The sequence below is a fragment of the Lycium ferocissimum genome, chromosome 11 (genome assembly GCF_029784015.1).
Source record: "Lycium ferocissimum isolate CSIRO_LF1 chromosome 11, AGI_CSIRO_Lferr_CH_V1, whole genome shotgun sequence".
NCBI lineage: Eukaryota > Viridiplantae > Streptophyta > Magnoliopsida > Solanales > Solanaceae > Lycium > Lycium ferocissimum.
Genome location: NC_081352.1, coordinates 30624481 through 30696569, shown reverse-complemented (window position 1 = coordinate 30696569; position 72089 = coordinate 30624481). Strand labels below are relative to the sequence as shown.

Here is a 72089-nt window from a genome sequence, read left to right as displayed (position 1 = left end):
GTACCTCGAAGAAGCACTGGTTAAATTTGAATGTAAGTATGTCGAGCTATGGCTAGGTAAAACAACTTTGGAGTGTGAGGAACGAAGCATTATTAAGTATATTATTTAAGTAAAGGATGAATTATGATCTTATAAGTCGTAACCGGAAAGGATAACCTTGAAACCAAAGGACATGACCATTATCAAGTATGATCAGTGATAAATATCATGTATGGAGAGTTTCGGAAGATTTCGGGATCAAGCAAATCGAAGAAAATAAGTTTGACGAAAATTTGGAAAAAAAAGTTGGCGAGGATTTTGCGCATTTTTAGTCAATTTTGGAGGGTATATCTCTCTAATATATTGGGAGTTTTTAGGTGTTCCAAAAGCCTAAAATGAAGTTAGTCGAGTCTAGTTTTCCAACGCAATAAAGCCGCTCGTCGATAGGACATCGGCGATAGAGAATTATGGGCGCTACAAGTTCAGGGCTGACGGACAGAGCGAGAAACGCATGCTACGATGGCACAAGCTGCGATGGACAAGCTTGCTACGGTACTACTGCGGGGTGCTACGGTATTCGACCCGGCTTTTCCACCTATAAAAGGGTCAAAACCCTTTTTTTTTCATCAAAAATCGGATGAAAAATCTCAGCAAACATATAGGGGTATTTATGTCATAAAGGTACGAGAGAATTGAGTGATTTTAGCTAATCGAGGCTCGGGTAGCGCATAATCGCGATTATAGTATCGTTTGGCGGTGGATCTTGACGTGGATTCAAGTGGCTATTGAAGATATTGCTCTTTTAACAAGAATAAGGTATGAATCTTTTATCATTGATATTAATTTCAGTTTATTTACGGAGATAAAGTCAATAAATAATCGTATAACAAGTTGGTTAGTTGAGAAATCTAGAAAACATCGTGTGGGATGTTTTAGGAAATATACTGGTATGGATAATGGTGTTGATGATTTTGGTATTGTTGTTATTGATTGGTTGTTGCTATTATGATATCGGGCTAGGCATATAAACAGGGGAGATGTTGCCCGAATTTCGACAGAATCTAAAAGGATTTTAATTAAAGGTTTGAGACAAGTGCATGATGACGAGCCTAACAATAGTATGAATGATTTTATATGTAGATTGCTAGTCGAGAGTAAGTTGGAAGTCGGGAAATTATCTTGGGAGGTATGTTAAGGCTAGTCCCTTTTCTTCTAAAGGCATGATTCCTTCTTATGAATCCAATAGGTGTTTTCCAAATGTCCCATGATCCCTCATGTGAATCCATAAATGGTTTCCAAGAATATTCTTATTCTCAAAAGCTAGAGATTCATGATTCATGGAGTTCTTATGATGCTAAAGATAAACGTGTTTTGTGATGACGATGATCCTATTTCTAGAAACTCCTATGTCTAGAAACTCCTATGTTATAATTCCTTACATATGTTTCATAAACTCCTTACTTCCAAAAGTTAGAGTTCACGCATTCAAAGGCATGACTTTTTTATGATAATCCATAAATGTTTTCCAAAATGTCCCTATTTTCCGAGTCAAAAAATTATGATTCTATAAGCTTTTATGACAACAACAACGGACATATTTTTACAATGTTAATGACGATGCTAAAGATGAGAATGTTTCTATGATGGTTACGACGATGATGATGATTTCATGTTTAAAAGTCCCAAACTTATGATTTCAATGTGAATATGAGAATGTTGAGTTATTTTCGTGATTTTCTTGATTTTTATTCATTGTTGTTGATCTCGCTTTATAATAATAGTTCCTTCAAGGTGAGATATAGCGATGATGATTGCTCCACAACATAAATCGGAGGTTACCGACCTTATGTCACTCCGATAGAGTCGTAGCTTTTATTGGGCTCTCATGCATGCTTTATATATATGTATGTATTTTCTCACACCGCGCCGCGCTATAGTCGGCCAGGCATGGCACGTAGATGTGCACACCACTGCAGTGGGCATGATGATGATATTGCCTAGGACGCGGGAGGCCCGGATGCGGGCTAATGATGATAACACCGAGCCTCAATGGCCGGGCATGATACTATATATATGACACCGAGCCTTAATGTCCGGGCATGATACTATATATATGACACCGAGCCTTAATGGCCGGGCATGATACTATATATATGACACCGAGCCTTAATGGCCGGGCATGGTACTATGTTTATGTATAAAATGTTTTTTTTAAAGATGTACGGTACATTCGTTTCAGGTGCATCCGGATGTACAAAGTTAGCATCCGGATGTACGTGTTATCTCTCATATTTCATGTTACCTTTCATAGCTATATTATGTTGTTATTCATGCCTTACATACCTCGACATTATTCGTATCGACGTCCCTTCTTGTGGACGCCGCGCTCATGTAAAGTAGGGGGAGACGGATGGACCCGCAGGTCTTCTATCGTGATTCTGGAGCACTCCACTTTTCTTCGAAGCCGCAGTCTATTTGGTATTGTCCTTATGATCATTTGTATTCTATGTAGAGGCTCGTAGACGCGTGTGTACGGTTAGGATGTTTTGTAGCTCCACGGTTCATATTATGGTATAATATATTGGTGGCCTTGTACTTTATTTTCGAGCTCTTGATACTTTATTGTTAGCCTTGCCGCTTTATGATATACTTTCGTGTTGTGGCAACCTTGTCGGTCCGCATATGTACATATGTCCGAATGATCGGATATTCCTATGTTGGGCCTTTTCTCGCGTGCGTTGTGTGTTCTTTGAGTTATGGTTTGTAATGTTCAAAGTAGCAGATAAGTCAGGTGGTTCCCGGCCTACGGGTCGGAGCCCGTCATACTCCTGGTAGGGGTGTGACACTCCAGGGATCAGCTCTTAGCCCATTTTTAGTGACACTCCAGGGATCAGCTCTTAGCCCATTTTTATTTTCCTTGGTGTTGGATGGTTTGACGCGGCAAATTCAAGGTGAGGTGCCATGGTGTATGTTATTCGCGGATGACATAGTCCTGATTGACGAGACTCGCAGCAGAGTTAACGCTAAGCTGGAAGTTTGGAGACAAACCCTAGAGTCTAAAGGGTTCAGGTTGAGTAGGACCAAGACAGAGTACTTGGAGTGCAAGTTCAGTGATGTAGTGCATAAGGCTGACATGGAAGTGAAGCTTGGCACCCAGGTCATATAGAAGATAGATAGTTTCAAATATCTTTGGTCTATTATACAAGGAAATGGGGAGATTGATGATGACGTCACACATCATATTGGTGCAGGGTTGATGAAATGGAGGCTTGCCTCCGGAATGTTGTGCGACAAGAAGGTGCCACCAAAACTTAAAGGCAAGTTCTACAAATTGGTGGTTAGACCGACTATGTTGTATGGGGTGGAGTGTTGGCCAGTCAAGAAGTCTCACGTTCAGAAGATGAAAGTGGCGGAAATGAGAATGCTGCGATGGATGTGTGGGAATACTAAGAGCGATAGGATTAGGAATGAAGTTATCCGAGACAAAGTAGGAATAGCCTCGATAGATGACAAGATGCAGGAAGCGAGGCTGAGATGGTTTGGGCATGTGATGCGAAGAGACGCAAATGTCCCAGTGCGAGAGGCTGGCTATAGACGGTTTCAGAAGAGGTAGAGGTAGGCCAAAGAAGTATTGGGGAGAGGTGACTAGACAGGACATGACGCATCTCCAGCTTACCGAGGACATGACGCGTCTCCGCCTACCGAGGACATGACCTCCAGATGGGTATGGAGGACTCGCATCGGGTAGAAGGCTAGTAGGTAGTCGCATTTATCCATTCTTGCAAGTAGCTGCATTGATCTTTAGTTTCTTGTCCCTTGATTTCTGCGAGTATCTGTTTGCACAAAATGGTTTATCATGGCTTATTCACTTTCGTTGTTTTCATTTTCATAATTGTTTTGAATTGTTTACCCATATCTAACCTTTCCTATGCCTTTTCTTGAGCCGAGGGTCTTGAAATGCCTCCTCCTACCAAGGTAGGGGTAAGGCTCGCGTACACACTTTACTCTCCCTCCCGAACCCCACATTGTGGGATTCATTGGGTATGTTGTTGTTGTTGTTGTCGTCGTCGTCATCGCCCTTTTTTTTTTTTTTTCTCTAATCTCCTCTATCTTCCTTTTAAAATATATTTAGAAATATTCTACTATAATTATTTTCTTCTATTTTAGGATCTATATTAATCATAAAATACTTTGTTTTTTCCTTTAGAAATATTTTATAACTAGCGTACATGCCCGCGTTAAAAAAAAAAAAATCAAAATATGACAATATGAAGACTGTAAGGATGCTTTTAACTCCATTAATATGGAACTTGAAAATTGCAATGGTCCACAAATAATGGAATATGAAAGGTTTTAAGATAACCACCATCCTTGGACTGCTCCTTTTATTAAAGTGAATATTATATTAATTTTGTTGTTGTTGGTAATTAAACAATTTTATGACAAAGTGTCAAAATTTACAGCTCAAAAGAAAGAATTAAACCGTCAAAACCTTTTGGCCAACATGGCCCTAACTACTATATTACTCAAGGTAGAAGCTCATATTTTGTATGTCTTTGAACTTTTTCTTCAAATTTGCTCTGCATATTATCTCCTGTATTATCAACCTTGTGATCATCGTTGACGTGCTCTGCTTGTCTTGAAAGATTCAATAATTCCTTTCTTGTTCTATGTTCTAAACAGCCCATGCAGTGACATCCTGTTGATTTCAGCATTTGCAGACTTCCCATTGCAATTAGCCACAGCCCCATACCAGTTCTAAGGAAAGTTCGGGAAATTTTTTCCGAAAATATAAACAATATAGAAGAGGAAAAAAACAGTGAGAGGCCTCGCTGATTTTCACAACGTACAAGCAAATATAAATCATCAATAGAAGGTCTAAAAATATCAGCTCAATTCAAACACAAAATGAAAAAGTGAAAGGAGGAACAAGAAGGCATTCATTTGTTGTTGAACAACACCGATTAGGAGTTTGGATAAAAGTTTTAGTAACTTCTAATTAAAGCAGATTCAATCCCAGTAAAATATGGCTCTTTCCTTGCCAAAAACATGATGCAGCCTCAATTAAGGTAAAGATAGAACTTGCAATTGGTGATATCGGGTAGACTTTGCAAGTAGGCGAAACCACCATCAATGAAAAAGAAGCATAATGACCAAGTACCAACTACTGAAATCAAAACTATTTTTATATTAATAGGAACTTTAGTTTTTCATGTATTAAAGGCCTCCTTCATATTCATTTTCAAAAGATTTTCACAATGGCAGAATGCATACTGATACTACTACTTAAAGGAAAATTATGAAACTTTCCCACAGTAAAATTCATAGTGCATCCTATAACGCAGCAATAGAAGCAGTGTCAAGAAAATACCGGCAGATTCAAAAAGATGTGATCTGAAGAGAGAAGGAAAGCAGCAAGGTGCATCACTGGTTATATTTCCTCAAGGAATGCAGAAAATACAAAAAAAAAAGTATCGTGAGGCAGAATGCTTAAGCACCCATGGACCTAGAGAGTGCAAGAAATCCATAGGCCTCACCTTTTAGCATGATGCGGGACTGTTAATAGAGACGTACTCAAAAATATCCTAATCATGAAGAATACAACGGCAACAAACTTAAATTAGAAGGCGAGGAAGCATTTTATCACATAAAATAGTAGTTCAATATCTTATAAGGAAATAAAGAATCATGAACAACGAAAAATAGTGTTGTTTTAGAAGAAATGTCTCGAAAGAAGGAAGTAATGAGCTCTCACAGAAGCATGCAACTATGCAAGTATTCCAGATCGTTGGGACTTTGCCCAAGGCAAAATCAGGACTACTTGGGAGGTCATGAAAGTGGATATTGGCTATATATGTCCGAAGGCGTTAGCGCAAACCCTGGCCTGATGGTTGTAGTTGGATAAGCCGACATAGTAAATAGAGAGACCAGAAGAGGAAATTAGATAGACAAATTGGAGAAGCTGACTGAGATGGCCTTGAGCTTGAAGTGGGACAATCATTATAACTATTTCTTGATCGTGTTTTAAACTTCTACAGATTAGTCCATTGTTTGCAAGATTTTCACTGTTAATATCCATTGACCAAAAGGGGTTTAATTTGTTTTTTTAAGGTAATGAAGTGAAGTCTATGAGATTTGATGAACCAAAGTATACAGACGATTTAGGGGGGAAAAGAGAGCTCATAAAACATAAGCATATGCTCACATGATCCAAGTCTAATATAGTATTTTTATCATATTAATGGAATTTAACATGTTTGATAAAATCAATCACTAAAACAATTTAAGATGCCTGGAGACAAAACGAAAATGGTAACTTATTGACTTGTATTAAAAAAAAAAAAAATCAGAGAAAATGAGAAATTCAGTCCTAATAGTTATAAATTTTACCTAAAGTTCACTACTTGTATATATTTGAATCATTGATGTAGTTGCAAAAGAGTAAAACAAATATTAAGAGGGAAAAAATGAGAAATTCAGTCCTAACAAAACAGAAGGAGCATCCCAACAAATAGGATTTCACCAAAAACTGTTTGAAGGAGAGCATGGTTCAACATCTCCTATTAATGGTTGATGAAAACAGGTGCGACAATAAATGTAGATGTGAAGTTGGTAAATGATTTTTCACCTTGCAAGACAAAAACTTTAATTAGAAGCCGTAGTCGTAATATACTCTAAAGTCTAAACGTATCAGTGGAGATTACGAATATGAATATAGTCTCAGTTTTATAGCGACCAGAAACGGAACCTCTTTCCTACACTCACTCCTAAAAGCTTTAGATCAGTAATTTTTTTAGAAGTTGAGAGCTAATAGAAATATAGTTAAATAGTTGAGAACACAATCAATTGTCATGTACTATTTGAAGTCCAAATCAAAAACATTAAAATACTATACCAGGAACTCTAGACCCTCCAAGTAAGGGGCCTATGCATAGCAGAAATTACTCTGAAAATATCTTAAAGGGATCAAGGGTACTAGAAGGTTAGAAATAGATTTAACTCATTAAAAGAGATGTGATGATGGGTTATGGACATCAGAAGACACGATTCTTAGGCTGCATAAAATAAAATAAATATATAAAGGGGAAAATATGACAGAGGAAACAATAAAGGAAATGGCGAATATTCAGAAGAAGAAATGAGAAATTCAGTCCTCACAAATCAGACGGAGCCTAACAAATAGGATTTTGTCCAATAACTATTTGATGGAGAGCATGGCTCAACATCTGCAATTATTGGTCAGGAAAAGAACATGACACAACATGTGTAATATTAGTAATCACACCTTAAGAGAGGATAAGTATTCTGCATAAGTGGATATAAAACAAAAAGGCAGATTTCAAAATCGATAACCTTGAAAAGCCAAAAGGATGCATTTTTCCTTAACAATTTGCACAATTATCCACAACACATGAAAATTCTTGAAGTTCTTGTGAGTTTAACCTTTTTTCTATTCAAAACATATGGGAGTCAAACTATAAGTAAACAAAAGAAGTCGTAGGAAATCTACATGGAAATAATTGATGCGGTAGTAAAATAAAGTGGTTGAGAATGGAAAAATAGCATATCTGGGTGAAGAAGAATTAAAATTGCCGTGAAGAAGAATTTCAAAGGGAGGAGGAATTTTAAGCGCCGTGAAGAAGAATTAAAATTGCTCTGCAGAATTTAATATAAAGTGATAAAACAGATTTCAAAACCGATTACCCTAAAAATCCAAAAGACGCATTTTTACTTACCAATTTAGCCATCACTGAAAATTATTATGAAAATCTTAAAGTGCTTTTGAGATCTATTTAAAAAAAAACATATGGGAGTCTAATTGTAACTAAACGAAAGGAGTCGTAGGAAATCTACGTGGAAATATGTACATAAAAGTGTAACGACCCGTTTGGTCGTTATAGTTCTTTCGGCGTTTTCGCCCGATCCCGAGCATTGATTAGCTCGCTTTTGACCCGAGGAGACCGCTGATATGCTTCCCGGGGTGCCTAGACCAAATTCGGGCAACTTTGGTGAAAATGTAGGCTAAAAGTAAAAAATGGTTGACCCAAAGTTGACTTTTGGGCAAACGGATCTTTTCTGGAATTCCAATGATTCTGAGAGTTCCGGATGGTTGTTTAGAACCTGTATGGATATTTGGTTTTGTTCCCAATGCTTTCGGATGCATTTCGGGACTTACGATGGGAAATTGGGATTAAGGGATCAGGGGTTGACTCGGTCAACGAGGCCTCCGTTGGAAATTTTGAGACCACGAACGCGTTCGCAGCGTAGTGTTTGGTTTGTGAGCAGATGGCCTCAGGAATAACTCGGGATTTCGATTAAAGACTTAGAAAATTCGGGGATTTCTGGTGTCTCGTGCCCGCAAAGGTGGAGAAACTCATTATTTCTAGACCCTCATTATTTCTCATCTCGATATTTGAGCTTGGAAAAACTGTTCTTGGAGATAATTTGAAGAAATTCTTGGAGGTAAAACTTTCCTAATCCTTTACCCTTCCTTAATCACAATCATCTTAGATTTCCCCCTTCCCTTTAACAATCTCTTAGGTATGGAATTTGAGAGAGGATTTTTTAAAGAACATTTTCCTAGATTATTAATGATAAATTGATGATGGTTATGCTAAAACTTGAAGAATCTAAGCTTATTAATCACGTATCTTCCACTTTTAACGTTGAATTTAGGATTTGGAGACTTAGGGTTTACACCCAATTAGGGGTTTTTTACTTGAATTCAGATTTAGGTCAATTCTTGAGTTAAATCAATAATTATGGGTTATGATCACCTTGTACTAAATTTGGTATTTTGCCCACGAATTTCCCGTTTTGCCCTTGTGGGCCCGTTTCTCCAATTTCTGGGGTTAGAATTGACCTAATTGAAATAGTAGCAATATGGGTATCATTCTTCATGATTTCTAACATAGAATTCGATTATGCTTAGACTACTTTGGTTCTGAGCTTCAGAGGAAGGTCAAGGCAAAAGAGTGACTTGTTGATGTTGCGGTTCGGCAGTCCAGGTAGGTTATGGCTTACCTTTAGTGAGACTTCATATGGTGAATCACATATTTAGATTATAATGTCGGAGACAGCATGTGAACCTTCAGGTATGAAGTTGGGATGGATATTGCCTTAGGTTGGGCCCTGATGTGTGTTGGGACTAGCCACCCCGTTATGTGTGCTTGATTGTTCCATTTTGATGTTTGATGTTTGATGCCACGTGTAGTTGGTAGATATCGAGTTTTGTCTTGTCATCTTGATTTGGATAGAATTGACATACCCGTGGTTGGTATTTGTACTTGGATATATTATTGGCGTATCCACTGTTGGTACTTGATTTATTGATATATGTTGGCACTCTCACTGTTGGTATTGTGATGTGATACTTGTTGATGTACCCAGTTGTGGTACTTGTGATATTGAACTTGATCGATTTACACATGCATTGCACGCATTCTCTCATATTCATGTATGCCCGATACCCGGTGATGATCCGATATCATTGATTGAGCGAAACTGATATTTGATAAACCCTTTTACCTGAGTGATTGTAAAAAAGCCGATGTCCGAAGATCCATTCCGGAATCATTGATTATATGAAACTAATATTTTGATGAACTCTTTTACTTGAGTGATTGTAAGAAGGCCGATGTCCGAGGATCAATTCTAGAATCGTTGATTGTGTGAAACTGATATTTGACAGACTCTTTTACTTGAGTGACTGTGAGATGGCCGATGTCGATGAGCTATTTCGGCATCGTTGTTGCATGGATTTCGATGTTATTCCGGAATCGTTTTTAGTGCATGGACTCCGCAGATCCCCCAGCATGGTGCCGGTGAGACTCCCCCTGTGAGCAATTAGCCAGAGTCCCATTACGCACGTTGGGCAAAGATCCGGGAAGGGTGGCACTTAAACTTCGCGAGTCACGCTGGGTTGTGCTACCGAGACATCGATATTTTCGTCCGGAGTACATGTGTGCACCTTATTTGCATGGCATGGCATCGCATTCATACCATTATTGCACTGCATTGCATTATTACTTGATTGAGATGTTGTGATGACTCTGTTATGATGATGGATCGTGATGATTCTATTGTGATGATTGGATTGGATCGGATACATTCGGACTTGACATATTTGGGTCAGATGCTTACGTAGGCAATGATGGATATCTAGTTGTAATTATAGTGTCTTATACTTGCTAGATTCCTTGTTTATCTGCTTTATCTTCTGAATTGTGTTAACTATACTTAGTCGACCGATGATGCCTACCAGTACTGTTGTTTGTACTGACTGCATTTGCTGCATTCTTTTATGAATGCAGAGTACTAGGTCGGATCTACCTCTCTGACCCGTGGCTGAGCGACTCTTCAGCTTCCACTCGAGTTTCCAGGGTGAGCATGACATTCGCTGACCTTGAAGACTTTCTCATTATATGTCTTACTTTTATTCTAGAGACATATATGTTTTGTATTAGTACTTCCAGATTGTATTATTCTCCCTAGATGCTCTTGTATTATTTAGACTAGACCCTGGGGTATTTACTGTTTTCCGCACTTTTTACTACTATCTACCTATATATATAGTGAGACTTACATATTTATTGATTTCCACTACTTAACTTTCTTCAATTTATGTATTGGTTCATTGTTGGGATGAGGGTTCGCTTACTAAGGTGGCAAGGTAAGTGCCCGCGCGGCCTAAGCAAAATGGATTGTGACAAAAAGAAAGAAGTGGAAATTTACATGGAAATTTTTGGTGTGGTAAAATCGTAGAAGTAGAACAAATTGCTTGAGAATGGAAAAGCACCATACCTTGCGACCTGGAGGGATTTGGTGTGCCGAGAAGAAGAATTTCAAAGTCGAGGGATTTTGAACGCGAGGAAGAAGAGTTTTAAATTTCTCCGCAGAATGATGTTGGGAACAACAGGGAGAATAGGAAGAGATAATGGGGAGATGATAATGAAATAAGGCAGATTTGGTAAACTGATATTTTCAATAGTCGCAGCCTTGCGAAATGGTGAAGAGGCGTTTTAGTTTCGCTGGCCTAATTGTTTACGCATGGAAAATGGAATTAATTGTAAAAAAAAAAAAAAAAAAAAACTGTAAAAATAGATAAATACGGTTCCTGAGTTTTAGTTGTGCCACGTCACCGAGCTGATGTCCTGCTTTTATATAGATATATAGATAGATAATTATTTTTCTTCTATTTTAGGATCTATGTTAATCATAAAATATGTATCTCTTTTCATTTGGAAATGTAACAATTATAAAATATTTACTTTCCTTTTAATTTAGGATCTATTAGGCAAATAACATAGTTTCCTTATTTTATTCTCTTCAAACACCTATAAATAGTGATGTTTTCTTCCATCTTGGATCAATATAATGAGTTATCATTCATGGGATCGGCTCTACTCTAGTGATTTTCTTCAATAACTATTAATAGTAGCTTAGATTATTAACATAGTCTACATTAGTATTAACAATTATAGAAGAAACAATCATTCTGCTCCAATCATTTATTCTCTCTTTGGTTTTCTAGTTTATCTGATTCTTCTTTAACATTTTCTTGGAAAATCCTGTGTTTATAAGGGCATTCAATCATGTACACATAAGAAATGAGATTCACCATTTTGTTCAACCATGGATGTGATTATAAGCATCCAACTTCAAACCATCTTTTTTCAGTGCATTTATCTCTATAAGAAGGGTACATTTTGAGGTCTAAAGTGAGAGAGAAGGGATTTCACAATTGGAATTTTGAATAAAATGTCCTTTTATTTTTATTTTTTATTTTCATATAGAAAAACTAATGAGAACGAGAGGTGTGAAGCTTTTTATCATTTAGGCATCGAGTTAATTCCGCGGGACCTCCCGTACAGTATCATAAGCGCAATAGAGTTAAACCATCAAATTTAGAATGGATGGTGTGGTTCCTGTACGCTTAGGACAATATAATTTTCAATAGGGAAGCTTCCATGGTCTTTGAAAATCACCTTCATTCAAATGTCAGCTATTGTGGCAAGTTCGGTATTTTTCTAAATTAATACTAATAGAATTAGACAATTGCTTCAAAATGCAATCAAGTCCAATTAATGCTTAAGCTGTGACCCTACAACAAGGCATCATAATTGAGAAAGCAAAAGTAGGTCCTACAAGAAAGCAGATTGGGCCACTAGTACCACACTTCTTTTGCCATATGAAGATTGATATCCTCAATTTTATTGATTGGATAAATTTATAGATCAATATTATTGCATTCATTATTTTCCTTTTATGCACTAATATTGACATAAATTGACCTAAAGTAATCTTTAACCTTCTTTATTGCTATATTAGAACCTTCTCTTCTGTTTAGGGGATTCAAATATACACAAAAAATATATTAATCCTATTCAGCATCATAAAAATTTTCAACGAAAGGAATGCAATTTGACCCTTTCTAAATAGGTATCTCGTCCTAGTTGTAGCATATAACTTTCTTAGAAGTGGATCTAGAGTAGAACATATGGGTTCACGGGAATCTAGTAAACTTTGCCTAGATCCTGTATATATATATTACTAATAAATTCACTTAATATTGATAAATATTTGATTGCAAACTCAGTTATTATTGTATAGTACTTGAGATCACTCTAGTAACCCATAAACTTCAAATTTTGAATCCGCTTCTGAATACTTATCTTATTTTTCAAGTTACTAATTTCATATTTATAAATAGTTAACCTATAGTTGTCATTCAGGTGACCTGATAATATAAATTTTCACTAACAAAATATGTTAGTGAAAATATGTTACACTAAAATATGTTACACTAACAAAGGGAAAACATAACTAACTATTTTGACACTGGCCATCAACACCCGAAGACAGAAGAGCACTGGTTCATTCTTGTTTTCTCTACGAGCAATTTCAAACATAGGCTTCAGACTCTTTTTATTTAAATGCAACAAGCTTAAAAAAAAAAAAAATTGTCCAGGATTAATCTTTATTGAAAAAAGCAATTATAGTACCAATAGTGTCTAGAAATCATGGTTTTCAACAGGATTTTTATTTTATGGAATACTTAAATACTTGTCCTTTTTTTTTTTATTTCCTTCCTTACTAGCAGTCATATTTCTCATGTAGTTCCTTATCATTTGATCTCTTACTATTTACTATCTTTTGTTATTTGCGTAGCGTACTGTTTTGCTGTAGTTATTGTTCCTTTTTGACCTACTTTGTTTTGCTTTATCCTGAGCCGATGGTCTATCGGAAACAATCTCTCTACCTCCCAAGATAGGGATAAGGTCTGCGTATACTAAAGCCTCCCCAGACCCCATTTTTGGAATTATCTTTTGGGTATGTAGTTGTTGTCGTTATCGTCCTGTTTTTTTTTTTTTCTTTAATCTCCTCTATCTTCCTCTTAAAATATATTTAGAAATATTCTACTATAATTATTTTTCTTTTATTTTAGGATCTATATTAATCGTAAAATACTTATTTTTCTTTTCATTTAGAAATATTTTATAATAATTATTTTTTTCTATTTTAGGATCTATTTTAATCATCAACTATGTATTTCTATTTTCATTTGGAAATGTAACAATTATAGAATATTTATTTTCCTTTTAATTTAGGATTCTATTAGGAAAACAACATAGTTTCCTTATTTTATTCTCTTCAAACACCTATAAATGGTGATGTTTTCTTCCATCTTGAATTAATATAATGAGTTATCATTCATGAGATCGGCTCTACTCCAGTGAATTTTCTTCAATAACTATTAATAGTAGCTTAGATTATTAACATAGTCTACATTAGTATTTACATTTATTGAAGAAATAATCACTGGAGCCTGCTCCCATCATTTATTCTCTCTTTGGTTTTCTAGTTTATCTGATTCTTCTTTGACACTTTCTTGGAAAATCCTGTGTTCATAAGGGCATTCAATCATGTACATATAAGAAATGAGATTCACCCTTTTGTTCAACCATGGATGTGATCATAAGCAGCCAACTTCAAACCATCTTTTTTCAGTGCATTTATCTCTATAAGAAGGATACATTTTGAGGTCTAAAGTGGGAGAGAAGGGATTTCACAATTGGAATTTTGAATAAAATATTTTATTTTTATTTTTTGTTTTCATATAGAAAAATTAATAAGAACGAGAGGTGTGAAGCTTTTTATCATTTAGGCGTCGAGTTAATCCCGCAGGACCTCCCGTACAGTATCATAAGCACAGTAGAGTTAATCCATCAAATTTAGAATGGATGGTGTGGTTCCTCTGTGAGTAGGACAATATATTTTTCAATGGGGAAGCTTTCATGGTCTTTGAAAACCACCCTCATTCAAATGTCAGCTATTGTGGCAAGTTTGGTACTTTTCTAAATTAATACTAATAGAATTGGACAATTGCTTCAAAACGCAATCAAGTCCAATTAATGCAAAAATTGTGACCCTACAACAAGTCATCATAATCGAGACAGCAGAAGTAGGTCCTATAAGAAAGCAGATTAGACCTAGTACCAAACTTCGTTTGCCATATAAAGATTGATATCCTCAATTTTATTGATTGGATAAATTTATACTCTCGCCTTTCACTTTTATTTGTCCAGTTTTAACTTTTTACACTATTTAAAAAATAATAAAAAAGATATGTATTTTACCATGATGCCCATATTAATTGGTATATAATGGTATTGGTTTTGGAAAATGATTTGGAATGGGTAATTAATGTTAAGGGTAAAACAGAAATTTTTTTTCTTATCTTGATATGTGAAAAATGACAAGTAAAAATGAAAATTTATTTTAGAAATAGTGAACAAGTAAAAGTGAACGCAGGGAGTAGATCAATATTATTGCATTCATTATTTTTCCTTTTATGCACTGATATTGATATAAATTGACCTGAAGTAATCTTTAACCTTCTTTATTGCTGCATTAGAACCTTCTCTTTTGTTTAGGAGATTCAAATATACACAAAAAAACATTAATTTATCCTATTCAACACCATATAATTTTTCAACAAAGGGGATGCAATTTGACTCTTTCTAAATAGGTATCTCGTCGTAGGTAGCATATAACTTTCTTAGAAGTGGATCTAGAGTAGAACAATGTGGGTTCACGGGAATGTAGTAACTTTTGCCTAGATCCTGTAGATATATTAATAATAAATTCACTTAATATTGATAAATATTTGATTGCAAACTCAGTGATTATTGCATAGTACTTGAGATCACTCTACTAACCCAAAAACTTCAAATTTTGGATCCGCCTCTTAATACTTGCCACTAATTTCACCTTTATAAACAATTAACCTATAGTTGTCATTCAGGTGACCTGATAATATAAATTTTCTTTTACACCATCATGTATAGTTAAATTGTTGTATCGGTTTGAGGCTAATCAGATTATCTAGGACATTACTGCTACTATTAGCATGGCATTAGAAACATATATACCATCTACCTTTCTAGCAAACTTTATTTACTTTCTAGGCATTTATTTTGTAACTTCAAGCTTATAAGTATCTTACAATCACATATTATTGTGACAGGATGGAGCCATGAGCATGGAAAGCTACTGCTTGTTTATGAGTACATGCCAAATGGTTGCCTAGACAAACATCTCTTTGCAGGGCCAGAAAAAGCCACTCATCTGGAAAGCTCAGTGCAAGATTGTATCAGTCGTCGCTTCGGCCCTGCATTATTTACACGAGTACGAGCATAAGGTGGTGGTCCATCGCGATCTCAAGGCGAATAACATGATGCTCGACTCAAACTTCAATGCACGCCTCGGGGATTTTGGACTGGCACGAGCAATTGACAATGAGAAGACCTCATATGCTGATGAGGCTGAGGGCGTTCTTGGCACAATAGGGTAAGTGCCTACTGTTGGTTTTTAAAAAGAGGGTGGAGCAGCAAAAAGATTAAAAATGATTGAAATTGTCTCTAAATTTTTATTAAGCAATGAGAGCTTTAAGTGGCCAACTTAAAAACAGAAACTCTGCAGAATAATTTTAAAAATCTAGAATTACTGCACTAAACTTATCTAACTAAATTTAAACGAAGACCCCTACAACTAAACTACTTATTATTTTAGTAAATCAACAGTAACTGAAGCAATTTTTAACAGGTACATTGCACCAGAGTGCTTCCACACCGGAAAAGCCACTCAGCATTCTGATGTCTACGCGTTCAGGGTAGTTTTATTGGAAATAGTATATGGCCAGAGGCCTGGAACCAAAGTAAACGGCTTTCAACTCTTTATTGATTGGGTTTGGTACTTGCATCGCGATGGAAGAATCCTCGAATCTGTTGACCGGAGGCTCGGGGATGATTATAACGTTGAAGAAGCAAAGAGATTGTTGCTACTGGCTCTGGCTTGTTTCCATCTGATTGCTAGTGAACAGCCTAAAACACAAACTATAATTCAAATTATATCAAGGTCAGTGCCAGCATCAAATGTTCCACCGTTTCAAGCCAGCATTTGTGTGGCCTTCTATGGTGCCAATTGATATAGACTCGACTATTGTCGATACGATATCCATCACAACTCCTCAGTTCAGTTCAGGGGACAACGGTGTTGAGTATCAACGCAAGTAGGTTTAGTAGCAGCGTATATATAGGCCACTTTTATGGTGTAGTTAGTTTAGGTTTATAAAACAACCATTACCAAAAGGAAAAAAGTTGATTTTGCTTCCCCTTTTAATGTTTTATTTCTTGTAATTATGTTTTCTGGTGAGGATGTCAAATGATTTCTTCTGTTTTTCCTTCTTGTTTTGATATTTTTTGCTTCAAATTTGTTATTATGCAATAACAAGAACAGAAGCTACCATGTATACTATAAATCCATGTATTACTTATTCATGTATAACTTGTCTTCAAACCAAACGATCCCTTATAGTTGAAGAAGTTAGTCACATCAGCTAATTTTTCCTGTTAGGTATTTTTTGCTTCAAGTTTGTTATCATGCGGTAACAAGAACAAAAGCTACCATGTATACTACTAATCTGTATATTACTTATCCATGTATAACTGATCTTCGAACCAAGTGACCCCTTATAGTGTCACGACCCAACTCGTGTGTGGAGCGGGCACCCACGCTAACCCCCTAGTGGGCGAATACTTTCCTTAATTTACCAATTTTAGAATTAACATGCGGAAGATTAACTCATACAGGCAGTCTAAATATCATAGATAAATGACTAAGTGCGGAAATACAATATAACCCCAAAATCTGGTCAAGTCATAGTACAAGGGCCACTACATAACACATAAGTCTGAATGAAAAACATAAAAGTCTGAATATTGTCTCGAGATAGTAGGGACAGATATAAATAGAAGAGTTTTTGGGGTTGCGGGCTGGAACAATGCTCACCCTGCAAACTCAAATAAGAAGCCTCGGGAATTACTCGTGAGGGCCCAACGTGGATCCTGTAGCGAACTCTGCACTCAAAAAAGAGTACAGCAAGGTAGTATCAGTACAAACACTATGTACAGGTAGGTATCATAGGTCGACAACAATTAGTTCACATATATGAAGAAAGAAATCAACAAGTAGACTTGTAAGCAATCAAGCACACTCACGAACCAATTCTACATAAGATCAATCCAAATATCAAGTGCCATGTACAAAATCAAGCAACGAAGAATGGATGTAAGTATGAATGCATATGTGATGCAATGCAATGCACTGGCCAACTATCTCACTACTAAAAAACTGTCAAATACCGACGGACCGCGTCGGTTTTTTTCAATGAAACGGACGGGTAACCGACCCTTTACGGTCCGTTAGTTTACATAGCATCGCTTTTTGAAAACCGACGGACCACATCGGTTTATATCCAATATTTAAGAAAATTAAAAAAAAAACCGACGCTTCTATTTTTTTTATCTTAAATAAAAAGAATATAAATTCTATGAAGTGCGTCGGTTTTTTATTTATTTTTTTAATTTAAATAAAAAAACCGACACAGTGCGTTGGTTTTCTTGAAAATTTTAAGAATTAATTTTCAGAAAATTGATGGACTGAGTCGGTTTTCGGGAAAATTTCTAGAATTAATTTCCAGAAAACCGACGGACTGTGTCGGTTTTCTGGAAAATTTCTTGCATGCAATTCTTTGCATTTTCTGCAGCCACAACCGTACAAAAATCAGTACCAAAAGCTGCTCAAAACTAGCATTAAAATACTTCAAATCAATTCTAAAAGAGCTACAACACATAAAATCACCCTAAGAAATAATAAAACACATCAAACACTATCTAAACACATCAAATACTATCTAAATAGACCTTCAAAGTTCAAAAATATTTAAATGTCTAACCAAAAGTACCATTAACTAGTTTTAACATAAGTCTATTATTAAATCCAAACTACTACGACTGATCATCCGGTGTCCGGGCTACGTAATCACCATCATCATCATCATCTTCTGGGTCGGCTAATTTCCTATTAAGTTCAGCAATTTGTTGCGCCATAGCTGCGACCTAAACACCATCAACTCCCTCGGCTTGTCGAGAAGACCCTTCACCTTGCAATCCTGACCGAAGGCGACTTAAGTTGTTCCTTGGGCTTAGACCATACGCTCTACGCTTTTGTACTCCCCCAACTGCTCCACACCAAAATCTATCTCTAATACGGGTGGAGGACGGCTCGGGTGGTCAGGCTGAGTTTTGTTGTGCTGGTCCACATTTTGCATAAATTGCGTCTGTATATTAAAAAATGAAACTTAGTATATAACGAATATATCATAATTAAACTTATATATAATTACTTAAATAATAAAATTATCACTTACATAGGAATCACGAGCCCTGTCCTCAACCCATACGATCGGATCCGACTCCTGCTTCTTCTTTTTTGTGTGGGTCTTTAGGAATAGCTGATCCTGAGTCGGCATCTGTCCCGTAGACTTTTTTTTGCAAAAAAAAAAAAAAAATTAAAGATAAAATTAATAACTCAATAATGATATATTAATCGTAGGTAACTTTAAAAGTATAAAACTACTTACCATTGTCCTAGTCACATGCCCCTGACTTCTTGCACCAGCAGTGTGCAAATAGCCACCTTTCTGGGACGCACGGGCAGCCTTTGCCTGCTCAGACTTGGCGATAAACTCAGGAGTTCGCCAATATGCCTTAAGTTTCCCCCACTATTCGCCGTTTAGCCATTGGGGCTTCCTCATATACTTTCTAGCAACATCAATAATATTACAAACAATGATAACTAAGCTAACACAAATACATTGACAATGAACATAAAATATAGCACAAAAAAAAAATGAAAAGTAAACTAGTCAAATAAAGTTTACATTTTTTCACAAATTCAACATTAATAACATTGCAAATAATGTTTAACAAAGCTAAATAGACTAACTTTAGGCCTAAAATATACAAATAAAACTAAAATTGAAAGAATTTTAAAAGCCCTAATTTAAAAGAAACCAACCTCAATTTATTAAGTTAAAAACGGGTCTAGGGTAGGTGGGGGTGGGCTGCGCAGGCGGCGGGGCTGGGCGGCTCGAAAATTAGCAGCGGGGCTAGGCGAAGGTGGGGGGCGGGTAGGGTTTTAGGGTAATGGGGAGTTTTGTTTGGGAAGAGGAGGAGAAATGAGAAAAGAACCCGTCTGGCCATTTTGTTAAAGATAACCGACGAACAAAACCGACCCTGTCCGTGGGTTTTTTTAAAATGTTGACCAATATTTGACCAAAAAAATAAAAAACCGACCCTGTCCGTCAGTTTCTTAAAAGAAATGTTTATTAATTTTTTAAAAAATAAAATGAATTGCAAATTATTTAAAATATTTTTAAAAATAAAACCGACGTTGTCCATCGGTTTTATATTAATTATTAATTTTTTTAATTAGAAAACCGACGTGGGACGTCGGTATTTTTTGGCGGAAATATATTTTCAAAATTCTGCCAAAAAAACCAACGTCGTCCGTCGGTTTTCTAATTAAAAAAATTAGAAATGCAACAAACCGACGCAGTGAGTCGTTTTTTTGTCCGTCGATTTTTGGCAGTTTTTTAGTAGTGTCCATACCGTACAAACATGCTAAGGACGAAAACCTCAACGTCTCAATAGTATTGACCCATGGGGGACCTGCGAAGTCAATGTACACCCTCGTCCCGGCAAGGAACCTCGGGCGCGAGTACGATGCATTCCGCTTCTGGTAACAAACTCGGATCAGGATTCTCATCTCTCTTTTACACGATCTGGCAAAGACCTCAGATGTTCCACTTTCTCAATTATCATCATCAGTACCAAGTCATAGTTCATATTAATACATCATATGGAATGAGAATGTATGTCATGCATGATATTTTAATCAACCGTAAATCATAATCAAGATCTCATCGTGTCTTATCATAAGTACACAGCACGATTCAAGCCTAATCTCATTATCCTTCCTTTTTCCCGATGATAAGTGACATAACAATAGAGATGAATGCATACACAAGTAACAACATAGCAAATAAGGCAACAATCCCAATCATAACAACAACAGAACCAACCTAATTGGATTTCACCTCCACACTATACCTGAAGGCCTAACATGCTTTCTCCGTCAATATCTAACTCCTACATATGCTTCACTAATTGGAGTCTAACAAAAAAGATAAACCGTAACCTACCTCAATGCCGAGCGGGTTCTACGAACTATTCAACACGAGCCTTGCCCTTTCGAAGATCTTCCAAACCATCAAAGTTTAATCAACAAGCTAATCTACATTAGAAACGAATTCTAACAATACCCATATTGTTACAGTACGATTCGAATAAAAAAATGACCTTTAAAAGAGATCCCGGGCCCACAAGGGAAAAATAGGAATTTCAAGTAAAAATCGGCTACCCAACACTTAAGGAGTCCAAAACCATCACCCAACCACTAATTCGAACACAATTTATCATCAATTCCCTCATTTAGTCGAAATCCCCAATTTAAAGAAAAACCCCAATTTCCATGACTTAGATTCTTGAAGAAAAAGGAAGATTCAAGCCTATGGACTAGTTACACATTGGTTAGCAGTTAGAAATCAGTAAACTTACCCATGAAACCCAAATTAGATAGCACAAGATGCATCAATCCAAAACTAGGGTTTATAACCCTTCTTCCCTAACTAACCCTTTTTATTTCCACCATAGAACCCAACTTAGACAACACAAATTAAAGTGAAGTAGACTTACCTAATGAATATTCAAGCCAAGAACTCTTCAAATCGCCCAATTATTGCTCTAGGTTTTCAATTTGGTGTATGAAAGAAAAGGGGTTCGGAATAATGAATTTAAAGGTTTTCTGATTCAGCGATTTTTGCTTATGCGGAGCATTGTCCGCCTACGCGGCTCTGCCCCAGCTGATACTCGTCCGCTAAGGCAGATTTTTCATTAATGATTCAGCATCTCCGCCGATGCAGAGGATGCACACAAGCGCGATACCGCGCCTATGGGAATGACTTCGGAGGTGCGGAATAAGCCAACTCAACAAGGACTCGCATCTGTGGATCAGGCTTAGCTTGAGGAGGCTTCAGACGCGGCCAAACAGTCGCAGATCGACACATCAGAAAACCAGATTTTTCTGGTTTTCACCAAGTTTACTCAAAATCCCGACATCCATTCGAGACCTCCTAGATACAAACTGATTATGCAGACACATGTAAAAATGCGATACGAACTCACCCGTGGCCTCGAAAATCCCAACGGAGGTAACCTTGACCCGATCAACCCCCAAACAGCCAAAATTAAGTTTCCAACCAAAGGTACAAAACGCGCTCTCGAATGCCTCAGGAACCGAATCAATCATCCCACGAAGTCATAATCGACCCTCTAGACTTCATGGAATCAACGAAATTCCGAAAAAAGTTCGTTCACCTAAAAGTCAATTATTGGTCAATAATTTTTCACCTTAAGGTTCTAATTTCCTCAAATCCTACCAAAACTAGCCCGATGATCTCGAGAATAGTGTCGCCCATCCCCGCGGGTCAAAAGCGCACTAACAGGGCTAGGGGAAGGCTTAACGGGGGTAAAATGGTCAAAATGCATATAACGACCAAACGGGTCGTTACATCAAATACTAATTAAATAATTGTTCGTCCTCGAACAGAGAAGAAGTGTAGCAAAGTAAAGGTACCTAAATAGGTCAAAAGCTGGGAATATCTCTCACGCATATCTGTCTCAATCTCCTAAATAGCCTCCTCAACTGGACGGTGCTTCTATTGTACCTTAACTGAAGTTATCTCCTTTGAGCTCAACTCCCTCACCTGCCTATCCAAGATCGCTATCGGCTCTTCCTCAAAGGACAGATTCTGATTGAAAAGTACTAAGTCCCACTGAATGATATAAGAGTCGTCTGAATGGCACTTCTTCAACATGGAAACATGAAATATCGGATGAACACCTGACAAACCTGTTACTAAAGCTAACTCATAAGCCACCTCACCAACACGGCGGAGAATCTCGAAAGGACCAATGAACCTAGGGCTCAACTTGCCATTCTTCCCAAATCGCTTCACACCCTTCATGGGTGAAACCTTCAACAGAACCTGCTCGCCAACCATAAAATCTAAATCACGAACCTTCCGATCCACATACTTCTTTTGCCTACTTTGAGCTGCCAGAAGCTTTTCCTGAATCAACTTCACTTTGTCCATGGACTCTCTCAACAAATCTGTACCCCAAGGTCTCACCTTAAAAGCATTGAACCACCCAATTAGACAACGACATCTCCTACCATACAAAGCCTCGAACGGTGCCATTTCAATACCTGAGTGATAACTGTTGTTGTACACAAACTCTGCCAATGGTAAGAACTGGTCCCAATGACCAAAGTTGATAACACAAGCTTTTAACATGTCCTCAAGCACCTGAATAGTCCTCTCGGACTGACCATCGGTCTGCAAGTGAAACATGGTGCTAAGACCCAGCTGAGTCCCCTACTCCTTCTGCAAAGTCCTCTAGAAATGGGAAGTAAACTAAGTGCCTCTGTCTGAAATGATGGAAATGGGCACCCCGCGCAATCGAACAATCTCTCTAATGTAGATCCTTGCCAACTTCTCTGAATTATAGGTCATCTGAACCGGAATGAAGTGTGAGACTTTGTCAACCTCTCCACAATCACCCAAATAGCATCAAACTTGCCCAAGGTCTTCGGAAGACCTATCACGAAATCCATGGCTATCCTCTCCCACTTTCACTTGGAAATGGACATCCTCTGACTCATACCACCTGGTCTCTGGTGCTCATTCTCAACCTGTTGGCAATTCAAGCACTGAGACATGAAATCCACGATGTCCCTCTTCATCCTACCCCACCAATAATGTTGTCTTAAATCACGATACATCTTTGTAGCACCCAGATGGATAGAATACCTGGAACTGCGAGTCTTCTCTACAATCAAACGAATCAAGCCACCCATACGAGGAATGCAAATGCAGCCCTTAATCCTCAAAACATCCTCATCATCTAGAATTGCCTCCTTGGCCTCACCACTCAACACCTTATCTCGAATCTTACACAACTTTACATCATCAAACTGTTGTAACTTAATCTGCTCCGAAAGAGACAACCTCGCCTTTAGCTCAAAAGCTTCTCCAAGGCTCGGGCTATTCTAACTACTTATTTTCAATTACATTTCGTTCATATTAAGTTCTATTGCTATTTATCTCATTATTTCGGACATATTGATCCACGTGTCCCTAATCCCGTATACAAATTCGACTGTACCGATTTTACGGGTAAACAATATTGCTTTTTACTTGTATAGCCATTACACAGCAGGTCTGTTAAATGATCTTTAATGTTGTAACGGTGTAACCTACCCATTACATAGGTAAACGTCTGTTCAAATTACCACCATTATTCTTAGTAAGTATTGCAAGTTGCAACCGTATACATTCCACTGTTTTTCATTTAGTATTTTTTAGTACATTATTTAGACCAAAAAAAAAAAAGGAAAAAATTTTAAAAAAAATATGAGAAAAAAGATAAATGGTAATCCTGGCCTTAGAGAGGTGCCACATCACTCTCTTATTGCCTAGCTTTAGTGTATATATATAGATTTGGACATATATGTGTGTGCACGCAATTTGAGAAATTCTTCTCTTACGATATGTTACACTAACAAAAGGAAAACATAACTAACTATTTTTACACTGGCCATCAACCCAACACTTCCCTTTTTTCCATCAACCTAATACAACACTTCCCTTTTATCTTGGCTATATTTTGCACATATATGGAGTTTGAGTGTTAGCTATACAAAATATAAGGCATTTTTCATTTTCGGCCGGTCGACGATATTAACTATGGGCACTAGCAAAATATACAAAATACATTGCTTATGTACATTTTATGTATATTATGTGTATATTTTGTGATTACAACTTGTATATAATATGTATACTTTATACTTAATCTATAAATTTGCTGGCTATCCTATACATTAGATCACAGGCATCAGACTGTAATTATCTTAAAATATAAAGTGCAACTCCTGCCATCAATATTTTGAATCTCCGTTTACTTGTTAACCTTCTCGGAGCGTTTGCCTCTAGTGAAAAAAAACCGTTTCCATTTCTTCCAAAGACTTTCCTTTTGTCTCTGGACAAAAGAAGTAAAAGAAAATCAAAGCCCCGAAAGAAAACTCATGGAAACAGTAGCAGTCATCAATCTATTAACTGCAACACCAATGCCAGAACCCAACGCTCTATACTTTAGGGAAATCAGATCTTTCCCATCCATCTGCTTGCATCTCTCAACAACCTATGTGCCATCTATTTTCTATACTTTCAATCTGCAAAATCAATAAATTTGCAAAAAGCTCATACAAGCTCTTTTAGTACATACTATTCTATTTGAAATCTGCAAAAGGTTTGAAATTAATAGTACCTTATTAAGGCAATTTAGGTTTAGTGAAAGTTAGTTTAATGGTAAAAATCTCGTTAGCAAAAACAATATATATAGAGGTTTAGAGACAGCGGAACCGTCGGTGGTTGGCGGCGGAAAGAAGAACCTTCCGGCAAATAGCGCAGCTCAGCCGGAACAAAGAGAGATAAGAAGATTCCGCAATCAGTATTTATTAGTTGATGAAATTTTTTAGAATAAAATCATGTTGATAAAAACAGATATTTTAATTTGTTCTTCCTTTTTTTCTTTTCCTTCCTCTGTACTACCGTTACTCTAAAAAAATAAGTTTTTTTTTTTTTTTTCATGCTTACAAATTTCTATTTCTTACTCTAGGACATCAAAATTTATTGCTATTTCAATTACTCGTCTTACAAATGAAGAAACCTACATCTTCGAGAGAGAGAGAGAGAGAAACTTATATTTTAGGTAATTTATAATAAATTTCTTTTCAACAAGAACATTTAAAATTATTTTTCATTTACCTTTCGTAAATTGGGATTGTCGCCAGCTCACTTCATCTTGACCTCAACTGTGATCAAGAATCTACCTGAAGATATTGTTGATATTCTTATAAATGATGAATTTCAGTTTATTAAATTAGATATGGACTCTGTCAATTCATTTGTTATTTTTTTAAAAGTAGAATAAATGAACAAATCTTTAAAGAAAGCTTAAATGGTTCTTCATACCATAAGAAACACCTAAAGAAGGGCGTATTTCAATATTTATACATATTCCTTTTAAGCAATTAGTAGTATTCGTTAATAGTTAGCATATTTCATACAAACTTACAAAAAACTAATTTTGAGCCTAGACGAATATAAAGACTTGCGACACCCAAAATTCATAAAAACTCAAACTAAAGAGGTTTCCCAGAGAACACACGAGAAAGTAAAAAGGAACAAAAAAATACAACACGCACTCTTACTTAGGACCTTAATTATAAGAAATAGCTAAAAAAGAAATACATAATTAATGCACACTTTTCGAGCTCTTTAAGGAAAATACATAAAAAACCCCCCAACGTATACTCGGATTAATTATGACGCACCCAACCTTTGCGGGCGACCTATTACCCCCCCGGACTTATTTTTTCTGTATTTTTGTACCATTTTCGACTGACGTGGCAAAAAAAAAAAATTATGGCTAGTGAAAGCAGTAAAAATATTTTTTATATTTTAATAAAAATTTATTTATATTTTATCCTATCACCCACCCTCCCTTTCTTCCACATTTCAATTGTTAAATGCAATTTATTTTTCTCTTTCTTCTTTTTTCTCCTTTTTCTCTTTCTTCTTCTTTTCTCAACCGCCGCCGCCACACACTGTATGAAGTTGTAGCCAAAGCAACAGCACCAATATGAAAATGGGTCTGACCCATTAAAACATAATGCCATTTCGGTGGAGGAGATATTTTGGTGTTTGATTTGCCTTCAAATGAATGTGTGTGTTAATGGAGGAAAAAAAATGGGTTGAATGTTTCTTGAAAATAAGCTCTTTATGATTGATGATTAAATTAAATGTGTGTGTTAATGGAGGAAGAAAATGGGTTGAATGTGTGTGTGTTAATGGAGGAAGAAAATGGGTTGAAGAAAATGGGTTGAATGTGTATTGTTAATGGAGGAAGAAAATGGGTTGAATGTATGTGTGTGTTAATGGAGGAAGAAAATGGGTTGAATGTGTGTGTGTGTGTGTTAATGGAGGAAGAAAATGGGTTGAATGTGTGTGTGCTAATGGAGGAAGAAAATGGGTTGATGCATTTCTTGAAATGAAGAAGAAGAAGAAGAAGAAGAAGGGTTTAGTGATGAAGAAGAAGAGTTTAGTGATGAAGAAGACAAAATTAATGGTTTAATGGTTAATTAGATGTTAATTAGTGTAAATATAATTAATAAAAGAAAAATCAAATGAAAAAAAAAGGAGACGTGGCAGTGATGTGGCAACAGCGTGGCACCACTAATGTGAGAGAAAAGTAATACTCTCCACTGTGCAATTAGGCTTCAATTTTTTTTTTTTGCCACGTCAGTCAAAAAATGGTACAAAAATACAGAAAAAATAAGGCCATGGGGGGTAATAGGTCGTTCACAAAGGTTAGGTGCGTCATAATTAATCCGAGTATACGTTGGGGGGATTTTTTATGTATTTTCCCAGCTCTTTACGACATCTCCTCCCGCAAACTAATCAACATTCAAGAGCCTTCTTCATCGAGTAAAGGTAAAGCATAAATCTGACACTATAATAATACTATGAGGATATTACTACTTCAATATGGAATGAAAAGAATAACCTTGGATAGTGGTTTCATGAAACAAAAAATTGTAAATTTATATAGGGAAATTTGAGGAATACCATAAGGTATCTTAAATTTGAAAATTAAATAGTTGGGGATTATGAATATGAAAACTTAAAAATCATGGAGTTAATGACACTATTAAGAGTAGAAGTTTAATTGGTATAAGTTATGAAGGTGAAAATTTGAAAACAAATAAGGGAGAAAAAAGCAAATAAAGAAGACAAAAAGATAACTGAAAAAGGTATTAATTACTACAGTATAGCCTCTAGCTACATATTAGGCAAAGGAAGATGATCAGATTTTGTTTTCCCGTAATAATGTGTTTAATAGAATGAAGCAGAAAAATGGGGCGGAAAATGCCAAAAATAAAGGAGACTAATGTGAGTAATAAATATTGAAACTTTTAATTTCTTTTACAATAAAGAATAGGAATTAGTGGAGTAGTAAATTTTGAGTCATTTAAGTATAAACATTAAAAAAATAATAAAGAATAGAGGAGTAGTAATTGATGCATTTATTTTTGTGCAATAATAAGTAAATAAAGATAAATAGAGAAAATTCCAAAAAAAAAAAAAATGAGAACAAAGATAAATAGGAATGGTGGTCATAGAGAGGTGTCATTTTTGTACAATAATAAGTAATTTTGTACAATAATAAGTAAATAAACATAAATAGAGAGAATTCCAAAAAAAAATGAGAACAAAGATAAATAGGAATGGTGGTCATAGAGAGGTGACACATCACTCTCTTAATGCCTAGCTTTATATTATATATAGATTTGGACATATATGTGTGTGCACGCAATTTGAGAAATTCTTCTCTTACAATATGTTACACTAACAAAAGGAAAACATAACTAACTATTTTTACACTGGCCATCAACCCAACACTTCCCTATTGTCCATCAACCTAATACAACACTTCCCTTTTATCTTGGCTATATTTTGCACATATATGGAGTTTGAGTGTTAGCTATACAAAATATAACGCATTTTTCATTTTCGGCCAGTCGACGGTATTAATTATGGGCACTAGCAAAATATACAAAATACATTGCTTATGTACATTTTATGTATATTATGTGTATATTTTGTGAATACAACTTGTATATAATATGTATACTTTATACTTAATCTATAAATTTGCTGGCTATCCTATACATTAGATCACCAAAAGGCATCAGACTATAATTATCTTAAAATATAAAGTGCAACTCCTGCCATCAATGTTTTTGAATCTCCGTTTATTTGTTAACCTTCTCGGAGGGTTTGCCTCTAGTGAAAACCGTTTCCATTTCTTCCAAAGACTTTCCTTTTGTCTCGGGACAAAAGAAGTAAAAGAAAATCAAAGCCCCGAAAGATACTCCAGCAAACAAGAAAAAAGCACCTCCAGTTGTAATTGCTCCAGAAATGGAAAGAAAACTCATGGAAACAGTAGCATTCATCAATCTATTAACTGCAACGCCAATACCAGTACCCAATGCTCTATACTTTAAAGGAAATATTTCAGCACTATAAACCCAAGTAACAGGCCCAAGCCCAATGTTGAAAAACATCACAACTGCATAGGTTGTGATTATACAAAGTACCAAAGCCCAAATAAGATGGCCACCAGAATTCTCTGCCAATGTTAGGAAAAACCCAAGTGCAGCTAATGTTACTACCATGCCACTTAAACTTGTTAACAATAATTTTCTTCTACCAACTTTGTCAATCAAGAAAGTGGAGAGGACTATAAATATAAATTTTGTCATTCCAACTCCAACTGTGGCTAGTATTTGCTTCCTAGTGTCATGTACTCCTGCTTTGGCAAAAATCTTGTGACTATACAATATTACAGCTTCAATCCCAGTTGCATGTTCAAAGAAATGAATTCCAACACCAGCTATTAAAATCCATCTTAGTGATGGGGTTGGTTTTAGCAACAATTCTTTCCAAAGCCCTCCACCTGTTAGGGAAAAGATTGAACACAGACAGTCAGAAAATTAAGGTTTTGAGGCGTGAAAAAATAAATTTTCTTTAAAATTACCATGCTGTTGACAAGAAGATTAGTATTTTAGTGGAGAAGGATAGAGGAGAGGGTCTTATCGAACCAAAAGAAGAAATGTGACCTTTTGTAAACAGGTATTTCATGTATACTGATGAGAGGAATATAGGGGTTGATTTCACAGATAGTCACTCAACTAAAAGTTATTATCTCAAAGAGTCACTTTCTTTGTTGAAGGAAATTGGAATCAAGAAGAAAAGTGACTTTCTGAGATTGAGTGACCATATGAGAAATCAACTCAGGAATATAGACAAGTTCTTTCATGATACAACAAAGCTTATATTTTTATATAACCACTTAGAAATTTATGTATTTATATATGGAGCAATGATCAGCTCATCCCGAACATACACTTTATTTCAAAAACAGATAAACATATTCGTCTAGATAAATTAAATATTCTGTAATAGATATAAAATAAAAATTACTTTCTTTATTTAAAGTCCAGTCCACATCCTAGCCCATCCAATCTCACCGGAGAGGGCGAAGAAGAAGGAAGAGATGGATGCTCCAGGAACAACAACAGAAAGCAAGGGCAAACTGGACGCCACATTCGTGTATATATGTATACACAAGTGTGTATATTTGCACATATATAGATATGCATAGGTATACCAAACTAAGGACACTTGGTGAACCTGAACTTAATAATAACTAGTTACATTAGGTAATTTTTCCTATTATAAAGTCTAACGAAAATTTACCTTGTGTTTTTGCTGAATCGGGGAGCTTGACAATGTCATCGTTACAATTCTCGTCGATTCCTACAGCCTGTTTAATATCCCTGATTCGAATTTCAGCTTCTTGAGGGCTATTCGAAACTTTGTACAATATTTTCTTGGCGTCTCCTAGACGGCCTTTCATAATAAGCCATCTAGGCGACTCTGGCATTTTAAGAATGCCAATAGCCAAGAAAAGTGAAGGAATTGCTGCAACTCCTAACATCATTCTCCAACCAAGTTCAAGGTACAATCTTGAAAAAATATAATTAGACAAATAACCAAGTAAAATACCAATACTAATTCCAATTTCTGGTAAAGATGTTAAAAACCCACGTGATGATGGTGATGAAATTTCTGCTGAATAAACTGGTGCTATCATAAGTGCAAATCCAACACCAACACCAGCAACACATCTTCCAACTAATAATGTTGGATAATTTGGACCATATCCCATTAATACTGATCCAATAAAGAAAATTAATGAAGCTATAATTATAGTGTTACGTCTCCCAATATTATCAGAAGTTCTTCCTGCACAAAGTGACCCAACTAGTGCACATAAATTTAGAATCCCTGCTAATACTTCTGTTTTTGCATCATTGATTTGGAATTCTTCTTTCACATAAATCATTGCTCCACTCATCACACCGGTATCTAAAAAAAAAAAAACATAAACTCTTGTTAGAATATATCGGGAGGCTAATTACCATTAAAAATATTTACACAATCAGAAAGTACATGTAAATTTCTATATTGATAACTGACTTTCTCTAATAGGTTGAGCTACACTCATCGTGTACAAAATATTAGCACCCTTGATATATATACATCACTTAAAATGGGTAAAAGAAACATGCTCAATCATTCTATATATGCATGGTGGGATGATTAGAAATCGTACGCCTTTAATCATAACTAACTCTCAGGTTCAAACCCTCGTGAATGAAGAATTTTTGCATTCACGAATTTTTGCATGGTTATAAGGAATGTTTTAGCTCCTTAATTAGTGGACATATCTAATATGGATTTGGATTATTCTGGCCAGTATGTTTCGAACACCAATGGCTAAAGGAGAAAAAAAGGAGATTACAAGCTCCACCACTACAAAAAAAAAAAAAAAAAAAATGAGTAATTTGCGGAGGTTGAAAGTTGCAATTCGCGGAGGTTTTAGCCTCCGCTAGTTGCAAGAGGAAGCTAAAACCTCTGCGAATTACAACTTTAAACCTCCGCAAATTACCTTCTTCTTTTTTTTTTTTTTTTTTTTTTTTTTTTTTTTTTTTGTAGTGATCATTCTATGCATGGTGGGATGATTCGAAATTGTATGCCTTTAATCATATCTAGGTCAGGTTCGAACACTTGTGTATGAAGAAACTTTGCATGGTAATGAATGTTTTAGCTCCTAATTTATTAGCGGACATATCTAATATGAATTTGGAACACCATGGCTAAAGAAAATAAAAAGAGAGGATAAGTTAAAGTATTAATTGAAGAAGGGAACTTACCATAGCCAAAGATGATAGATATCATGGAAGCAACAATTGCACAAGCACAAGCATATTTGTTAACCCTTGTGGGATTTTCTCCATCAATATCCTTCTCCATATTTTCTCAATGCAATAGATAAAGTGAAATCTTTGTTTTTATAATGAAATCTTCCACTTAAAGAAGTAAAATCCTATAACAACACTTAATTTCCCTGGTGGAGCCCACTGATTTTTGTGACGCTTTTATTGATCTGCTACATGCATCAACTATGGAATACGATCAATCAATATTTATCTATTTTGGAAAAGAGTCACAAGAAATGGTTCGAGGGGCAAAAAGATTGAGTTTTGGGATAAAATGATAATAAACTCTTAATGCCACAAATGGAAATTAAACCGCACAATTAGCAAGAAACTCAGATCTCTATATAGTCAAAGCAAATCCCATTTGAATTCTACTTCCTTTTGTATTTGTGTGTTTCCAAAAAATGTACAACGTAATATATATTTGAATTTGTAAAGAATAATACTATTGGATTATGATAAGAATTACAAGTCACACATGAGTCCTGATTATAGGATTAACCTCTGACCCTTCGTATCCAACGCCGGCTTTATATGGATATCATCGACATAAATAGCCATTCATCAAAATAGTAAGTGTATATTTTTTGTATATTAATGTATAATATACATTTTTTATACATATTAGGGTAACATACATAAATAGCGAATGTAATTATTTTTTGCCGAGCGGCCAAATGTGTAACTTGCCATATTTTGATTGTTACATCTAATATATGTTAGCGACGAGTGCATAATTTAAAGTTGGTAGGTTCAACATTTAAGTTCTTATCACTGATTCATTACACAGACAAATTATATGTTCAGATTTAATATAATTTGTTGAAATTTTAGTGATTCTTTCATGCTGCCTCTGCCTATGGATATATGTATCAGATAAAATTGTGACGATTAAACGTATGTGAAGAAATCACTGAATAGCTAGATGAAGCATTGGCCTTTGATCATTTAGTTATACGTGAATAAGCTTTATCTTTACATTGTTCCCTCTGCAATTGATTTATTTATATCTTGGTACACATATCAATAATCTGATGAAAATATAATCATTAAGAGCAAAGACCAGCTCAAGAGAGATTATAAGATAACCATTTATCTTTGATTAATAAATTTAGACTTAGAAACTAGAGGACTCTGTATGTGCCAACTTAACTTTGTGTCGAGAGAGATTAGACTATATACATGTCTGATGTCTCCTTAGATTCCTCACATGCAGATTAAGATAAAAGCAGAGCTCCGTTAGTGGGGGTAGGATGGTCAACTTAGAGGGCCCGCCTCCTCTTCAGATGTGTCCTTTTGATGGTTCTTTGCTCTCCACTTTTGGGGCGGGAGTGCTTGGTTGCTAGGGTTTTATTTTCAACAACCAATTCGCTTGTGTCAGCCCTAAGATCGGTCAAATGCTATGAGTCAGCTGTGCAGAGGTGCATATTGAGGAACGTACTTCTGAAAAAAGACTTTCTAGAAATGGGATATCATCAAGCACCCTCCATGATTTTGAATAGTATTGAAGTTCTACTTTTTTCAGCAAACGACTCTGATGGTTTTCATGTGATTACATGTACATATTTCTCGATCACATGCACCGCATTGGCGTTGAAGCAACTGCATGGTACTAGCATTTTGCTGATGTGGTTCTGGAAAATATCCTAGAATGCTTTGTTTCAAAAAAGGGAATCTACATTAGTAAGTACTTTGCATTTAAGGCATACACTCATAGAAGTTTAACTGCATTGACAAGTTTACAACTAGAGATTGTTTAAATCACATCTGTCCTGAGCCCGAGTACAGCGAATAAGATTAACTAATACAAAAGCATTGTAATTCAAATGGCAGATCGATTAAATATCTCCTCCATAAAGAACTATGTCATATAAATGAGACCGGACTAATTAGGCCAAAGCTAAGCCGGGAAAGAAGATAGAAATTTTGAGACATCCGAGCTCTTGGAAAGCACAGAATAGGAACAACACATCTTTATCGAACGATGACAACAGTCAGTACTCGAGTGATCCTATAGATGGAAGTCCGGACATGAAATCTCGACCATCAGCATTATTATTACTGCTCATCCTTTCAAGTGCACTAAGATTTAGGGATTCAACCTCTTCCTTCCCTAGTTTCTGCACATCCTCGGGTGAAAGAATTTTGATGTACCAGACATTATTGACAAATGCCCTGAAAATACCATGCCACAAATGGGGAAATGAATACCATGTCTTGGTTTAGAAAAGGAAAAAGATGGTAGAAAACCATTTTTCTGAAAGACTATCGCAGGAGAGACGGAATAAATCAAAGGTAATAGAATAGAATATATATAACGAAGAATTAACCTAAATAGCCCAGTCAACACTTAACTAAAAATAACCAGCGAATGTATAATATATGTAAATCCATGTATAATATCTGTATAACCCTGTATAATCTATATACACTGATTAGAAAAAGTAAACCGTGGATCCGGCCGGCTATTTGTCTAAAGATCCCATATATAATCAGCTATCACTACCAGACATCCGAAGACCCTGTGAGTTAAGCAAATAAGAGAACAAAAATGACATGTGCATAGTCTAGGACTTAAAGCATAAGTAGTTCATTCCATCAATTGGCAAATTATGAGCAGAGGCAAAATGTGAAGTGTTCTAGTAAATTAGATACTTACTCCCATGGGTCGTCTCCAAGGAGAAGAACGTCATTCTCCCTGTCAACAAATACAAGCTGCCAGCCTGATCTTTGAGGGTCTTCAAGAAACCCTTCGATCCCGAACATCTGTCCCAGTTCCTGCCGTAGCTCATGATAGCTATTGAACCGGCTGATGTTCAATGACCTCCCAACAGACCCTGATTTGTAAACCTGCACCAAAAAATAAAAAAATAAAAAAAAATAAAAAGCTTTATCCATATCATAGTAGTAATATGCAAGAAAACAACAACGAAATATGTAACCTACACAGCAGAATTAGCACCTTAACAAATGTACAGGTCGCATTTTGTGCATCAACTTGTCCTACAGTATGCAACAAGTCAGTAGAATCTTGCACATAACCATACAGAGAATTCTGAAATCCAGAAGTCCCTAGTGGCATAGGGGACAAATCAGCATCAATTGATGTAGTAGTAGCAACGTTAGACACAGTTGTCGGGAGGAGAAGCCCTGAAGAATCAACATTATTAGCACCAAAAACAGTTTGATTCTGGGCATCTAGGTTACATGTTTCCTGTGAATGAGAAAATTTTGGCATCCAAGATTTCTGCGGGGCCTGCTGCTCCATCATCATGGACTGCTGACCGATTCTATTAAAATTCAGAAAGTTACTAGTTCCTTCCGAACATAAAGAACCTAGTGCTGTCGGCATGCCTGATGGAGAAACGGATCCCGAGAACTTGGAGTTTGGATCTGATATATCTGGCTTTGAATATGATGGAGAAGGAATGCTCGATGGTTGTTTGTGCTGGAGCTGCTGGCTATTTGGTACTTGGTATGCTTCCTGGTAAGAATGTTGATAAGCCTGTTCCCCTGTCTGATTGCTGACTTGTTGCCGTGGTTGCCTTTGAACAGGGCTGGCAAAAAGGTTTAAAGGAAAAAAAAAAAAACATGTAACCATCCAATCCAACCCATTAAATATAGGAAATCTGGATATTATCCACTATAAAATGGATATCCATAATAAGGAGTTTTAACTTATTTTGAGTTTTAGCTTGTATTCTCACCCTGACTATTACTGAAACCATGAATAATATGGATATATCCATATTATCCGTCTTTTAACCCATTTTTTATCCGTGTTATATGTGTGTGTGAGTGTGTTTTGGGGCGGGGGCGCGGGGGGGATATTTTATCTGTTTTTGTTTAACCCGTTTTAATTCTTTCCTTCGATATTTTTACCATAGCTTATTTACTCTAGTATTTTTCAAACTTGTTTTGAGAAACATTTTCATTGAGCCAAGAGTCCATTGGAAACTACCTCTCTACCCTTGTGGGATAGGGGTAAGGTCTCCGTACATTATAGGTATGTTGTTGTTTTGTTTAACCGTTTTCAACCCGCCCATATCCAATCCGACCTGCCTGTTTGCCACTCCTACCTTTGAAGGTTATTGTGTTGGGTTTGTGCAGGCAGCATATGCTGATGAATTGCTTGCTGTATTGCTTGTTGTTGCTGCTGCTGCTGCAGGACGGAGTTATGACTGCCTGCATGCTGAACATATTGGACAGGCTGTTGAAACTGTTGCAACAGTTGCTGTTTAAGCAGATCCCCACTCCCGAAATTTTGCAAACCACTAGCCAGCATAGCTTGATACTGCTGGTTAAGATCGTTTCGGAGAAGTGTTGGATCAATTCTTTGTTGCATCCAGGGGAGCATGCCGCCACCTAAAGATTGTAGATTCATCAAATGTTGTCCTTGCTCACCACTTTCCCCTCTCAACCATGCCATTCCATTAATAGTTTCACTGGCACTATCTGCAAAAAGAAAAGGAAAAAAATCATAACAGACCTCGGGAACAAAAATAAGCTGAAACATCCAAGAAATTAAAAGCCTCTTTGGCCAAGCTTCTGGGAAGTCAAAAGTGCTAAATTTAGCGAGTGGGGTGTTTGGCCAAGGCTTTTATGGCCAAAGCTTTTATGGAAAAAATAAGTACTTTTGAGTAGTAGTAGAAGGTTTTTCAGAAGCTACCCAGAAGCACTTTTGGAACATTGGCCAAGCACAAAGTACTGCTCTAATATTTATCAAACTGATTAGCCAAACACCAACTACTACTCTCAAAAGTAATTTTTCTAATAGCGCTTTTGAACAAAAACATTTTTCAAAATAAGCAGATTCTGAAAGCTTGGCCAAACGGGCTATAACTAAAGAGAAGTGTTTTCCATCTTAGAAGGGCCATCTGAACGACAACAAAATTTACCCCTTTTTTTGCAAAAAAAAGTACAAGGAAACCTCAGGATCTCACAGCTTCACTTTCCTAACAGTATAACATTCAGGGCACAATACCTTGAAAAGATGAAGTTCCCGGATACCAAGGCCGTTTTAGCCTAAGAGGGAACAAAGATGGATACATTGGAAAAGTAGTCAAAGGCTCTATCTCCCATAGCGAAACCCTCGGTTGCCTCTCGCCTGCTGTTGACTCATCCCAACCAACCTACAATTTCGTGAAATTTCTATTGTAAATAGATATCTGTGAACATAAAATAACTGTTTATGAACATATAACAATTGTACATTTGTAAATTTGTAATCTACATGAGTTCTGAATCATTAAGTTCTACACAATAATCTACATTGCACGAAAGATAGAGAACCTCGTGGGGAAACAACTTGACATAGTGAAGAAGTTCAGAAATTTGAGAAATCTAACATAAAAGTTCGGTGAATATTTGACGAAGACTAGAAGTGTTAACTTTTGGCAACTTTTGGCAAACTTAAAGAACCAAAACTGTTCAGTACGTACTTAAGGGACTATTTTGAACTTATCCTTTAAACATAAGGACCATTTTTGTCATTTTCTCGCAAGTATGTCATCATTCTTGTGCGAAAATAGAATTATAGCCCAAAGGGTTCATAGGTTGGACGTTAAGCCATAAGTCAACGTTCCACTTCAGGAAACACCGCCAAGGGTCTAAATATTTAACAAGGGTTATATGCAAAGGATCATCTTAGGTCTGGATTAGGTGAGAGAAGTGAAAAGATTTCCTGTTAAAAATTCTAATTTCATAATAATATGGAGAGACAAGTAAAACCTAATATGTGCGCAAAAGGCATTTTAAATACTATAAGCTACAAAAGAATGAGAATAGCTTATATAAAAATGTTAAATACAATGAAAGAACTAAAATACATTTACCTTGACAGACCGCCAATGAGAGTTGGCCCAGCGAACCGGATCTAAGTCACCAATTCCAGTAATTGTGCCCATGTATCTGTAAAGTATCAGATCCACATATAAGAAGAGAAACCTAACACAGAATTTTACAACTCAGATTTCAACGGTAGCCACTATCAGGGCACTTAACATATCGCAATTCCCAGCTATGGAGTTTCAATTTAATTGGTTTATATACCTAAGACCACTGACTTTGCCCAGTTAATACTCTAATGTTACTTGTAGTAAGCACTAGACTAAACATGATATGCAAATATGAGTAAAAAGAGAAGCAACAAAGGCCATAAACTTGCACCTTCATCTGAAATCTGAATCCACTTTGTTCCTACATGATTAGAAATGGGATATTTTCATTGGTGGCCCGCCAGCCAAAATTAATTACGGGTTCTAGCCAAAATATACAAAATATATACTGGTTATGTATATTATATGTATATTTATGTATGTGTACATTATGTATATTTATACTTAATATACAAAACATATACATATGCTTGCTATTTTTTTTTTTTAAGGGCAGTCCAAAAACGTAATCATCCCATTAGAAAGTTATCAATAAAACAAAGGAGCCGCATCCAGAACCGCTCATTTAGAAGACAGATCCAAGAGCAACTCATCTGTGATTAAGTATCAAAAAGTGCCCAAAATCCATCAACAAGAAACTAATATGCTACTTAAGTAGCTATATGCACTTGTCTAAACAGAAAAGAGGTTGAAGGAAAACAAGGAAGAGGTTTAAGATCAAAGACTTACATACCTTCGAACACTAGATTCTTCAGTCTCAAATAGCATCCGGAAACGCATTCCAACGGAAACACGAGTGTGATATACAGCTTTGATGTATTTTGAAAGAGATATAACAAACTCAGATGGGCTAGCCCTGATGCGATAAGCATTAGTTGAAAAAGAACAGAAAAGATATACAGACTAGACAAAAATATAAGGAGCGGACCATCGTTCAGCACCACACCTTGGGTTAAAAAAAACAGTGAAACAGCTATTCGTAGCAGCAGCATGAGCAGCAGCAGCAAGTAATCCAATGTGCATGCTGTCGCTAGACAGAACAGATGATGGCATCACGGTTTGGGGTCGAGTTGCACGACGAATTCCCAAAAGGAGCTGATTTTTCTCATTCCTGACACGGAAAACGATTAAGGACCAATTGAGAGAAAGCCCCGAGCAATAGCATGGCTAGATGTAATTCCTACAGTGTAAAATACTAAGATCTGTTGATTTTTTAAAAAAAAAAAAAAAAAAAAAAAAGGAGGGGGGCCGGGGGGTGGCGGGGTGCTTTTTTCATTTTTGGCCCGTCGGCTGAAATTAATTACGGGCGCTAGCCAAAATATACAAAACCTATACACTGATTATGTACAGTATATTATATGTTATAATATGTATATTTATAATTAATATACAAAACCTATACATTTGCTGGCTATCATCTTTTGAGCAGTCCAAAAGTGTAATTATCTCAAAAAAGGATTAAAGTTACCAAATAAAAAGAACTGAATCTCCAGCGACAAGTCTTTTGGCACTAACGAACACACTCCAGCCAGTCGTTAGAAGATGCCGCTTAGGCTGTCCTGCATGCATAGAAAGAAAAATATAAACATGTTTCAGCATTAGTTAGTTTAACACTGCATTATATTCATGCTTCCAAGAGCAATCATTAATATATCCAGCAAATGAGTCAATAAACAAGCTATGGTAAGAACAACAGCGCTACATCAAGGTAATAGGATTAGAATGACAAGTGGAACATTTAGGTCATCCACTCATCTATTTGATTCAGTCTGTTATTTTGCTTATTTTTTAATCTTTTTAAGTACATTTTTTCCCTTGCTCAGGTTACCTAACCTGTGTGAACCTCATATCCTAACCTTAATTCCAACCTGAATTTCACACATTTACAGAAAAAAAAGGAGATAACTTCTATAATATCCCACCCACGACCTGAATAACAATTCTGTTACTACATAAAAAATCGTTAATCCTCCATAATTCTAATCACAACTCTAGTCCTACAAGATTATAATTATGCCTAATCCCACCTGCAACTCAAAGGATCATAAAAGATCTCAGTACAACTACACTCTGCCTTCTTCATTTCCCTTTATCTCCTTCAAGCTAGAATTCAAAATGTTAAATAAGACAAAACTCATTCTGTTTCACTTTCTATAGCTTCTCTCGCTCTTTACAAACTATAAAAATTGGTCTGTCCCTCAAAGTTTTGTTTTTCTCACCTCGAACAAAGATAATGGCTTTTATTTTATAATCGAGAAATCCTCGTGGCCAAGTGGCACGCGGTACGAAACTCGGTGGATAATGGGCCCGCCCCTCTACCCTTCTCCCCTTAATACCAAGTTTTTTGTCGGCGGCAAAGTTGAGAATGGCATTTTACATACACCTTATTTGAATATTACACAGAGTACAAGGGCAAGAATGAAACAGACTACTATGTTCTCTTCATTTATTTTCCCCACACATGTAGTGAACTGATATAGAATATGAGCTGTAAATTTTTTCTTTATTGGTCTTGATTTCTTTGCTTAGATAGAATTCATGTAACTGTATGAATTCCTCAACTGTTCATGACAGAATTATTCTGCTTTCTGCTTCTACCATTGAATTTCATGGAAACAGAGCAACGCCCTCCCAATTCTTGATTAAAAATAGAAAAGAAAAGTACTTACTGTCCAATTGATTAAAAGAGAAAAGAAAAATACTTCAAAAGAATCTCTCTAGCCACACAGCCATTCAAGTGAATGAAATACCTAAAATGTCAAGGACCCTAAACAAGCAAACACTAAAGAGGATTAAACTAAAATATTCTTAAAGTTTAGCTCATATCTAAGTGTGTCGATACCTAAATTTTGCTACAAACTTAAATAGCCACCAGATGTTAGATTAATGTCAAGCACACTTAACACAGTGTAAAGCAACACATAGCAAAGCAAGGAACATCCAGAGCTTGCCTCGGAAAATATGCCTGAATTTCCATTCAATGTCATGCAGATCCCTCGCAATTAATTCTTGACAGGGTGGGGTCTGTGAGAAATCCTGAGAAGAAATGAGAATAACATCAGGCTCAGAACCAGAGTGGTATGAAAATACGAGACATTGGACCAGTTATATCACCAAAGGAGGGAAAACTTTCTCTGCTGCACGACGAGGAACAGAGAAGCCACCATGCGTACTGGTATCACTTGCAGTTAGTGTCTTGCAAAAATAGTTAGTAGGCTGCCTGCTAGGGATACCCAACTCAACAGGAAGATATGCATCCTTTTGCTCTTGCTGAAAACACAACACAACATTTGGCACCCAACTCGCACAAAGTATAGGGAAATAAAACAAAAGTAAATGGGAAATTCATGTTAGCTTAATAGCCTGTTTAGCCAAGGTTTCAAAATCTGCTTATTTTGAAAAGTGTTTTTTGTCAGAGAGCAAAGTGCTCTCTGATAAAGTACTTTTGGATAACACCGGTTTGTGTTTGACTTATTAATTTGGAAAGCATTTTTGCCAGCATTAGAGTAGTACTTTGTGCTTGACGAATGTTCCAAAAGTGCTTCCCAGAAAAAGCTACTTCTTTTAGCTTCTGAAAAACAGTTTTCGTTACTACTAAAAAGCACTTATGTTTTCCCCAAAAGCTTGTCCAAAAACATCAATATTCTAAGAAAAGCACTTTCTGGAAAAAAAAGAAAAAAAAAAAGTAAGCACTTTTAGCTTCCCAGAAGCTTGGCCAAACAGGCTATAAGACAACTTCTATCGCATGATTCATGAAATACCGGTGTCAAGGGCTGCAATGTCATCTGAGTATATACTTCATCTGTTTCAACATCTGCCTGAAATCCCATTAAACTGTCATTTCCTCATAACCCTATCGCAACTTAATCATGAATTTCATGATAAAACATAGAACATAAAGAAAGAACCCACATGCATTGTGACATTATGGAGTTGACAGATCAACTGGGGTGGCAAGTTCGGGTAATTCGGTATGTGAGCATCAACTTCTTTATTAGTTGTTGCCGCTACCTGCCACTCAATTCCAATAGGAACCCCGTCAGCAATTGACTAACTAATGAATAATTCATGGTTGCAACACTTAGGGGTCGTTCGGTTGCTGGTTAGAGTTACGCAGGTATTAGTAATGCAAGGATTAATTATGCAGGATTTGCATACACCGTACAGGTTATGCAGGATTATTTAATACATGAATAAATCACCTCCTAACCAGCAATGAAACGACCCCTTAGTTCACAATTAATGAAGAAGAGATAAATTTGGCTAATGAAGAAAGACCTGTTCACTGTGACCCTGAGGAAAGTAAACCACGCGACTTCCTACCGTTGGTAGGCATACAAGGGGACCAGCACAAGCATGCCATAGTTCTGAATTTAAACACTTCTTATCTCCTTTCAACCAAACAAATTATCCATCAGCATAATTTAATTCCACATAAATGAATAACACACATGGAAATGAATTTAAATATACAATTCAACTTAATTAAGTATGAGAGGGTCGAATTGCGTCAGCATTGACAAAGTTGACCTCCTTAAATCAATACATACTTAATTACTCATAATCTGTTCTATTTTTTTTTTCTATTAGTATTTGCTAAAGACAAAGCATGAGAATAAATATTACTTACAATAAAGACACTGACAGGTATATATAAAAAGCCAAACCTGGACAAAAAAAGAAGACAGGAAAGGAAAGAAAAAAGTATAGAGATACCTTCATGAGCTTGCTGACCAATTCCTGATGTTGAAAGCTTCATATTTTTAATCTTAACTTAAATATATATGTAAAACACCCTCAAAATATGATTTTTTATTTTTTTTTTTCAGAAAATTATATAAAACCCTCAAGACCAAATTCAAACCCTAAACTATTCCACCCATTCATCACTCTTATCCTTAGCATACCCCACTTCACCCCCATTTCTCCAGAAAAAAACTCACTTCCCACATGCATTTACCAAAAAAGACTCCTAATTTCAGCTAAAGAAAATCAACACAATTCACAACACTTTTCTTTCTCCAACACCTCCATTAACAACAAAAAAAAAAAAAAAAAACATAAAAAGATCAAATTTGAAGACTAGCCTTTTCTTGTTTTTGCTGACTATCTAAGATTATAGCTAAAAAACAAAAAACAAAAAAAACAAATTTTGAAGGTTACCAAAAATAATTGAGCACTACCCTTTACTTATTTTTGCTGAATATCTAAGATTACAGCTAAAAAAAAAAAAAAAAAAAAAAAAAAAAAAAAGATCAAATTTTGAACACTACTCTACTTATTTTTGTAGAATATCTAAGATTACAGCTATTAAAAAAAAAAGAGAGAGATCAAATTTTCAAGGGTACCAAAACAAATTGAGCACTACCCTTTTCTTTTCTTTTTTGGCTGAATATCTAAGATTGTAACTAAAAAAAAAAAAAAAAAAAAAAAAAAAAGATCAAATTTTGAACACTACCCTTTACTTATTTTTGTAGAATAACAAAGATTACAGCTAATAAACAAAAAAAGATCAAATTTTGGGCACTACCCTTTACTTATTTTTGTAGAATAACTAAGATTACAGTCAAAAAAAACAAAAAAAAAGATCAAATTTTGAGCACTACCCTTTTCTTATTTTTGTTGATTATAACTGAGCTCAAGCAAAACAAAAGGCAAAAAAAAAAAAAAAAGATTCACTTGGACAATCACTGTCTATGAAGAGGAGAGATAAAAAAAAAGTGGTCTTTTTCTTATTTTATAGGACACCCGACCAAGCTAGACCTGATAGCAGTAGACAGAGAGAAACAATCAAGAAATTGAGAGAGAGAGAGAGAGAGATGAGAGTTAAGTTTTAAAGTAATGCCTCATTCTCTCTCTTTATTTCTTGCTCCATGTACTCTAAAAAAGATGTTTTGGATAGAGTGAGAGATGACTGAGGTAAAATATTTTTTCACTTTAATTTAAGTGTCTTATTTATTTATTTTTTAGCCTGTTTAAATGGATTTAAAATAAGCAGTTTATAAGCTAGAAATAGCTTATAAATCAAAAAAAAATAAGTTAGGATAGGCTAACTTATCTTTTTGGCTTATAAGCTATTTTCAGCTTTTAAACTGCTTTAAATAAGTTAAGCCAAATGGGTCCAATTATTTTTTTAGACTTATTTTTTGCATAAAATGACTTTAAGCTGGTCAGCCAAACACTCAAAAAAGCTGAAAACAATTTATAAGCAACTTATAAGCCAATCCAAACGGGCTCTTTATCTATATCAAAAAATATATTTCCTCGGTCTAAAATTTTTTACTGTGTCATTTTAATAAATGAGAAAATTTTACCTAATGTAAAATGGGAAAAAGATAAATTAATTATGCCATTAACTGCTAAAAAGATAAATAATTTGAGATAGATATTTTTAATAATCTCGATAAATAATTTGTGAGGAAAAATAATATGTATTTCTATATTTAATAAGTTTTTCAATTTTAACATTTGATAAGAGTTTAAGACCGCGGGATTTAACATATCACAAGCATTTTTAATGTAAGAACACAAGATTTGACAAACTTATAGGAGTATTATTCTTCAAAATTTCGTATCCGATCAAACTAAGATAGTTAATCCCTCCATCTCAAACTTTATGTTGTGATTTTCAAAAATTATTGTCTCAAATTATTTATCGGTTTAAAAATTCAAGGCTCAATTGATTATTTTTTTCCATTTTACCTTAGTAGAATTTTACCGTTAATGGAGATGACACGTATTAGAATAAACATTGAGATTATAACTTAAACATAACTAAAGATATAGTCGGTCAAACACTTCTTCAAATTAATACTCTCTTTGTCTCAATTTATGCGATACAATTCTTTTTAATTTGTCCTAAAAAAATTATATTTATATATTTAGAAATAATTTAATTTAAAACTTTCACTTTTTTTTTTAATGAAATGATTTACGATAACATAAATATCTATATTTTATTTTAGATCATAAAATTTCATAAGTCTTTTTTTAAATTTTGTGCCTAATTAAATTATATCACATAAATTAAAATCAAAAAAATATTTTTTAAAGAATGCATATAATAAAAAAGTGACGGATAATTTGAGACGGAGAGTGTAATAGCTAATTCTCTCTCTTTCTTTCTTGCTTCGTGTAATCTAACAGAGAGTGGTTTGGGAAAATTTTCAATCACAACCGTTGATTAAACTGTGCATGGATGATCTTAGCCGTTGAAATGTGGGGTAATTGATATGACAGGGGGAGCATGTGCCACCATTCTTCAGTGGTCATTGTCAGAGTACGTACCATTCAATATAATATTGCACATGTCAACACAGAGAAGAAAAAGGAAAAAAAAAAAAGAGTGGCAGATATTTTTCAATCTATTGTTGACGTTACTTGTACTCTTGTCCAGTTATGGTGGTACTTTTTTATCTGCTATTGTCATAAAACCAAAGTGAAAATAAACATTTGAGGTGATTTTACCATCCTTTTACTTTTACTTGGAGAACTATTACTCACTCTATTACATGCACTCCATCCGTTCACTATGCAAGCTTCTTAAAAGTTAAAAAATGAAGTATATATTTTATCATAAAACTCATAATAATTAGTGTACAGTCTCAATAGACTTGGGAAATGATTTGAAAATGAGTAATTAATGTTAAAGATAAAACAAGAACAAAATTATCTCTTTCTTGATATACTAAAGTGGATAAGTAAAAGTGAAAATTTATTTTTAATAATAGTAGACAAGTAAAAGTGAACTGAGGGAGTAGTACACTTTCCTTTTTAGTTCATACTAAAAAGAATATCGCATTTCTATAGTTAAAAACGATTTAACTTGATTTACCGTCACACAAATATCTAAAATTTATTTTGGACCTCAAATTTCAAAAGTCTTTTTTTTAAAAAAAAAATATGCTTAATCAAATGATGCCACATAAATTAAAATGGAGGATATACGAATAAGTGTTTTGTTACCTGTTATAAGAGGTATTTATGACAAACATGATTTGATAACCTAAAAATAAAGTACTTCCTCCGACTCAATTTAAGTATTTTATTGTTTATTAGTTTGTTCTAAAAAGGGTGCCTCTTCTACGTTTAATAACTTGACAATTCAAACATTTTACACAGGAAATTTAAAATCACAAGATTCAAAGAACACTTTAGTACATTATACACACATCTTTAATTAGAACTACAAGATTCAAAAGTCTCTTTTTATTCTTTAAATTTTGCGCCCAGTCAAAATAAGACACTTAAATTGGAACGAAGGGAGTAAAAATTAAAGAAATTATGATCGATTAAATTGAATTGCAACATGCTAAAAATTACCGTCTTAATGTATGTAAGTTAAATGCATATATATAATTGACGATATAATTTTTTTTTAATACTATTGATGTATTTTAATATATTGTAGCAACCAGAGGCGGATCTAGGATTTAAACTCTATGGGTTCAACCTTAAGATTCTTAGTGCAAACCCGACATATTTTAAAAGTTATGGGTTCATGTCTACTATTTATTGCGCTTTTTAATAATTTTTACATATAAATTTATGCTCCGCGTCGAAAGTTGGGGGTTCAATGGAACTCTCACTTAGCAAGCTAGATCCGCCACTGGTAGCAGCTAATCTTCTTTATCGTCTAGTTACACTGATAGTAATATCACTTTTTATGAACACTTACAAGTAGTTATTTTTTAGATTGAATGACACAAATAATAACAATTACGCCTCATTCTAAATAAATTTAGATCGGCTATATGATTGCTCACTGATCATGTTACTCTATATAATTTCATCTCACATCTCTAAGACCATTTGCTGGAAGTGCTTGACTATCCAACACTCACTCTCATATTATCATTGATTTTATAACTATTCTATAAAATATACCTTTCACTTTTGATAGGCACCCTTCTTTCACGTAACACCCGGTAGCACTTCTCCACTTAACCCATGCAATTTTGATTCCACATGTAACGTCTTCATTTATCACTCTATTCTTTTGAAACAATGAACCTATATATCTTAATTGTTTGCATTTTAACACCAAACCTTGTCTGATTTCTTTTCAAGTTCACTCTTCTCGTGTTGATTAGATAGTGAAAAGATGGAAAAGAATCTACAGGGAGGACATTTTTGGTAAGAGAGAAAGTGAGATTAATGAACATATTTTATAAATAAAAGAATTTGGACAAACTTAATCTTATTTAATGTATTAAATAGAGGGGGTAGGGACATGGTAAAATGAAATGGTCCAAATGGAATGGTCCATGCCTACATTTTGTTAATTTACTACTCCTGTGTAGTCCTAGGAGAGGCCTAGGATTAGTAGGGGACCAAATTCTTTTCTGTCAAACCTATAGATTTTATTAATTTGATATATAGATACTCTTTTCCTGTTGTGAAAAAGATTGTTCCATGATTAAAGGATCAATCATAGTACTTTGAAGACGTCAACAATTCCAATATTGGAATCTAATTTGACAAGAATTGATAGCTAGAGTAAATGTAACTCTGTTTTGTGTGTAAATTTGGTAGACCAATTTTATTTGATTTGTTTAGGTTTGGCATTTGGCACATTAATATTATATATTCATTCTAGATTAAGTTGCGCTATTTGTAACAAGTTTAACGTGATATACGTAAATAACTAAATATATAGAGTAATACCTTGATTGAATATTTTTCTTATACTGTCAAAAAGTGTGTTTAAATCCAACTTTTATACACTAGCATCAAAACTCGGAGAAATTAACAAAAAAGTTCTCTTATGTTTTGGCCTTTTGTCATAGGCTCAAAATGGTCTCATGAAAATCTTACTGAGGAGTTTTGGTCCTTTGAATTTGCTGAAAGTGCGAATTTTTGTCGCCGTCAAATATTTAAGATTATTCTTTTTGACGGAACTTTGAAAAAAAGCTTTAGTAAAAATGTTTAAAAAGTTCCTTCAAATCTCAAAAACTGCAAACAAAAACTACAGTAAATATAAAAAACGGACCAAAAATAACAGAAACACCAAAAAACTGCACGTATAGTGATATAGATGTGAGTTCTTGTTAAATCACTTTTGCAATATCTGTTAAATTAACAACCAGAGTCCGTAAATATTTGATGAAGACAAAAAATGCTCACTAATTAAAGAATCATAACTGTTCAACATTTTATTCAAGGGACTACTTTAATCTAAGCATATCCTAAACATTAGGGACCATATTTTTGTCATTTTCTCATCAAATTAAACTCACATCAAATATATTTTTCAGAAAACGGCCGAAATATTGCAGGACGACGAAAGAGAAGTACGAAGAGGAAAAAATCTTTAAGGGTGTTCAATTTGGGGAAAGGATATTGCAATTACTCAAGTGCAAGGCAAATCTACCTTTTAAGTTACAAATTCGATAAAACTCAATAATTTTGGTTAAAACTCTTGATTTATGTCAAAAGTTTACTTAATATGCACTCTCTCTATATCAAATTATTTGTCGTATTTCTCTTTTACATATCTCTTAAGAAAATATAAATTAGGAGGTAGTTTTGACTATTTTACCCTCATTTATTTCTTAAAATATAATCTTTCTTCATTAAATCTTTATTCGATTGAGGTGTTTGTAGTCTTCCATGAACAATTACTACTAAGGATTAGATAGGGAAACAATAATTAATTTTGTCTTGAACTTTTAAAATGATAATAATTTGACACAACTATTATTAAAAAAGCATGACAAATTATACGAGACAAGACAGAGGAAGTATAAATTATTTATTGCACATAATCATTATCCTATTCTTCAATCCAGGACCCATAAATTTAAAATTCTAAATTCACCTGTGCTAACGAGGAGTTTGAATCCCATGTCATTATTTGGCTATATTCATATAGACTAATTATTCCAAATAATATTTAAGGAAAGTGCATCTTTCTCATGTCAATAGGGGACGTTTTCTAATACGTCGTACTACTTTTGGTCAAAAGTAAGAAAGAAGAAAAGTATGGATACGAAGATATCTATATTTGATAAAGAGCAATATATGTTGTGGCCACTAATTTCTTCCCCTTTCTTTTTTAAATTCACACTTTTTTGTTTTCTAAAAGTACACTGAAAAAGATTATTATAAGGAGAAAAATACAGTGTACATAGCCCACTCACTATGAAAAAGCCAATTGTTACGTCCAATTCGATTCATGGTTGAGCACTTCTATCTTTCACCTTGACAAGCTAAAGTAGTTGTTTGGAGATAGAGTTTTTTTCCTTTTCTCCAATATATTGTTTTAACATATTGTTTGATTATATTAATTAATCTTTTGTTAGTTTCTGAAAATGATAGTTTTTTTTACTTTAATTTGTTTGAGCGAAGGCGAGAGGGTCCATGTGAAGTTATTCATAGTTACTAAGCCATATAGAGTGAAAAATGGTCAGTTGAATATCGTTATAAAAAAATTATACTGCATACATATATAAATCAAAGATTACTTTTTGTTTATGTATATATACCAATTTTTGCACACCCTTAGCAAAACTTCTCGCCTCATCACTGGTTATTAATACAAATTCACAGAAAAAAGTTGTCAGTGGAACTGGTGTTTTATGTTTTATTTCTATAGTTCTAGAAGGATAACATTGGAGCAACGGTAAGTTGTCTTTGTATGACCTATATATCACGAGTTTGAGTTATGGAATTAGTCATTGATGTTTCTTTCGCTCCGAAATGCGCCCTTCATGAACCTTACGTGAACGCAAAATGCTCTGTGCACCGAGCTGCCTTTTCTATTTCTAAAATTTTACTTTGCATATAAATATATTTGACTTTCCCGAAAACTACAAAGATCAATAGACCACATTTGAACCGGCAAACTCGAAGCATTACTCCATGACACTGAGTTGGAATCTCACTAACTAGCCTAACTATTCTACCCTTTTTGTAACCCAACAAAAATCCATTAAATAGTAAAGAAGAGTTTTCTACGGCCTGCATATTTAGTCCAATATGGTACAATATACTTAAACCTTTCACACGTTGTGGGGAATACAAAGATTTTAGTGAAAGGTTGTCAAAGATTCGGAGCAACAACCCTCCATTCTAAGGTTCCCACTTAGCAACTAAGTTGTCTAATGAGAAAAAGCAGCATACATATCTTACATGGTAAACAGTACTTTTGATAGTAACATGTTAACTAGCGTTGTGTGAAGTAGGTGGCAACCGACAAGTGATTCAAAATTAATACACGACAATGAGGTGCACTAAGTTCTTGCTATGTATGTGATTCGGGAAATGATCTATGGGGATAGAGATTTATTATATGCAGTTTTATCGTACATTTGTGCAAAAGATTGTCTTCATGACTAGAAACTCGTGACCTCCTGATCACATGATAAAAAACACTTATTGTTGTGCTAGCTAGCGCTCTCTTATAGTGATTGAAAATTAATAAATGACAGTCCGGTGCACTAGACTTCTATTATGTATGTGGTTCGAGGAATGGTCTAGACATAGGCTGATCTAAAATTCAAAATTTATGAATTCCTACAACGATGATAAGCTAATATCCAATAATATTGGGTTCACAGTCGAATATTTATAGTTATTTAATGGATTTCTTAACACATATACATGGTCTATTGGGTTCCAATGAACCTATACATTGTACAATAGATATCCGACACTGGGTCTAAGACAATAGGTTTATTATATGCAGTCTTATTGTACATTTCCGCAAAAGATTTGTCTTCCTAGCTTGAACAGGTGACCTCCTAATTATATGGCAACAACTCTTATTGTTGCGCTAAGTCTCTCTTTTAGTGATCAGAAATTAATAATCAAGGACAGTCCGGTATACTAAATTCCCGTTATGTACGGGTTCGAGGAATGGTCGAATACAATAGGTTTATTATATCCAATTTTATCTTACATTTTTACGAAAGATTTTACATGTCTTCATGACTTAAACTCGTGACTTCCTGATCACCCGATGACAACGGTTATTATTGTACCAATTAAGACTCTCCTTGAGTTATTGAAATTTATGATTTTACCAAATTCAATTTCTCCCCAATACTAGGCTTAGGGTTTCCCGTGTAAGAAATGCCATATAGACTGAGATTGATATACTAGGTTGCCTACAACATGTAATTTGGTACAACGAACTCAAACTAATAGTTAATGCAATTCATTCAATTTCCTTGTGCAATTAATATATCATTTTCCTTCTTCTTTTTTTTTTTTTTTTTGATGAACTCTAATGTCTATTCATGTAATATTCGGAGCTGAAATTAACCTTATGGTAAGCCTGTCAATTGGGCTGGGTCGGCCTGGGACCGATCCACCTAACCCGGCCCATAACCGGCCCGGCCCCCCAACCCGATAAGAGGGTGGTGGCCTGGGCTAGTGGAAAAAATTAGGGGGCTGGGCCGGACATTCCATTTAGCTCGGTAGCCCGGCCCACCAACAGCCCAGGTTCTGGCCCACCGGGAGCCCGACCCCGCCCGGCCCACTTCAAATTAATTTTTTTTTAAAATTATAAATAGGCATTTTAACATATATATAACAGATTTCGTAACTTCCACCATTTCTTCTTTTTTCTCCTATTTGCTGTTAAAAAAATAAGTTGATAGCACCAAAAATTATGGCGGCAGAGAAAATATCTTTGCATGAACATGATTCCAGCAAATTAATATAATAACACTATTGAGCATCATGGATATTATTATAAAAATAATCAATTAGCATAATTAAAAGGAAGATAGTTATGTCAAAATGTTGTGTCATCAGTCATCCCTACTGATAGCTGAGTTTATAGAATCGCTAAAATGAAATAAAAGGATCAACTCACAGAGAAATTGGAAGATAGATTGTGATGAAGTACGAAAATGTAGAACAACCAATGTCTAAGATCTTATTAGTTTCAAATATTTTATATATAATAATAATTAAATATTTTTTAGCGTATTTGAAGTGTCTCCGCCGATGATGGAGAGGTGACTATTTGCACTTAGGATCATATGTGATAATTAAATTAAGAACTTTGGTTTAGTATCAAAACTCATGTGCATTGTTCCTATTTAGTTACTGTGTGATTTCATTTCAACTTTTTTTTTTTTTGGTTAAAAAGATTAGCTTATTTATAGCAAAGAAAAATTCCTAATTTATGTATATCTTGTATATGTTAATGGTATATTTGTGTATATCTTGAATATGTTGTTGGAATGAAGACTCCCAACGACTATTTAAGTTCTCAAAATTATAAAAAGTTGAGAATGTGATACAAGACTGCATAAGTAATTTAAAATAAAACTTCAAACTTAAATTGATAACATTGTAAATTCAAAGCATACAAACTTGAACGGTTAACTTATTACGAATGAAAAGTTCAAAACGCTAGCATCGATGGAGAAATTTAAAGAAGAGATAAACTTCAAAGTTCAATTTTGTGCCTTTTGTCCAAGTGCCTACGTAACGGACCGGTACCCCCAAAAATCGGTTCGGACTTATGGAGATATATTTGACCACAATGTTGACATTTAACATGTTCCTCGTCTACTCGCTCAAAATGCAATCAAACCGGACTTGAAATTGATCTTCGGACTGGAGGAGGAGGAGGTGGAGGATTATCATTATCCATTAAATTTAAAATTTGAACTTGGAAGTTGGAAGAGAGAGAGAGAGAGAGAGAGAGAGAGAGAGAGAGAGAGAGAGAGATTTAGATGAGTAGGAAATTTATGGAAAGAGGAGGATAGGGAATTGTGAGATAATATGGAGAAGAATGAATGGTATTTATAGATTGAAAATAGGGCCAAAGTATAATTTAAGGAACTTAATAGTTAAAATAAAGTTGACAACAACTAGATTTTAAAGTATCAAACTTAATAAATTTTAGTATTAGAATTTTTTTTTTAAATAATTAAAACCCGGCCCGGCCCACTTAGCCCATTATATACCCCTACCCAGGTAGGGAGCTGGGCCGGACACCCCTTTCCCTCCTCCAACCCGGCCCACTAACTATGGCCCGACCAAGCCCCATGTGACCCACATTTATATGACCTGGCCCGGCCCGACCCGACCCACTTGACAGGCTTACCTTATGGTACGAATTTATTTCATGACTTAGATAAAGGACTATATAAGGGAGGACTATATAAGGGGCACTATCTCCAAATGTCAAATCTATGGGACTGTTGATTTGAGGAATAATTAATACTAGTAACATATGAGGTTGTTGACAATCGTACATCAAATAAATGGATACAATAGTAATTTTAGAATGTTAGGCTGATAAACATTCTTTTCATTTAGGCAGATAAACATTCTTTTCATTTGTACTTTGACATGTGATTTCACCATCTTGATCTTAATAGATAGGTTATAATGAGAGAAGTTTAAGCATCGGAATTCAAAATTCCTTTTCTTTTGTCATGAGTGCATTTTGCTCATCAAGTTCTTATTTAATTTGTCATTGTTAGAATATACGTCTCTTCAACTGCCTTGCAATTAACAATTCAGGAAATATAATAACTTATCGAAATAGTTATGACAAGATGAGAATGCATGATAGTTGAAATAAGCTCGTTCCTGATACTTCAATCATCTGAATGTAGAGCCAGAGCCAAAATTTGAAGTCCATGGATCTTGAACTGTCACAGAATCATAGTTCGTCTTAGTTATTAGGTTATTTAATTAATTTTCTGATATAAATACAAAGCCTAAGTAAATGATACTCTACCTCCGCCCTTGTCTAGATGTTTTTTTTTTTTTTTTTTTTTTAAATATGGATATAGAATTATATGACAAAACTTTCAAGTTTCAAGTACAAAATTTTAACTAAAGGTAATTAAAAACAACTAAAAATTCGCAGTTACAAATATTATCATTATATTATCATGGATTCACTTTTGTAACTCAAACAAAATGGAAAGACAATATTGCGTTTTTATAGATTCCTCATCGAAGCAAGACTTCTTCTTAATTTTGCCTAAACTACTTCATACATATTTAAGAAATTCTTTTGTGCTTTTAGTCCCTTGGTTGTAATTGCAATTTATGTCCTTGTTTATAATCAACACTAGTTAATGTTCATTTTAGCTGAAATTAGATAGTTTAGTCTTATTACTGAATGTGTCGACTAATGGAACAAAATATCGAGTTCTTATTAGCTTTTGCTTGCACAGTTATTAATTAATTATGGTGTTTCAGAAATGGCTGGCAAAGGTTTAAGGTTAAAAAAAAAAAAAATGAAAGAAAGAGGAGGCCGGGTCACCATCAAAATCATAATCCTACCAGATTATGAATTTTTTTGTTTATTATACTGTCTTTTTCTAGCAAATAGATTAAACTTTTCGTGTTTCACAAATGTTAGAAGATTAAGTGTTCTAAGCGTGATAACTACTAAATTAAGGTAAACTTGAGTACTTAACTATCATTAAAATTTGGAAGTGCATTTTGCTCTATTTCCAACATCATCATTATCTGCAAAAAGGTATAATGCGAATTAGAAGGTGTTAGTACTTTTATCTTGAGTTTAGTTTTTGTAGAACTTCAACGGAAAAAAAAGAAGAAGAATTTACGACCAAGTTAGATTAATTATACGTATATAATACAATTAGAGCTCTCTATAACGGCATCCGCGTATAACAACACCTCTCTATAACAGTTAAGATTTTTCGGAACCAATCTTTTATATTATATTTTACTTCTCTATAACAGTATTTTACTTATAACGGCAACGATCAACTTTATGACAGTACGCTCTTTGTAAAATTACCCCTCATATAACAGCTATCTGCTTTTTCGGGTAATATAGTAGTTAATTATCTTTATAAAAAATAGAATATATATGGTTACCAATAATAAGTGTATAAATTTTGATCAAATAGTTAATTTGATACTTTAATATACTATATTTATGACAGAATATTACATATGAATACATGCATATCACTACTAGAAAATAAGGAATTAGCGACAAACAAAATTTCATAGGTAAAAGCAAAAATTCCATACTAATCTCATTTAGCTACGGATTAGCGACATATTATAAGAAAATCTAATTAGCGAGGAGTTATTTAGCGACGGATTAGCTAGGGATCACCGACAAATTCCGTAGCTAATTCCATGTTCTCTTGTAGTGTATTTGTAATCTAAGAATATCATTGTCTTCTATAACTTTATATAATATACATATGAATATATATCATTGTTTTATTACAATAAGTAAAAGAGCTTCATGGAAAAATATTTTATTTGATATTTTATATACTATATTTCTGTAGATTTAAAATTTCTGTCTTAGAGCTTAAAACTTTATACATTCAGTTATGAATTTATTGAAATTGTATTAATTTTCTTAAATGTTTAGTTAGTGAAGTATTCATATCTTTGAGATTTAAATTTTAAATAATTTGTTGTTTTTTACAACATTAAAAATAAAAAGCATAGGTTTTATGCATCTTTTTTGCCTATAACAGCCACATATTATTTTAATGGCAAATGCTGTTATAGGTGTATAACAACCATTCTCTATAACGGCCAAAAAATTTCGGACCCAACAATGCTGTTATAGAGAGGTTTGATATTTAAATAATATTTCGCTGTTATGGGTAAAAAAGAAGCATAAAATCTAATTTCTCATTTTTAATTGCTAAATTCTAAGCTTAATCACGCTTTCTATAATGAAAGAAAATCTTTTAATAATGAAAATATATATTTCCATATGATATTCCTTGTCACAAATTACTAGTATATTAAAGGATCAAATATTTGGTTAAAATCTCTACACTTATTATTGTTAATTATAGATATTCTATTTTTATAAAGATGATTAATTATTATATTACCAAAAAGAGAAGGAAGCTGTTATATTGGGGGTAATTTTACAAAGAGCGTTCTACTACAAAGTTGGCTGTTACTGTTATAAGTAAAATGTTGTTATAGAGAAGTAAATTATAACATAAAAAACCAGTTTCGAAAAAACTAAGCTGTTATAGAAAGGCCTTACTGTATTACACTATCTTTCTATGTGTTCCAGCACACAAACCTTCTTATTTTATCAAGAGTACAAATCTGATCTTAAGGCGACTTATCTATAAATATTCTTTGGATGATCTAATTGTGTAAAATATTTATATTGATGGTGCAAACATTTTTAAACTCTGAAAGATACCTCATAATAACCGGAAAAAAATTAGGTTATCTACATCGTCATTCGTCAGTATAGAAAACTTATACGCTATCAGATACCCTAGCTGTTGAGTAGATTAGCTATTTTATTTTCAATATTACAAATCCTACATTCTAACAAGATTTACGTGCAACAATATATTGGGAAACTTGAGAGTATAAAAGATACTATATATTGACAATGTATATAATTTAAACTTTAAGAAATAACTTTACATATTGCCCATGATAATTGAAATTAGACGTAATTCCCCACACTAACACGTTAAAATATTTCAAAATTATTATCGTGTGGGTATATATAAGTTTTTTTTTTTTTTTTTTTTGACATTCTAGTGTGCACCAGTTGGCTGCACTGAGATATGAGTTGATGATTCAATTTGTCTCCAAAACAAAACATTTGACTTTTTTTACTGGCAAAGATTTTGTTGTTTGGTGAGGTTAAGGTTTAATTTGGATATGACATGAATTGTTAATGTTGATGATGAAAATATGGGCGTCTCGTTTTGTACAGTCTCTAAAAATACTTAAAGATGTATATAATCTAAATTCTAAAAGATAATTTTAGATATCATATAATTGAAAGAATTTAAATTATATACATTGTTATTGTAAGCAGTTTTTACATCATCAAGTTTCTTTTACATGTTATAGCAAATTAACTATCTTATTTTTAAGAGTAGAAATCTTACATTTTGAGGAAGCTTACTATTTTACTTGTAGATATCCTCTGAGTGATCCAATGGTGTGAAGTATTTGCACTAGTATATAACTTAAACGCTAATTGAAATTTAGTTTACGTAAATATTTTTTACATTATTAGGTTTTATTTACTTGTTATAGGAGGTAATATATCTTAATTTCAAGGTTTTAATTCTCACATTTTAGGGAAGCTTATCTGTAGATATTTTTTGAATGACCTGATATATATAAATATGTTTATATTGACGATTTGTATACAATGTAAACATATTAAAATTGTACTTAATTTTTCACAGTAGCAGATTAAAGTACTTAAAACTATTTACACTGTCCGTGTATATAATTTAAATCTTTTTAATATCTGAGGGCGCAACAAACGGCTGTACCAAGATATGATTAATGATTCAATTTGTCTCCAAAAATAAAGATTGACTTTTTTAATTGGAAAGATTTTGTTGTTTGGTGAGGTTAAGGTTTTAATTTGGATATGGCATGAATTGGAGTCCGGAACCAAAATGACCCAAAAAAAGACCAAGCGAATCAAAATACCCCAAGAAAAAAATATGATACCAAAATACCTTTAACACAGTAATTTACTGCGTTATTGAACTTAACTGTAACGGCTCAGTTAAGTCCAATAACGCAGTAAATTACTGCGTCATTTTGGTGTTTGTGCACAAGTTCAATAACGCAGTTTTTTTCTGCGTTATTTGCGTTCCATTCCTGCACCCACTTCTGTTCCCCACCCTTTCCCTGATACTCCCCTTATTCTTTCCCTCCCTCCCCCCCCCCTACAGCCCCCCTTTCCCTGACACTCTCCTTATTCCCCCCCGCCCCCCCCCCCCCTCTCACTTTATCCAATTTTCTAAAATTTCTAAAGCTACTTTTTATATTATAATATTTTAATGTTAGTATTATAAACTAACATTATCTGATGGAACTATAATAGTTTATAAACTATCTGTGCAAAAAATTTTAATGTGTAAATTCTACTTAAAATTAAATGATATAAACTATTACAGTTTTACATTTAGTCATGTATCTTTATACTCTTTAACATCAACAATTTCAATACATTACACAAAAATTAAGCTATAATAATATTTTAATGTTAGTTTATATTGCAGTTCTAGATATTACACTAAATCAATAAGTAATTCGAATAGTAAAAATATTATTCCATATATTTAAATTTTTTGTATATAACATTAAAATTCCCTCTCCGTTTCAATTTATGTGTACCTATTACTATTTGGGTGGTTCTTTGACCGTGTTTTCCTTACGTTTTTTCTGTATTATTTGAATTATAAATTATCATGACTTATAGTACTTTTTATGTAATTTCTAAATATATAAATTTTATTTTTACAATTTTGAAAAATCTATGACAAAATTAAGGTCAAAGTTATAAAGTTTGACATTCGTACTCTGAAAAGGTTCACATAAATTGAAACGGATATTTTAAATTTTGTGTAATGTATTGAAATTATTGATCTTAAAGAGTATAAAGACACATGACTAAATCTAAAATTGTAATAGTTTATATCATTTAATTTATCTTTTAGGATGTACACAAATTAAATGACTTAATCAAATATTATCACAAATTTTTTAGGATGTAATAGTCCGGAACTAAAATGACTATAAACTATTTAAAAATTTTGTGATAATATTTGATTAAGTCATTTATCTTGTGTACATCCTAAAAGATAAATTAAATGATAAAAACTATTACAGTTTTAGATTTAGTCATGTATCTTTATACTCTTTAACATCAATAATTTCAATACATTACACAAAATTTAAAATATCCATTTCAATTTATGTGAACCTTTTCGGAGTACGAAGGTCAAACTTTATAATTTTGACCTTAATTTTTTCATAGATTTTTCAAAATTATAAAAAATAAAATTTATATATTTAGAAACTACATAAAAAGTACTATAAGTCATGATAATTTATAATTCAAATAATTTAGAAAAAAATGTAAGGAAAACATAGTCAAAGAACCACCTCGAAGACTCCCCAAATAGTAAAAGGTACACATAAATTGAAACAGAGGGAATTTTAATGTTATTTAAAAAAAATTTCAATATGTGGAATAATATTTTTACTATTCAAATTACTTATTGATTTAGTGTAATATCTAGAACTTTAATATAAACTAACATTAAAATATTATTATATTTTAAATTTTGTGTAACGTATTGAAATTATTAATGTTAAAGAGTATAAAGATACATGACTAAATCTAAAACTATAATAGTTTATATCATTTAACTTTAAGTAGAATTTACACAGATAGTTTATAAACTATTACAGTTCCATAAGATAATGTTAGCTTATGATACTAACATTAAAATATTATAATATAAGAAGTGGTTTTAGAAATAGAAAATTGGGTAACGTGAAAGAGGGGGAAAGAATGGGGCGCGGGGGATAAGGGGGTGTCAGAGAAGGGGTGGGGAATAGAGGGGGTGGGGAACAGAAGTGGGGCTGGGAATAGAAGGGTAACAGAAGTGTGTATGGCAAATAACGCAGAAAAAAACTGCGTTATTGAAGTTGTACACAAACACCAAAATGACACAGTAATTTACTGTGTTATTGGACTTAATTGAGCCGTTACAGTTAAGTTCAATAACGCAGTAAATTACTGCGTTAAAGGTATTTTGATATCACATTTTTTTTCTTGGGGTATTTTGGTTCACTTGGTCTTTTTTTGGGTCATTTTGGTTCCGGACTCCATGAATTGTTAATGATGACAACAAAAACATGGGTATCTGGTTTTCGACAGAATACTTTCCCGACAGTGTAAAGTAATTACACACCGAATATGTATATAACTTAAGCGCTAATTGAAATTGAGTTTAAGTAATAAACATTGTCACTGTACATAACATAAAGTTTACACCATTAGATCTTATTTACCTGTTGTAATAGGTAACATATCATAATATAAAGATTTCAAATCTTACATTTTAAGGAAGCTTTTGTAGGTATTTTTTGAATAACCTGATAGTATAATAATATGTTTACACTGACGATATGTACAACTTAAACTTATTAAAATTATTTTTCATAGTAACAGGTTAAAGTTTCTAAGAATTATTTACACCATCTTATATATAACTCAATTCCTTTTAATATTTAATTAAGGGTACAACAGGCGGCTGTACTATATTGAGATATGATTATATGATTCAATTTTTCTCCAAAAAAGATTTGACTTTTTTAATTGGAAAGATTATGTTGTTTGGTGAGGTTAAGGTTTTAATTTGGATATGGCATGCATTGTTAATGATGACGGCAAAAACATGGGTGTCTGCTTTTCGACAGCCTCTTGGCAAATAATTTCTCAATAGTGTGAAGTATTTTCATTGTCTATGTATATAATTTAGAGAAAATAACACTGTATGCCAATTATAAAGAAATATTTTTTAGCCCATCTTTTTTTTATTATCCGCTATAGCCACTTTTTCACCCTTCTGTTTTGCCTTCCTCCTGCATCTCCGGCGAGCTACCAGCTCCTCCACCACTAGCCACCACTGTACAACCTATAAACACCCCTTATACATTATGTTTAAACCCCTTTCATGTATAAATACCTCTTATATAAGTTTGTATAATATTGTATACTAGTTTTATCCATTATTATACACTTTTATACAAGGTTTATATACTGTCTACAATAGGTGTATAAAGTTGTATATTATTATATAATGTTGTATACCGTCAAAAAGTGTCAATATGGGTGTAAATTAAAAATATGACTACACAAATGTAATTTTGTATGCTGGATTGTACATTACTGAAATTTTCCCTATAATTTAAGCGCTAATTGAAATTGAGTTTAAGTAATAAATATTGTCACTGTACATAATATAAAGTTTACACCATTAGATCTTATTTATTTATTGTAACAGGTAACATATCTTAATATAAAGATTTTAAATCTTACATTTTAAGGAGGCTTCTGTAGCTATTTTTTGAATGATCTGATAGTATAATAATATGTTTACACTGACGATATATACAACTTAAACTTATTAAAATTATTTTTCACAGTAACAGATTAAAGTCTTATAAAATTATTTACACTATCTGTATATAATTTAAATCTTTTTAATATTTGAGGGTGCAACAGACGGCTGTACTATGATATGATTAATGATTCAATTTGTCTCCCAAAATATAGATTGACTTTTTTAATTGGAAAGATTTTGTTGTTTGGTGAGGTTAAGGTTTTAATTTGGATATGGCATGAATTGTTAATGATGACGGCAAAAACATGGGTGTCTGGTTTTCGACAACATCTAGGCAAATACTTTCTCAATGTCTTTGCAACTCTATTTGCCGACAAGAAGAAAAAAAGATTGATAAGAGATAATCTTCTTGTTTGACATTATAATATTGGACCACAAAATTTCTTCCAATTATTGCCTCATGCTGTTTAAATTCCTTCCATTGTTGGAAGCTTTTTAGTGTAATCCATTAGGACAAATTCTTTTAAAACTTTTCTTCTGTTTCCTGTCTTAGTACTTTTTAATTTTTGTGGACTTGCCAAAATCATATACAACCATGACGTACTCAACATAATTGTTTAGCCTAAAATTGGGTTATCAGGTCAATAGATTAAATTATTTTGGATGAGATCACAAGCAATGTAATTAATCCAAATATTGTTATTTTTTGATAATGCAAATTGTAATGAGATCAACGTTATGAAGACAACTCAACAGATAATCAAGTAGAAATTATCAGAAACAGAAGAGATAAAGAGAATCTTATTGAGTTGTTTGATTTATATAGTGAAGGGCATTTAATGAACAATCAAATTGATGTAGTCGGTAATCAGGTGAATCCAGATGGATACAATATTGGAGAAGTGAGAAAATTTATGGGATAAATTGGTGGTTACGGCTTCTGTGATTCTCGTCCGTTTCAGTCGTTACATGATAAGATCGTGGGAATTAAATGAGATTAAATAGAACCCCAGATATCTCAAGATTTGGACGTTGTCTGAATTTTCTCCTACCCGAACACTCTGAATCTTTCCGGATGTATTACTCCGGGACTATTATCCGATGCGAATAAGGGAGGTCCGAGAGCTAATTTTTGGGTGGTCGAACAAGTTTTTGGATTGACTGTAGTTGACTAACTCAACGGTTAACTGTCTACACTCGCCACATGTCTGGTCAAATATTCTTTGCTTCCGATATATTTTCATTAATACAATAATTATACCATGATAATTCTACACAAATATATTAGTTCCAAATAATATTTCTATTATTGTAAGGTGTTAAGTGTTTAATTTGAGAGCGAGATGGGTATATCTATACTTAAGTACTAGTTAGTATAGTAATAACTAAACTAGAAGTAATAAAAGACAAACTAAAATTATAAGTAACAAGTTCTTAGGTAACCAGTAGCCTGTTTGGCCAAGCTTTTAAAATCAACTTATTTTGAAAAATGTTTTTATCAAAAGTGTTTTTCACAAAAATATTTTTGGCGAAAAGCAGTTTGTGTTTGGCCAATAATTTAAAAAACACTTTTGAGCAACAATTAGTGTTTGACCAAGCTTTAAAAAGTGCTTTTAAATGTATTTTTCTCAAGCTTTTAAAAAAAGTGTTTTTGCGGAGAAGCTATTTTTTTAGCTTCTGAAAAACAGTTTCTGCTATTCCCAAAAGCACTTATTTTTTCCCAAAGTCTGGCCAAACACCTCATTTTTTTTTTTTAAAATAAGCACTTTTTAAAAAAATAAGCAATTTTTGATGAAAAATAAGCTTGGCCAAATAGGCTATAAGATGAAAAAACTTAAGAGAATAAAATTACTTGTTAAAAATTTGTATTCACGCCCTTGATGAAAAAAGATGATAAACATTTTTTAAAATGTATATCGTTTAAACTACTTAAATAGGAAATGATCACGTATTACTTAACAAGATATATCAGTTAAGTGTCAGAATTAATTTTATTGTACTTTAAACATGGAAGTTATTTTTATTTTGTCAAAAATATAACAGTTTATTATATATGAATTTCTCATTTTTTTGTTTATTTATTTACTGCTTCATTTCAAATTATCTTATTAGATGACCGATGTTCTGTATATGATTTTCATTATATAATAAAAATAAATTATTTTTTCTTCTTGATTAGAGCATACACAAGTAGTAAATCTTTTGTCATTGAGAATCCAATAATACCAAGTTACTATGTGGCTTTTCCAATCATCATTTAGATGTTACTTTAACTTGTCAATTTTTGTCTAAGGTTAGAATTAGGAAAACTAGTCAATTTATGTCTTGGTTTCCTAAGAAGACACTTATTATGAGACAATTTTTTTGGCTAAGGTAGACTTTTTTTTTTTTTTAATAGCCACGAAAATATTTTTTTAAATGAACCAGGCCTGACCCACCAAAAAAAACTTTACCATGTGACATTAGAAAAATATGTCTACTCAAAAAAATGAGTAGACTTTTTTTTAAAGCCACATGACATTTACTTTAATTAAAAAATAAGCTAAATAATTTTTTAAAAAAATTTCGTTGCACTATATGTGTAAGAGAAGGGTTATGTTTGCACCATTTTGTAACGACAAGAGTATATATACACCATTTTTTTAACGGGAATATATCTACTCTAAATCGCAAAATTGAGGGGTATATTTGCACCTTCGCCCTTTCATATTTAAAGTAGTAAAACCATATTATGACTTTCAGGAAGTAAAAAATAATAATTATCTAGGGTGTTTCAAGTGGTTACAGGTTCTGGTGTTTAGTGCGGTGTTAATGGAGGTTAACAGTGTTAGAGTAGTGGAGATTTGGTGGCCGCGGGTACTGTGAATTTTGCCGGTTCGTGTCACTGTGGACCACGAAAGAACAATGGTTCACGAGGTCAACCATAATGGTTACATGTAGAGGTGAATTCAAGATTTAAACTCTATGGATTCGATCTTTTAAGATTTTCAACATTGAACCCCCTATATTTAATGTTATGATTAGGTGTTTACTATTTATTGGTTACAGGTTCTCGGTCGAAAGTTATAGGTTCAATTGAACCCTGCCTGATATGTTCCATCCGCCGCTACTCACATGGTGGCATTTTGGCCGGTTTATGGTGACGGAGGAGGAAAAGGTTGTCCAGTGGCTTTCAGTAGGAAATGGATGGCGAAGAAGGGAGGTCCGCGGCAGCTCCAAGGATTGTTTGTAGCTGGGGTTAAGGAATTGTTTAAGGGTGAAATAATATGTTACATACTCCCTCCGTCCCGTCCCATAATAAGTGTCGCCTTAGCCAAAAACACGTATATTAAAAAATGAGAAAAGACATCATTTCCCCCCCAAACTTGGCACAATTTTCACGAGGTAATTATTTCCCTAAACAACTTATACATCAATTATTTTGAACCTTACGTGGCCCATGCCAGGTTGAGAGGTGGGTGTTGTTCACCACTCGCCGTCTGATAGGTCCACGTCATTAATTTTTTTTTTTTTAATTCCTCGAAATTTATTTAGTTTCTCCCTTCTTTTTCCTTTTTTCCCTATTTTCTTTTCTTTCCACATCCATCCATGGCAGATCTTCACTTTAATGGCAAATTCAAGTTTCCTCCATTAAAGACGCACATATTCATCATCACTTCTCCTTCACTCTACAATCCATAAATTAACAACATCAAACCATACCAAACATCATATACTTCTCTCCAAAACGTCATCATTTTTCACCCATTATTACTATTATTAGCAAACCCATTTCTTCCATAACCATTTTAGTGGCTCTTCCTCAAAATTAAAGACCATCCCATTTGAAGGACAAACTGTGCAATTTCTTTATTTTTTTGTTGTTGCTACTGCCCCCGTCCCTCCGCCCCCACTCACCCCTCCTCTCCCTCTCCTTCTTCCCCATCGTTTCAAGCTTACTACAGCAATTCAAGTGAGTCTTTTTTTTTTGCTTTATGTGCTTTGTAACGAAGATATGAAGCTTCAAAGGACGAATTGTAACAAAAAGTGAAGAAATAAGTGATTTAGATAAGTGGGTATTGTTTAAATTGGAAAAGAAATTGGATTTGAACAACAACAACCAAGGTATTCTTTCATGGTAATAAAGTAAAGGTGAAGGAATCGCAATGGCATTAAAAAGTACTCGATTCTTCAATGCCATTAACGTTAACTTATTTTGTTCTTCAATGGCATTATCGTTAACTTATTTTGTTCTTCAATGGCATTAACATTAACTTATTGTATCTGCTCTCTTCAATTTATCTAGAAAATGAAAGGAAAAAAAATTAAAAAAAGAAGATGAGGATCGAGAGCAAATATAGGGGGAGGATGGGGAAGGAGGAGTTAGAAGAACGGGAAAGGGAAAAGATTAAGAAAGACAAGGAAAAAAGTTAATTTAAAATAGAAAATAAAATATTAAGAAAATCTTAATATATCATCCAATTAGAAGATGACATCTGTACAGTTGGGACCACTTTTAGTGTTATTTTTTTCATCCCACGCGCTTTTAAGAAATTGGTACACTTTTTTGCCACGTCATATTGGGGGGGTAAATAATTCAGTTAAGTTGTTTAGGGGGGTAAATAATTACGATAAGTTTAAAAAGTGATCGCCAAGTTTCGGGGGGAAATGATATCTTTTCTCTTAAAAAATCAATAATGAGATGTGAAGTTTACCAAATTACCGTTATATAATAAAAACAAATTATTTTTACCTCTTGATTAGATCAAGCATGCACAAGTAAACCTTTTGAAATTGAGTATCCAACAATACCAAGTTACTATGTGACTTTTCCAATCATCATTTAGATGTTACTTTATTGTCCAAGGGTAGAACTAGAAAAAACCAGTCAATTTAAGTCTTGATTTCCTAAGATTACACTTATTATTGGACAAATAAATTTGGCTAAAATGGCACTTATTATGAAACGAAGGGAATATCATATGCAATATGGGTTAGTTTTGGTAGCATTTAAAAATATGAGTTAATATTTAGTAGCATTGGTGTTTCAATTGTATTTGCTCGTAATTAATTCTTCAATTAAGTAGTACTAATTATTTGATTATAATATTAAAGAGGTAAAACAACAAACAACTATGCCATTTGGAAAGGAGATACTCAATCCCGGCAACAGAATTGGCGGATCCAACTGACCATCCTTCACTTTACTGTTTGTTGCTCAGCCGTCCTGTAGCATAATTTTGAAAGAGAAAAATAACAGTAGCTAACCACAAAAATCAAAGCAAAAGATATAGGAAATACTGATTAATGATACCATCAAAGGATGTGGTAGAATGGTTTAATATTTTTCCATTTTTAATCAGAAGTCTTAGATTTGAGTCCCAGATATGGATCGCCTTAGGTAGGCGTTTTACCTTCAAGTGAAACTTCCCGACACAAATGGGGTTTATTCGGGTGCCAAAGCACTCAAAATGAGACTTCCTGACGTGAATCTGAATAAGCGGGGCCAAAAGCGGATATCTGACACCAGGTGAAAAATAAAAAAATAATACTACTGATTGCTGATGCTCAAACTAGTTTTTTCACGAAATTAAATGATACACCTGCAGCAAACGATGCAACATAAGTTTTCTTCAAGATAGATGCCAATAAAGAGGAAAAAAATCACATGTAGTTCATGTCAACAAGTCTTGCTTAAAATACATTAAAAATTTGGTCCCAAGAAACCATCTTGATGAGTAATGCAGGTTCAGATCAGACAGTTAGAAGTCGATTGCGTGAAACAAGCCTATCTGCAGGTATTTTCATCACATCCCTGCGAACTCCGATATCAGAAAAAAACCTGTTGGCACAGTAAATTCCCCAGCCAACAGCTGCAAGACCGGTAGTAGGCATGAGGCGCACCGGTGCTGAAGCTATTGCACTAGCTGCTGCAGCGAACGACGCTGCCTGACCACTGCGCCCTATGCCACCTGTCCTGAAGTACAGATAACCAGTCTTGCAGTAGATCGCGAAATCCTCACAGTTGTTCTTGAAAAGGTTATAGTTTCCAAAACCGTTATTGAGAAGAGTTTCAGCACGGAGGAGGACATCCTCGCAGGGATCAGATTGGGCAAAAGTGCACGTTCCTCGAACTTGGGCAACAAAGAGTCCCGGTGAGGCACCATAACGAAAACGGTATAGTTTACCACCAGAGAGGAAACATTCCAGGCATGAAGAGATGACGCCGTCGTCCCTTGGATGATTACCACATCTTGGACATTCGGATTCAGAGCGACGAGAGGGAGATGAGCTGAAGATGACACGATCGATGAATGTTCCTGTTCCTATCTCCCGACCAGCTGCCGGGGTGAAATGGATCACTATCCTCGCAGGGATCAGATTGGGCAAAAGTGCACGTTCCTCGAACTTGGGCAACAAAGAGTCCCGGTGAGGCACCATAACGAAAACGGTATAGTTTACCACCAGAGAGGAAGCATTCCAGGCATGAAGAGATGACGCCGTCGTTCCTTGGATGATCACCACATCTTGGACATTCGGATTCAGAGCGACGAGAGGGAGATGAGCTGAAGATGACACGATCGATGAATGTTCCTGTTCCTATCTCCCGACCAGCTGCCGGGGTGAAATGGATCACTATCCCATCACCAATATATATTCCTGATCACGTTGAAAAGAAGATATGTCTATTAACATGCCACATATGTACTTGCTGATTGCGTGATCACTTCATCTAAAAGTTTAAATTATTAGAGAGAGTATGCTTTTTGTTGCTTAAATCTTCGACATTGCTCATCCACATACAATAATTAGCAAAATCCCATGTAGCCACAAGTCCGGAAGCTCTAGATATATAATAGCATGTAATGCATGAAAAGAAGAAGAGGTTGGCCCTGTATTCTTTCTACTTTCTAGTTATTTGACACATACTCCCAAAGAGATTATGTTACATGATTCTTCTTCCTTAAAAATAACCATTCACTATTTATCGTTTTTTCATTCAGCTCCAAATTGCTATATTTCCTATAACTTTCAACTGAAGGGAGGCCCCAGGTCTTCCGGAATCCAGACTAAATAGGTCTAGTCGATTCTTGATAGCTAGGAACTAAATAAGAGCTTGATAAAGAAATGGACATTGAGCCTAACTCAACCCCAAAAGCTAGCTCAAGCAGCGATGATTTCCCAAGACCATATAAAAAGACCAAATAACCCCTGCCACAACTGATATGGGACTCAACAGAGCTGCACATCATTGGTAGCATTTTATTGTCCTGAATGATATATAGCAAGATGCTGAAGCTGAATATACTTTATTGGTAAGATCCAAAGTTGTACCGTTAAGAAGCCGATTAATCACTTCCAACATTTTGATTGGTAAGATCACTCAAACATCTTCTTTCTGTGACTAAACTCATCTTGATGATCTAATTCAGATAATGATAGAAGTACTGATTAGTTAGCTCTAAATCATACAATTGGTTAAGGTAAGAGGGTTTGCCTTTGTCATTACATTGTTCAAGTAAATGTAGGTAGACTTTGATCTCAAGAGTTGATAATTAAATGGGACACAATCAAACGAAGAAATGTGGACAGGAGAAAGGTTATCAGCACCATCTCACAGTGATTATTTGTCTACTTAACCACTTTGGTACGAAGAAAATGTTTAGAATCAAAATTAAACTTGGGAAAATTGAAGAGAAAGGAAAGTGAAGGATAGCCGAAAGAAAAGAGATTAGTGCAATCTTATTCTGTTCCTTTTTCCTGTAGTACAGGAACAAATTTGCTGAAATAGGAGTGAAAATTCTACAGCATGCAGAAAAAGAGGGGCTAATGAAGCCACTTAATGCTGTTTAGGATGTAAACCAATAGCACACTACACGTGCATGGTCTCTTATTAAGTGCTAAGTGATCAAATCCCAATACCTATTTAATCAAGAAAGAATTAACCTTATTTTTCCAAATTTGCTCTTATTAAGTGCTAAGTGACCAAATCCCAATACCTATTTAATTAGCGGTAGTTTAGTCAAATTACTTTTTTTTCTACGAGACTATTTTCTTAAGGGGTGTGCAAATGGTGAAGTGGACACTCTTTTTGAATTGGAGAATTTGTCCACTTTAGTATATCAAGAGAAAGACAATTTTTTTCTCCTTATTTTACCCTTAACATTAATTACTCATTTTCAAATCATCTTCCAAGTCTATTGCGACTATGCACCACATAATACGGTAAAATACATGCTTCATTTATTAATTCTTAAGAGACGTGCAAAGCAAAAAATGGACAAGTAAAAGTGAACAGAGAGAATATTACTATGAAAAGGACATTAACCTAACTCAACCGCAAAAGCTAATTTATCATGTGAGAATTGTTCAAGATTATATAAGGAAGCAAACGATCCATCCCACACAAATGTAGGATTGTAAGTTTGTAACAACAAAAGTAGGTCGTCAGACAATATTTCAACAGAACTAGGGGTGTGTTTGGTATGACAGAAAATGTCTTCTAAAAAATGTTTTCTTATTTTTTCTTGATTGGTTGCACTAAAGATCTTGAAGAATGTTTTCCTCAAAATAGGAGAAAAAGTTTTCTATAATAATTTGAGGGAAAATATTTTCCCGATTAATAAACATACCAACGCATTCTCCAACCCACCGCCGCACGCCCCACCACCCCTAACCCCACCCTCACAACACCCCCAAACCCAACCTCCACCCACCACCCCACCCCAAAACCACCCCTCACCTCACCACCCACCTCCGCAACCCCGAACCCCCACGCTCACAACCCCCATCCCCGACCTCCCACTCCACCCCCAACCTCCAACCCCTTACACGCATCCCACCCCTACCCACTCCTAATTTTCTATTTCATATATTTTATTTTACTTTTATTTCCGGAGAAAATATTTTCTTAGAAAACATTTTCTGTCATACCAAACACACCCTAGATCAAGTTCCAGAGCAACATTAATTTCCAGATTCATGCTGAGTATGACAATTATATCTACAAGTAGACGATGATTAGCTCAAATATCATTCATTATGGCAAAGTAACCAAAGAAAAAGCAGGTAATATTTGGGTCAGACCCCTAAAAGAGAAAACAATAAATTCAAAAGAGAACTGAACTTGAAACCAACTGAAAGAGCTAGAAATGCAGACCATGATGAGCGTAAAGATAGCCACGTCGCCACGTGTAAATGTGATCTCCGATCTCGAGCTCCTCAATCTTGATCTTGTTAAACAGAAACTTTTTCATCTTCCTTCTCCTCTCTCCCCTCACCATTCTTTTTTTCTCTTAAGACAAATGCAAGAAAGAAGATGAATGAACCTTTTGGGGGTATCTAAAAGGTATAATAAAATTTACTGATGATTCTAGAAGCAGTAATGCAACGAAGAAGAATATTCAAGTATTTTCTTTGACTGTAAGCTGGAATACATACACAAAGCAGAATATAGAGAAAATGATCAAAATAGTCCTTAATGTTTGAACTTAGGATTGCTTTGGTCCCTGATATATACAACTTATGGAAATGGTCCTTTAAGTATAATAAAAGCTGATCACTTTAGTCTTGGGCCCTACAAACCTAACACACCCAACAAAAATCTGTCAAACTTAACAGAAGCCTATGTACTTTTCAGCTTCTTCCATCAGCATCAAAAGTTCTCTTTCCACCAGAAAGATTATAACAGTACTAACATAAAGAAAAACGTGTGCCATTTTCATGGGTCTAGTTCCCAGTTCTGCCCTGCACTCCCAGGGACACACCTTACACTAGCCAATAAATCTTTTTGAATGATCTCTACAATTCTCCTTATCAAAAAATACTTAGTAGCATACCTAATAACTATTTGTCCATATGTTAGATTAAAGTACCAAATCTGAAACAAAGGGAGGCTTGGTCATTTACTAGAAATGAGATAGCCAAAACATTGACATATGTTATGGTTTCTAAAGAAGGTGCAGAGCTCAGAGCAAGAACAGCAAATGCTACTGCCATTTTTGGAGACCAGGAGCTTCATGATTCCTATATTGCTAGCTTTGTCGAGTACTTGAAGACTAATGTTTAGTCTGCTTCTTTTTCCACTTCCCATGTAATGGACATCATTACTTGCATTCCTTTGATCAATGAATTGATTTGGAATTACATACGTAGAAGCTTTTACATGTCAATTTACGTTCCTTACATAAGAGAATGTGATTGATAAAAATAACTTTTAACATATGACTTCACCATTTAAATCCAAAAGGCAGCATATACACAACTTTTAGTTGCTGTCTAAGATATTCTAAACAACACCAGAGAGGGAATCGCGCATGGTTTGATTAATTTAACTAAAACTACTCTTCTACGACACTAGCTTCCTTTCTTCTGTCCTTGAAAAGATATTGTGATACCCGACCTTTAATCCTTCATCATCGACAGCAAAAATCTTCAACTGCGAGGAAAAAGAGGAGCAAAAAATTCACAAAATATCAAGATACCAATAAACAATTGACTTGAAAAGCAACAACATTATATTACCACCGCAAGAACCATTGTTGCGGACACCATCCGTCCTTTTCACAAAAAAAAAAAAAGAAAAGGCGTTTGCACTATGTTCATTGAACAAAAAATAGAAACACCACCCTATGTCCTCAAAACAACCAATACTTTCCGTCCTTCACAAAAAACAAAAAGGTCCGCACCATGTTTAGCCCAACAAAAAATAATTGCAATGCCACACTAAATATCAAAATAATCTTGGGTTACAAGAATGAATCATGGCACTCGCATTTATTCCAATAAAATCGAATCGGTGGAATTATGAGATTCTTGGAGCATCGATTGCCGACAATGCATTTGACCTAAAATGGAAATCGTAGTCGTAGAAAACGGACTATAATGAGAATTCCTTAAAACATGCAATATCGGCTATTTGGGCTAAAAAAAGATGATGTTCTTGATTATGTTACGAGTGCTATAAAGTTGACACATATAGAAGAATTTATGAAAAAAACATCTTTCCGATTAATGGATCACAATTGTGGCCTAAATCAAACAAGGTTCCTCCTTTGCCTCCGATACTTATAAGACAAAACAAGAGGGGAAGAGATCAGAAATTGAGAAGACGAGAACAAGATGAAGCGGGATCAAGTAGAACAAGAACGAAGAAAAAATATGTCCGTTAATCAGAAGCTTGTCACAAGCCTGGCCATAACACGTTAACCCTCGTAAATTAAAAAACTATGTCGATAAATCGTGGGTGTATATGAGACATGACTTTTTGGATGCCTCCTGCTTCACCGTTCCTCGAAAAATTACCGGTAAATTTCTTGCCGTAATATTTGATTTAGCTCTCTATTATATAGTTTTATAATACAAAAATAACTTATGGTACACTTGTGTTAAGAGGCAAATCCCCGGACCAACCCAAGATTATTTTGATATTTGCGTGGCATTGCAATTATTTTTTGTTGGGCTAAACATGGTGCAACACCTTTTTGTTTTTGTGAAGGACGAGAAAGTATTGGTTGTTTCGAGGACATACGGTGGTGGTCGCTATTTTTTGTTCAATGAACATCGCAACCGCCTTTTTTTTTTTTTTTTTGTGAAAGGGACGGATGGCGCTGTCGGCAACAATGGTTCTTATGGTGGTAATATAATGTTGTTGCTTTTCCAAGTCGATTCTTGCGCCGTATCTTGATATTTTGCTGAATTTTTTGCTCCTCTTTTTCCTCGCAGCTGAAGATTTTTGCTATCGAGATGATGAAGGATTAAAGTCGGTATCACAATATCTTTTTGAAGGACAAGAAAGGAAGCCTAGTGTCGTAGAAGAGTAGTTTTAGTTAAATTAATCAAACCATGCGCGATTCTCTGGGTGTTGTTTAGAATATCTTAGACAAAG

General features: G+C 34.4%; 2 protein-coding genes, 1 long non-coding RNA gene and 2 pseudogenes across 3 annotated transcripts; 1 reads left to right on the top strand and 4 right to left on the bottom strand.

Moving 5' to 3' along the window:
• Positions 1-14262: 14262 nt before the first annotated feature.
• LOC132038223 (probable L-type lectin-domain containing receptor kinase S.7) lies at positions 14263-16821 on the top strand (annotated as a pseudogene).
• Positions 16822-18320: 1499 nt separating this feature from the next.
• Positions 18321-19265, bottom strand: LOC132035821 (uncharacterized). Its single transcript, XR_009409442.1, has 3 exons — positions 18965-19265; positions 18752-18865; positions 18321-18661 (listed from the first exon to the last, which is right to left on the bottom strand). It is a non-coding gene; the product is annotated as an uncharacterized LOC132035821 (long non-coding RNA).
• Positions 19266-28229: 8964 nt separating this feature from the next.
• On the bottom strand, positions 28230-31573 carry LOC132036650 (probable polyol transporter 6). Its single transcript, XM_059427030.1, has 3 exons — positions 31414-31573; positions 29894-30565; positions 28230-29090 (listed from the first exon to the last, which is right to left on the bottom strand). Exons 1-3 carry the CDS (start codon positions 31511-31513, stop codon positions 28387-28389), a joined length of 1476 nt encoding a protein of 491 aa, XP_059283013.1. The 5' UTR covers positions 31514-31573; the 3' UTR covers positions 28230-28386.
• A 1582-nt stretch (positions 31574-33155) lies between these two features.
• Positions 33156-42626, bottom strand: LOC132037177 (auxin response factor 8-like). The gene is made up of 15 exons (XM_059427646.1): positions 42093-42626; positions 41655-41767; positions 41289-41387; positions 41138-41194; positions 40491-40646; positions 40328-40412; positions 38845-38935; positions 38323-38487; positions 38110-38232; positions 37314-37389; positions 36464-36611; positions 35559-35934; positions 34442-35036; positions 34139-34329; positions 33156-33654 (listed from the first exon to the last, which is right to left on the bottom strand). The coding sequence occupies exons 1-15, from the start codon at positions 42133-42135 to the stop codon at positions 33474-33476; spliced, it is 2499 nt and encodes an 832-aa protein (XP_059283629.1). The 5' UTR covers positions 42136-42626; the 3' UTR covers positions 33156-33473.
• A 23192-nt stretch (positions 42627-65818) lies between these two features.
• Positions 65819-69511, bottom strand: LOC132037291 (protein LEAD-SENSITIVE 1-like; annotated as a pseudogene).
• Between the last annotated feature and the right edge of the window lie 2578 nt (positions 69512-72089).

Coding starts and splice junctions, on each gene's coding strand:
- LOC132036650 (XM_059427030.1), bottom strand. CDS start 31,513: ATGGAGAAGGATATTGATGGAGAAAATCCCACAAGGGTTAACAAATAT. Junction 30,566..31,413: donor ATCTATCATCTTTGGCTATG/GTAAGTTCCCTT, acceptor TTTTTTTTTTAG/ATACCGGTGTGATGAGTGGA. Junction 29,091..29,893: donor CGATTCAGCAAAAACACAAG/GTAAATTTTCGT, acceptor TTTCCCTAACAG/GTGGAGGGCTTTGGAAAGAA.
- LOC132037177 (XM_059427646.1), bottom strand. CDS start 42,135: ATGAAGCTTTCAACATCAGGAATTGGTCAGCAAGCTCATGAAG. Junction 38,936..40,327: donor ATTCAGGCATATTTTCCGAG/GCAAGCTCTGGA, acceptor CTATGCATGCAG/GACAGCCTAAGCGGCATCTT. Junction 38,488..38,844: donor GATTCAGTTCTTTTTATTTG/GTAACTTTAATC, acceptor TTTCCGTGTCAG/GAATGAGAAAAATCAGCTCC.